This window comes from Electrophorus electricus, chromosome 20 (genome assembly GCF_041902795.1).
Source record: "Electrophorus electricus isolate QZ-2024a chromosome 20, ASM4190279v1, whole genome shotgun sequence".
In the NCBI taxonomy this organism is placed as follows: domain Eukaryota; kingdom Metazoa; phylum Chordata; class Actinopteri; order Gymnotiformes; family Gymnotidae; genus Electrophorus; species Electrophorus electricus.
The window spans coordinates 11886920-11957314 of NC_137516.1; the positions used below are offsets into that span (position 1 = coordinate 11886920).

Genomic DNA, 70395 nt, shown 5'->3' on the forward strand with positions numbered 1-70395 from the left:
TAAAAAAATTATACCTCATATTAAATCTTCAGTCCTTCCTCACTAGGACAGCGGCAGTAGCAGTTTATTGATTTGTACTTTATAGGTAGCTCAAAGATATTTTTAAATCGCCGTGGCAGTCAACGAGAGACTTCGGAATATCCTAAGGAACTATTTTAGTTTCACAACTTGAAAACAATCCGAGAACTTCGGAGGTCGCATTCCTACACAGTACTTAAGCCTGATAACAAAAGTAAGAACTTGGCACGTATTATGAGAAATGGGCGTTTATATCAATGTATTCACAATATTTCAGTGTAAGCATAATAAAAATGGCGACACATTATTACACACATTTCATAAGGAAGTGTTTCCGCAAATGAACATTTTAAACGTATCACGACGTATTGGCGAGAGGAGTAAAAGGCAGACCACTACAGATTTCCGTACGAAACTTAGGTCACGGAAAGATAATACCGGGAACACCAGGAAGAGAGTGTCATTGACCCACAAAAATAAAAATGGAGACACATTATTACACACATTTCATAAGGAAGTGTTTCCGCAAATGAACATTTTAAACGTATCACGACGTATTGGCAAGAGGAGTAAAAGGCAGACCACTACAGATTTCCTTACGAAACTTAGGTTACGGAAAAATAATACCAGGAACACCAGGAAGAGAGTGTCATTGACCCACAAAAGATAACTGACATCCAGGCTATTTGTACGCTATTGGCTAGTGAATTAAGTTATTTCTCCCTGGAACGAAGGTGTCGGTATGCATTATGGTGAGTATGTTATGGAGTTGATCTTTCTCTACTCCACAACCTCTCGAAAGTTATTAGTGTTGTTACAAAAACATTCCAAAGAGGGCTAGGTTTAAATAGTCTGAATACGGGCTTTTAAACAGCGTTTAAACCATTTGTCTTCGTAGAGGTCATATTTTAAGACCTTTGAGTTTTGAAGCTTTCTGGGAATTTACCTTCAGGCTAATGTTTCCAGTAGCGGACGTATCATGCCTGCGATTTAGGTTGCGATGAAAACACAAAAAAAAATGCTAAATGACTAGTGAGAAGGATATATGCGCTCGAGATCAGTGATTGCTCGGCTGTTAGGACAAATTCAAACAGTGATTTAAAAAAATGTGGGTGCTACATAAACATTCCGAGTCAGTCAGTCTGTCTGTCTGTCTGTCTTTCTTTAAGGAAAAGGAGTAATGCTCTATGAAATTTTCATATCATCTAGCACCACTGAAAAGCCAGTCGTCGTCCTCGTGTGTGATAAATAAGAAATCTGAGTTACTGGGTGTGAGTCTGGATGGCCTACCTTAAAGCTATTAATACTTGTTAAAACTTGTCCAACTTTATAGGAAAACAGACAAAGAAGCTGTGAAATGTTTCTCTGAAGGCACTCAGCTCCCTAAGCAGCATGTAATTAATGTGGGTATAATAAGATGTATACACTATCTTTTTTTGGGGTCACATTTCATACATGCATACATTGTGTGCATACACTATTTTAGATGGAGGGACAGAAAGGTAGTCCTTTGTGGAAATATTTTGTTCATTGTAGTTTATTTGATATGGAATATATATATATATATATATATGTGTGTGTGTGTGTGTGTGTGTGTGTGTGTGTATATACTGAGCAAATCAAACCACTGACCGATGTTGTGTTAAACCTGCCAAAAAATCCTAATCCATTGATGTTTGTCAGTTTGTGTGAATGCCCCGCCCCCTTTTGCCCTTCTTGCCTTTTAAAGTGGAAGGCTCTGGTGGCTTCTCAGCAATCCCTTCACTTCCTCAGCCCAGGTACCCTGTGTCTCTACCCCTGTATATCTGTCCTTTTACAGGTTGGTGGAACCTCGGACCAGGCAGACAGCAATGAGAGACCGGGTGAAGTCCCCCTATCCCTGCAAGACCCAGTGAAGAGGTACAGCAGAGGAGTAGATGGCTTACTGCACCGCACACATACACTGCAATGGTGTGTAGTGTATTACTAATATCCAGTGGTTGTCTTTTCACCAGTTGCTCAGCTGCACCATCTCCCACCGCCCAAACCTACTCAGCCCAGTAGAGATGGACCATAATCAGGTACAACAGAGCTTCACTCTGGCCCTCTCTCTAACCCTTTGGTCAATTTATGTGTGCCAGTGGTGATATGAGCAATGAAGAGAACATGTTGACATGAGTAAAAAGCCCAGTGAAACAACAGATCCCTAACAGTGCGGTTCCGCAGTTAGATTGGTGGTTAAACATTACTATCAAACTAAAATGGAGAGAACATAATTATCCTCTATACAAAGTTCACTTTTCAAGCAGTTCTTTCTTTCAGGAGGGAAATAAAAAATGTTTTTTTTCCTTTTCTTGCCAGGAAGTCAGCATACCTGCTGACCAGTGCCAAACCAAAGGAGCCACAGTGGAAGGAAGTAAGGTGACTGAATGCAAACATCACCATTAATTTTTAAATAAAATGCTAAAAGATGACTGCAATAGTAATAGTCTTAGTGGGTGGTGTCCACCTTTGGGTTATCAGTGGGTAGGGTAAACTGAGATGTTGCTCTCAATGCTGCAGGAGCATGATGGAGAACATTTGGGGGAGGACCTCGAGTATAAGAGGATGAAGAGCATAAAGGAAGAGGAGCTCATGGCTAACGTAAACATCTTTGGTTTTGGCTTAGACAGCCTCCTGGAAACGTAAAGCACTTGTTTATAGAGAGTTCACAGCCCTAGTTCTCACAGCGTGTTTTCTTTTGGGGGAAATTTTAACAGACAGCATCTAAGAAGGTAAAGAATGTCAAGGGTCAGTGTAATGCTGAAACTGTAGCTAAGGTAGGGGATCCACAGTTTCACTCAGTTTGTTTACCTTTTTGTGCCCATTTTAGAGAAATATTATTTTAAAAGTTTCCTTTTCCACGTGTGCGTGTGCGTGTGTGTGTGTGTGTGTCGGGGTGGTGGTGGACATATTTCTGTATGACATTGGAAAATTGGTGTGCTGGTGTCACAGGAACCAGAAGTTGCCACTGGCAGTGACTGTACTGAGGTAGAGACTGTTTATGAACCAAGCCATATTGCTACTGCTGTCTCTAAGTGCCCTGTAAACCTAAGTGTCCTGATTAATTTCCTGAGGGTGTACACACATGGGCCAGAGGCCAGTCTTCTTCATTAGGCTTCAGTTTAGTGCTAGAATGCACACTTAATAAAGGAGACAGTAATAAGTTTTCTACATACTGCATGTTACAAATGTGTCTGTTGGGATGATACTGACGAATGTGTAGACAGGGATGCCACCAGTATAAGCCAAAAGGACATAAGCCTTAAGCAGGAGAACTCAGAAAAAAATCAAGCATGCTTTTTATTATCTTTCAAATGTCTCTCATCCTAAGTCAGTGCTCCAGACTGTGGAATAGCAATAATAATAATAGTGTGTATTTCCTGTTTATTTGTTTCCCCACTAAACAAAAGAAGAAAAAAGTGAAGAAGAAGAAGAACCCGTTTATGCCTCACATGATGAACAAGGTAGCGGCAGAGCTCTAGCAGGCTTTTACGGGGCTTTTGCTTGCCAGTCGGGCTACAGGCTGGCCTTGATTTACTACATTATTTTACTCTAACTATACATCTATCTATAGATTTTGGATCTAACTGTAGGCAGCTTGCATGCAGTTTAGATCTATAAATACAATTATCCTGCTTGTAAAATAATTAAGAGAAAAAAATAGCTGTTTACACTGCACAAATGCTGAGTGTATCTGGAATCATCTGAATTTTATTTATTATATTACATGCATATAGTGGTTGTATGTGGATGCAGTATGGTGTGTTGGAGTGAAGCTTATGTTTTGTTGAATTTCAGGGGAAAGCGATTAAAGCCGTCAGCACTGAGCCTGTAGAGGTATCCCAGCTTACGGACACCCCACACCTCTGCTTCACGCTCACTTCCTGTTCTGAGAAACTTGTTGAGTGAAAGACAAAATAAAAGTTCCAGGTCTTGGTGTAATGGAAACTGAAAACTAAAACTAAGCAAAAGGCTTGTACGTCAAAAATCAGCTTAAAGACCATTTGAAATAGCATATTAGGTTGTTACCTTATATTTTCTGGTCCATGGTTATGAAGGAACAAAATTCTTGTTTTTCTGCAATCGTTTATCAAAACGTGTTTGTCTGCAATCTTTTATCAAAAACATTTGCTTGCTTGCAAAATAGCTTATGATTTTGGTATTAACCAATGTTATATTTTCACAAGCCATGACCAATAACACAAAATTTTGCGATATATTTATTTCTCACTCAAGTACACTGATTTATTGGGAAATTTGACACAGGAGCAATAATTGTTACATCTGTGTCTGCCACAGAAAACTTAAAGGAATATTTTGACGGTGTTTGATATTCCATTTCCTTTTTGGAGCTTTGTCAGGATGGGTGGAAATTTTATACAGCTTAGTTGATTACTGTAGCTCCTGTGAAAAATGTTCACCCATTTCCTCTTTTCTTTTCATTAATTTCACTTTCTTGTATACTTGTTTGCACAAGTTGATGGCAGCTGTAGCAGTGGCCTCAAATATTTTGCAAAATATTAACAGTGTCAATATCATCAGGTTTTACTTATAAAAAATAGTGAATGTAATGGCATATAACAAACAAATAAATCCCTAAACATTTTTTCTGCTTCCAGAACAATATTGAGAGGATGTCCCTCATGGAACAGCTGAATGAGCTTCGTTTAGCCAGAACTCAGAAGGATGAAGAGAAGGTTGGTTTTCATAAATAAAACATATGTACAGTCACTTCCTTGGTATCAACATAGAATGGTTTTGACATGCTGTCTGTCACAGGATCCTGATGACCTCATGGGATGGTGGAGTACTGTTAAACGTGAGGGTCATGTTGTATTTTACCATGTATTTATTAAATACACAAGAATAATTATACTATTGGAAATGTAGTAGGCTCTATACTCACCACCCACTTTTACTAGAAACACCTTGTAGGTGTATATTTGTTATGCACAAATTGAGTCATCCTCCTCACAATTTGTCAGTTTTTGACAACACAACCCCAGTTGGCCAGGTATTCTTGTTTAGAAGACCACTTTAATGTGGTTATTATAGGTAGGTGCAAGGTTATTTCTAATAATGTGGTTGTTGAGTGTATATTGAAACCTTAGGACATTGACATTCACTACTTAATAAAGCTAATTATTCTGTTTTATGACTAATCACAGTCTGGTCTTATGCATTGTTCAGAATGGGAGCAGGTACCTAAAGATGAAGATAATATGACAGACAAAGAAGAGGCCAAGTAATGACCATCTGTCTTACTTCATGTTAGTGAATCATAAAACTGTTTTTATTGCTGAGCTGGATGAGTTCTTTGTTTGTCCTCAGGGCATTCGCAGTGACGGCTGAGAAAGTTCAAAGAGGCATTCATGTCTTCAACCAGCTTTTCTCAGCGCAAGCTGAAGGCCTTTGGCAGCATGTCATTGACTTGCATTCCATTGCTGACAGTCTGGATCGCTTCAACTGGAGGACCAAAGTCGCCCAGATCACGGGGGGCTCCACCAGTGCTGTGGGTGGTTTGACGACCATCGCCGGCCTTGCCCTTGCACCTGTCACTATGGGAACATCTCTCATCATCACAGCAGTGGGCCTCGGGGTGGCCACAGCTGGTGGCCTTACCTCCGCCTCTGCCGGGATCTCTAACTCCGTCAACAACTCTCTGGACCGCAAGAAGGTAGAGCGCATCGTAGAGGACTACCAGTGCAAGATGGCCGACCTCAACAAGTGCATGAACTTCATAAAACAGGGGATTGAGAACCTGCGGCGTTTCAACTTGCTAAAGATAAAGAGGCAGACATACAACCGTGACTTCCCTGGTCTCAGCAGCATCTATGAGGATGGAGCCATGGCCAGCAAGGCTGTGCTCATCAATGCCAATGAAATAATGCGCGTAGTGCAGATTGCCAATGTGGCAGGCAGCACAGCGGCCCGGGCCGTGCAGGTGGCCAGCATGACGACAGGCGTACTCACGGGACTCTTTGTCGGCATGGATGTCTTCTTTGTGGCAAAGGACTCGCAGGAGCTGCGGAAAGGTGCCAAGTCAGAGTTTGCTGCCAAGATCAGGGAGGTGGCAGAGCAGCTGCACCAAGGACTCGTGCAGCTGAACAGCATCCGGGAAGAGCTACAGTGCTCAGGCACTTCTGACACCTCCATTTGCTCCACCTCCCTCCCAGACCTTCCACAAAGCACTGAGGGCAAGCCATGAAAACCATTTTTGATGTGCCCTTCCATTAACTATTATCTGTTAACTTCAAGGTACCGTTAAACCTCAGATACATTCAGGTACTTCTTCCATAGTACCTGAAAACAGCTTAACCTTGTTTTTAAAGATGAGGAATGTTAAGGAGAATAATAACTATAATGAGAATATTTTTGATAAAATTGTATTAAAATAAGATCCTGAATTGCCTGCACCAAAATCACAACAGAAGATCAACTGAAATAATGCCATTCCTTTTACAGTTTGTTGAAGGTGTGAGGTTTTATTAGACTGAGCAGTTAGCTTGAATTTCAGTTTTCAGCTGGGTTCTAAGAAAATGGTAGTTAAGTATTTTAATGTCTTGGGATAGTTCTAATCACACTTATCTGCAGCTCATATTTGACATATTTGTTGCTGTAGGCATTTTGCTATGTTGTTTTGGTTTATTATTCTCGGGGCTATTTGTGTATTACATAATGTTTTTTTTTTTTTTTTAAGTATTTAAGCAGTCAGTTTGTTTTTCTGTGTTGTCTTTGTTCTTATAGTTGAATAGGTGCCTATTTACAGTTTATTTTGGGGCTCATATTTAAGTCGACTTAAGATGCTCTCAAACTACTGAATGTAATATTGATTTTATTTATGATAATGCAGGAATTTTGTATGTATTATGAATGCTTCTTGAAAAGTCTTAGCAGCCTGTTAGCATTGTTTATGCCCATAATGTTATTCTATTCTATGAAATGTCTTTTGTGAATTTGAATGTTCTGGTATAGTGGTTCCTCCAGATCTGTGGCTGCTGAACTGGAGTCTCGTGCTCTCTCTTCTTATATACCCGGTTCAGCTGATGAAAGGCTTGGTAATCAGCTGATGATTTAAGTCATGCGGAGAAAACAACTGAGTGGAGTACAGTAGTATCTCCAGTGGGGAAACACGTATCCTGTGTGCTACGTGTGATATGAATATGAGTTTGACAACGTATGTAGGATAATACTGAATTCGCTGTTTGCAGCAGAGATTGCTTTGTGAATCGCTTGTTATATAATTGGAAGAGTAAGTGCATAACATCGTTGAACCAATAGCTGGAGAGAACCCATCCGCTTTCTCTGCTTCTTCATTACCATTAGACTGAGATTTAAATCCAGAGTCAGGAATCCAGGCAAATCCAGAGTCAGCGTCATTGTAACAGTCCAGGGTCAAGTTACCAACATGGAGAGTTTGAGAATACATGATAAACACACGGCAACAGAAAAGGGAAGCAAGATATAACAAAGAGGCTAGGATTAACAAACGGACTAGATTTACATTCACAAGCAGTAGGCTAGGCTTCAACACAGACACAAGGTGGCTAGGTGGCTTTTGTGTGATTATGAAGAGTTATAGATGCCGAACAAAGGTTCTGTGTATCTAAACTACAAAGACTGTTCACTGATAAGGTTATTGAACAGCACCATCTTGTGGGCATTAATATCAGGTAGCTTGTACCGTTTCATGGCTTACTCATGTTATCAGCTGGTGCCGGAACATTTCTTAAAATAAACTACACATTTTTTTTGTGATGACCTTGTGTGGTGATATTCCTACACTTATTATGCCAGAATCTAGATAATCTTTCCACATAACTCCTAATTTGAATTTTTATATATTTAGCCTGTTTAGTGTAGGCTATGATAAACTTTTACAGTATGATCTGTCCAAACTTGCACTGATGATAGCCAACAGGTGCCATTCTTGAGGGGTAGTGGGACTGTTTTGGAGTTATGGGAAAATTCTGAGAAACAGCTAACCAAATCAGTCTTTATGATATGAATATACTAATTTGCCTAAAGGTAGTATCTAATATGGATTTATGAATATATGGTACAGTAGGCTCTGGTCATAATTGATGATAGCCAAGGGCTCCTACTCTTATGTGGTATTGGAACTGTTTTGGCATTATGGGAAATTTTTGAGCCTTTATGAAATAAGTACATGAATGCTGATAGTCCAGCAGTACCCCTATTATGTAGTATTGGCACAGTTTTGGCATTATGGGAGGTTTTTAGAAATAGCCAACCATACTGTCTCCATGATGGGTACTGGGACTTGAAAATAGATTCATGAACAAACCTACACTAATGATGGCCAAGGATGGCTACTCTTGTGTAGTCAAGTTATTGTTTTGACATTTTGGGAAATTTCTGAGAAATAGATATCCAAATTCAGGCTATATGAAATCAGTACATTAATTTCCCTAAAGGCAATACAAATTTAATATGGGTTTATGGTACAGTGAGATCTGTCCAAACGTTCTCTGCTTATAGCCAAGGGCTTCTGCTCTCATGTGGTAGTGGAATTGTTTTGGCATTATGGGAACTGTCTGAGAAATAGATAACCATACTATCTCCAAGCCCCATTAACAACATTAGGATTTTAATATGTGTTTATGAAAAAATGGTACAGTGAAATATGTCCAAATGTATTCTGCTAATAGCCAAGGGGTCCTACCCTTTTGAGGTAGTGGACAGGCTTTGGCATTATGGGAAATTACTCAGAAATAGATATATAAATTCAGCCAATACAAAATGAATACATATTTGCCTAAAGGTAGTATGACTTTAATATGGGATTATGAAAAATCGGTACAGTAAATCTCTCCAAATATACTCTGTGGATAGTCAATGGCTCCTACTCATATGGTAGTGGAATCATCTAGGCATTATGGGAAATTTCTGAGAAATAGATAACCATACTGTATCCAATCCCCATGAACAACATTAGGATTTTAATGTGGATTTATGAAAAAATATTGCAGTAAAATCTGTCCAAACTTACTCTGTCTAAACTCTTACTCTTATGTGGTAGTGGAATTGTTTTGGCATTATGGGAAATTTCTGAGAACTAGATGCACTGTCTCCAAACCCATTAAGAGTTTACATTTTTAGATTTTAGAATCTGTCCAAATTTGCACTGGTGATAGGCAAAAGCTATCACTCTTGGGTGGTAGTAGAACTGATTTGGCATTATAGCATTATAGTAGTAGAACTAATTTAGCATATTTAGTCCTTGAATAATTAAAAATATTTGTCGAATTCAGAAACAAATTGCATATTCAAATGCAAAAAAAAAGCCGATTCAGATGTTTTACGCAACTTCTGCAGCTGCTCCTAATATGTTTTTGCCTAGTTGGTCATATAGTATAGCTATCAAATTCACTGAAAACCTGCCAGTGCTGACCAAAAATGAAAGAAAACAAATAATTAATTGCTTTTTTTAGTTGTATATGTATAGTAATATTGGGCAGTTCTTTATCTACCAATTCTGTACAAGTCAGTAGTTGTATTCTTATTTGAATTTTATTCAAATGTTTTGTTCCACCTTCAATCTTGTTTTCATCTATGATTTAGATATTCAAACATCAGTCATCAATTCTGACATTCCACATAGTTCATAGGCTGGTCAAGATATCTTAGAGGAGATAAAAGCAAAGAACCCTCTTAATTTCTCTATTTACCAGATTTTACGAAACTTTGCCTATATGCCTTTATGCTCGTTTATAATCGCTGTCTGATGCTTCACGGATAAGAGTCTAACAATAGTCTCCCAGCATAGACAGATTCCACTTGCCCTGAGACCGTTTCTCCATCTTGGCAATGTCTTGATGAAACCTTTCACCATGTTAGTCACTCATGGCGCCGAGGTTATCTGGGAAGAAGTCCAAGTGGGAATGAAGAAAATGTATCTTAAGTGACATGTTGCACTTCATCGATTTGTATGCCTGAAGTAGATACTGTATCTGTTAGTCAGGTGCTTTGTAGTTGCCTAGAAAGTTACAAATGACATTCTTGAAGGCTGTCCATGCAACATGCTCTGCACCCTGCAGAAGACCATCAAAGTGCTATTATTCATCACATCTCAGATTTGTGGCCAATGAAAACACCTTCTTTTATCTTGGCATCACTTATACGTGGAAACACCTGCCGCAGATAAGCAAAAGCCTCACTTTGTTCGTTGCCTTAACAAAATGTTTCATTAGCCCAAGTTTGATGAGCAAAGGCAGAAGAAATATCTCCCTGCAGTTATACTGAGTGGCAGAAAGACATCGGTCCGGCACGACACCACAATGCAACAGATCCCATTCATTTTAGCGGGAAGCGTGGGTTCTGTCAGGTTGGACTGTGTGCATAATGATTCTGCCATGTCAAGTTGTGGGGATACTGTGCAGAGAAAAGTTCAACTAAGTTGAGCTGAGTTGAACTGCATGTAAATGAATCTGGTCAAAACAACACATATATCCAGTCAGAAGATAGCTACTGTTTGTGTGATTAATGTCATGTTACTGTCACATAACATTGCACAAGCACAGGGATTTGTATGTTAATTTCCTATAAGCAAAAGAACATGTTAATGTGACATAACAAACATATGTGACTATTTCAGGAAATACACTCCCATTTACGTGGATCTGATGCAAAAGGTGACCTTTGGCTTTTATATACTGATGCCAAAGGGTTCTGCCCAAACTTCAACAAACTTCTCTTCATTCCTATGATGAGTTGGAAATGAGAATGGGTTGGCCTCACACACATCAGGCCACTCTTGTGTTCAGCCATGTACTGTGGCCAACACAGATGCTGGAATCCCTCTGTTCCTAGTGGGACAACAAATAACCTTGCCCAATGACAGCACATAGTCAGAGTCATGGTCTAGGAATGCAGAGAATTCTTTGAGCTAAAGAAGAAAGATTTGAAATTGAACTAAAGTATTACACAGAACTAAAGTATTACGTTTGTAGTAAAAGTACTGAGCTTTACAAACTGGTAGAGGAGAGCATTAAAGAAATTAGCTTAGCTTGTCAACTTGACCTAAAAGATTCCAATAACTGTTTTGCTATCATCATCACTTTACCCACATTGGCTGGACTTGTACTTATACACAGGGTAAGATGCAAAAATATCCTGTGCCAATTCATTAGAACGTCACATCAATTTACTTGTCATGCATGATTTCTCAATATTATTAATGGCCTTCAACAATTCCATCTTCAGTCCCACTACCTGCTCTTTATCATTTAGTGCTGCACTCCACCATCTACCTAAACTTTTAATTGGTTTCTCCTGTATAGAGAGTATCAATTCTGCTTTCATAAGAAATTTTCCTGCACAAGGTTTCCTTTATCAACCAACAGACTTCTAGACTTGCTAGGTCAAACCTTCATCCTTGCCTCCTAAGAATGTCATTTATCTTTTTGAGCAACTGTTGGGTACATGGCATAGGAGTTGTCAGCGTTGTCAAGTCATCTATGTATGCCCTAATTGGAGGTAACCAGAAACCATCCTGCAGTCTCTCTCCACCTACAACCCATTTTGAGCTCCAAATTATTACCTCCATCACCATTGTCAATGCCAAGAGAGAAATGGTACAGTACAGCCAGCCATTACAATCTCTGCCAGGACGTAACAATCTCCTTTATTAAAACAAAACTGAATATCCTCAAAATATGCTTTAACTATCCCAGTAATCTTACCTGGTACATGGAAGAGTAGATAAACATAGGCTAGTTGTTTTGTCTGAATATCCTGTCCTCAGACTTTGTCATTTTTGTCATTAATTCACTCATGGAAACCTCTAGTTTAGTTTAGGTAGATACCATTTAATCTCTCTCTCTCTCTCTCTCTCTCTCTCTCTCTCTCTCTCTCTCTCTCTCTCTCCCCCCCCCCCCCCCCCCTTTTGAGTGGCATTGCATTACACAGAGTTCCTAAAGCATGCAAGTTGTTCTTTTGTTCTACACTTATCAAGACAAAATTGCTGCTCAAACCACATTAGAAAAGACTAGAGAGAGTACGGTATATTAGTTCTCATATCTATCTCGTTAATGACCCTTTATACTATCCCAACTCCACTGCATTCCCAAACCTGGGAAAATATCCTTAATTTGAAAGAAATCTGACGTCGATATAACTGAGTGAAATTAATTGTTTGTGATAGTTATGCATTATTTATATAATCGTAACGGGTAGGACACGTATACATTGAATTTCTTTTGGTATGCTGGTTCCCTTTAAGGTTATTGCCTCTGCAATGATTGGAAATCTCACGAGAAATGTTAAACTCGCGTTTGTTCTCCTTTGAAAAAAGAGCGGAGAAAAAAAAGGTGGTTTGCAATGCTCCACATTTTAATTCCTGGGTATTAATTTTTCAAACGCATTGAGGCAGAGGCTGCGCTAGGGATTTGTTTTTGCTAGGTAAGTAGATCCAAATGGCAGCGTTGTAAACCCGGTATTGGTTTTGAAGTGCGCCATTAATGTATGTACCTGCTTGTTTAGGTGATTGAAGAGCGGCAGGCTGTAGCAGAGTAGATATCGCATTGAGCGGGCATTCAACGTTATGGGTTTCGGGAGAATTCTGTCCTGTTTTAATGTTAATTGTGGTGTTTTACAGGACTAATCCTGTCTTGTGCGGTAGAGCATGCCACTGTTTGGTTTTTTTTCCTTTCTCCAGTTTGTTTTATTCTTCTTACTGTATGGATGGAATGGTATCGTATTTTAACTGCTTTTAACTTATCACTGTTGGCGTTTAAGTGTTGCCGACGCCGTTCGACAGTTGGGGAAGTTGTGGAGTTTTTTTTAAATATACGCTGATTTCCTGTTAGCTAGGCCAGTCTGGGCGCTGTGATTATACTGTAACCCAAGTACTAGTAATGCCGCTTCACGTAGCCCTTGATCATACTATCCCCGCTCAAGTTTTTATGTCGCCAGTGATTATGATGTGAATATTTTTAATTGATGTCATTTAAATAATGTTTTAACCATATCATTGAACGATCTGCGCATCAGTTTCTGCAGTCCCCCAATCTAGTCCCCCCAATCTAGCAGTAAACCTCTATGGGTAGAGATCCTGTATGCGGTGTACAAGCAGAAGCTATAGGTTTCCCCTGTTCCTTGAACTGAGGGTAGCGTAGTCGACTTGAGTTTGGCGAATACTAAATAAAGGTCCTACAAGTTTGGCTGTTGCGAGTGAGAGGCACGATGCCCCTGCATATTATTATTATTATTATTATTATTATTATTATTATTATTATTATTAATAATTGTTGTTGTTGATGATTTTTCGTACTGCATAACCATTATAACCAATAATCATGTTATAATTGTTACATTTATTATTTTAATTAATAATACAGTAAAATATAGTATGCAACTTTATGAAATTTAATTGGGTCTATGCAGAATAAGGACTGCATGATCATATTCGCACTTAAGGAGTCTGATAACCAGAATAGTAACCAAAGTAAATACAAATGCTCAGTAACGTCAAACAAGCAGATGAGACTTCACAATGATGGATTGAATATGATGGTCTTGTATAGGGAAACAGCAGAGGAGTAACTACACAGGTGATCTGGAACAAACTAGGGGCTTGTGGGCAGTGTAATGTACCTTGTGCGAAGTTTGGCTGGAAGGAGTGACCTTTTAGTTCTGCTGCTCAAAGCTGCATAGGTTTGACCTCTTTGTGGAAGCATACAACATAAATAATGAAATAAAAGTTGCCACATTTCATAGCATGTTGGACCATAGGCCTGCTAAAGGACCCTGGTCAAGACAGAGAAATTAGGTGTCATACGTCATATGCAGACATAGTGAATAAAGACATAAGGAAAGATTTGCATCATTTATTAAAGATTTGGACTCAAAATCCATTGTGCAGGAGGTATGAGTGTTCACTGAACTTTTTTTTTTTTAAAGATAATCTGGATGATTCTATCTGCGTTAGGTTAGTGTGTGGACTGAAGAGTGAGGCTATACAAAAGTTGAAGAGTGAAGCTGACCTCACTTTAAAGAAAGCAGTAGAAATAGCACTGTCAATAGAACTAGCAAAAGCAGTGCAGTAATTGGGTGCTGCCATTGAAATACACTATATGGCAGCTGGGCAGGACAAGCAAAAAGTGAAGCCATGTTTTCGGTATGAAAAGATCTCGATATGAAAAGTAGTGACATGCTGACTGAGCTTTTCTTTATAAATGTGTCATCGGAGGTTACTGTGAAGTTCTGAGTTAAGTGTCACAGTGAGAATCTGCAATCTAACAGTTGGTGAGCCAACCAGGAGCAAGAATATCCTTGGACCAAAGAGCCAAAAGAAAGGGTGAGTACATTTGAGTTAAGCCACCTGTAATTCATGGTTAGGTTATTTACACTTGTGTAGTACCTTTTCCATACAATACAATCATCACTCTGTCTCTTACCTCCAATCAACACAACACACCAATTGGCCACAGCATACTCTTATCCAGAAATCACAGCCACAGAGATGGAGAGGGAGGATAATAGAGCATCCTCCATCATGGGGCATGCAGTCTTTCACACACCCTCACACCAGGACAACTTATAGTAATACACTGACCAGCATTATTTTTAGATTAAATAAACATTCAACAGACTCTGTGACATAATAATATAGCAGTAGTTAAGCATCTGAAGATGTTCAGTATATTAATCAAAACTTTTAACCAATTAAAATTTATTATTTTTTTTAATAATCTCATTAATTCAGTTTTTCACTTTATTTGGAGTGTCATGAAGTTCATATCTGTAGATGGCCACCTGAGAAGTCACTGAACAGATACAATACATACCATCTTAGCACACTTAACAAGTTATTATTGACATGCTGTTGACATTTTCTAAATGGCGTTTAAGTGGATTTTGGTTAGGGTCAGGATTAGGCCTAGGATAACGGTTAGGGTTAGCATGAATCATGTATCATCCCTAAGAGCAGGATCAGTTCAAGCCCTCCTAGAGGTAAGTGTGTTATTTTCCATGTACAAAGTGAAGTGATGAATGCATGGACTAGCTTTCATGCATTATGTAAAGATGGTATGTTCCTAATGTTTGCAAAGTTCCTGAAGGGGGGGGCTGTCCTACAAATATTGTCATGCTCTGGCCCACAGCCAGCCAAATGCACACATACAGACTCATACCCACACTGCCCTATTCACCCTCCTCCAGTTAGACTCTAGCTGGTCAATCACCAGTCCCTTCACTAATCATGATACAACCACCTCCACGTACACCTGCACCTCATTCCTTCCTTCATATGCCCCCAGGACCAGTGCTTTGCACTGACCTTCTCTTGTATGGGATCGCAAGGTTGTGAATGTCAAGACAATTCTTTTGGCTCTTGTTCGTTTGTTTACCTTTTGCTTAGTTGCTTCTTTCTGGTACATTTGTTCATCTCACTCCTTTGTTTACTTTTCCCCCATGCGTACCAGTAAAGGAATCTTAACTTTGTTGGTTTTCATTAAAAATATAATTTTTAAACTCACTTGTCTTGCTCCTTCATGCAAAATGTCGCAATTTGCTCAAAACTAGGACAATGTTTACAAATAATTTCACCTAGAAGTAGCATATATAAAGAAAAAAAGCAGGGCCCCTAGGATAGATCCTTGTTAATTGTCCATATGTATTCTGTGGTGTGGCTTTTAGACTTATCTCTGTCTAGCTGCTTGGTTTGTTGTCATGTATACCCTATCTCTCGGTGTGGACTAGTAAGGTAAAGTGTTTACAGGTGATTCAATGTACAGATGTGGTAGGTCAGGGGTGCATGCCACTTTGTAGCTGTTTTATTATTTTCGTTCCTTTGGCACCATCCAGAATGTCCACCTGTACCCCAAAAACTTGTCACAGCAGAGCACCACTCCTCCTCCCTGTGTATGTGTGTTTAGTCGATGGACTTTGGTCAGTGTTTCATCTTTGTTACATGTGCTAATAAATGCCTGTGTGTGGGACATGGCTCATCTGTGAATCCTGCCACGCCTCCCGCGTCACAGAAACACAGACCGTTAAGGGATGCCACGAGTCTGAAGGGGAAGAAGTAGCATAGCTAAACCAACCTGTGCAGAAGAATCCTCCATACTGGTGGGAACACTCCCTGCCATCACAGCAGGGGAAAGTGTCCTTGGAAGCATCACCACTGCCTGCGCTAGAGACAGGCAATTCATCTGATGTGCTTCCTGGCTCATCCGGAGACGCCGTCACCACCCAAGTCGACGATGGAACTCCTCAGACCTTGACCTAGCTGACGACGGTGGGACGGCCTGGGCTTCCTGCCAGCTTCCCTGGACTCTTTCGCAATCCTTGGTGTGGTTTTGTTCATGTACCCATCCCCATAATGATTATTGCGCCAGTCCCTTTGTCTCCCTTAGTGTCTGTTCCTGTTCCTTTGTCTGTCATTGTAATGGTCCCCATCTTTCTCCCCTCCATCCTGTGTATGCTGGCACATGTCTGTGGCCCGCTAGGTTGTTCGTATGCACGCATATAGTGCGCGCGCGTGTGTGTGTGTGTGTGTGTGTGTGTGTGTGGGTGGGTGTGGGTGGGTGTGTGTGGGTGGGTGTGTGTGGGTGGGTGTGTGTGTGTGTGGGTGTGTGGGTGTGTGTGGGTGTGTGTGGGTGGGTGTGTGTGGGTGTGTGTGGGTGGGTGTGTGGGTGTGGGTGTGGATGGATGGAAGGGGGTGTGGATGGATGGATGGGTGGGTGGATGGATGGATGGGTGGGTGGATGGATGGATGGGTGGATGGAAGGGTGGGTGGATGGATTGAGGGGTGTGGATGGGTGGATGGAAGGGGGGGTGGATGGATGGAAGGGGGTGTGGATGGATGGATGGGTGGGTGGATGGATTGAGGGGTGTGGATGGGTGGGTGGATGGATTGAGGGGTATGGCTGGGTGGATGGATTGAGGGGTGTGGGTGGATGGATTGAGGGGTGTGGATGGGTGGATGGAAGGGGGTGTGGATGGGTGGGTGGATGGATTGAGGGGTGTGGGTGGATGGGTGGGTGGATGGATTGAGGGGTGTGGATGGGTGGATGGAAGGGGGTGTGGATGGGTGGGTGGATGGATTGAGGGGTGTGGGTGGATGGATGGAAGGGGGTGTGGGTGGGTGGATGGATGGATGGGTGGGTGGGTGGGTGGATGGATGGATGGGTGGGTGGATGGATGGATGGGTGGGTGGGTGGATGGAAGGGTGGGTGGATGGATTGAGGGGTGTGGATGGGTGGATGGAAGGGGGGGTGGATGGATGGAAGGGGGTGTGGATGGATGGATGGGTGGGTGGATGGATTGAGGGGTGTGGATGGGTGGGTGGATGGATTGAGGGGTATGGGTGGGTGGATGGATTGAGGGGTATGGCTGGGTGGATGGATTGAGGGGTGTGGGTGGATGGATTGAGGGGTGTGGATGGGTGGATGGAAGGGGGTGTGGATGGGTGGGTGGATGGATTGAGGGGTATGGGTGGGTGGATGGATTGAGGGGTGTGGATGGGTGGATGGAAGGGGGTGTGGATGGGTGGGTGGATGGATTGAGGGGTGTGGGTGGATGGATGGAAGGGGGTGTGGGTGGGTGGATGGAAGGGTGGGTGGATGGATTGAGGGGTGTGGATGGGTGGATGGAAGGGGGGGTGGATGGATGGAAGGGGGTGTGGATGGGTGGGTGGATGGATGGGTGGGTGGATGGATTGAGGGGTGTGGATGGGTGGGTGGATGGATGGAAGGGGGTGTGGATGGGTGGGTGGATGGATGGGTGGATGGATTGAGGGGTATGGCTGGGTGGATGGATTGAGGGGTGTGGGTGGATGGATTGAGGGGTGTGGATGGGTGGATGGAAGGGGGTGTGGATGGGTGGGTGGATGGATTGAGGGGTGTGGGTGGATGGGTGGGTGGATGGATTGAGGGGTGTGGATGGGTGGATGGAAGGGGGTGTGGATGGGTGGGTGGATGGATTGAGGGGTGTGGGTGGATGGATGGAAGGGGGTGTGGGTGGATGGATGGAAGGGGGTGTGGGTGGATGGATGGAAGGGGGTGTGGATGGGTGGGTGGATGGATGGAAGGGGGTGTGGATGGGTGGGTGGATGGATTGAGGGGTATGGCTGGGTGGATGGATTGAGGGGTGTGGGTGGATGGATGGAAGGGGGTGTGGATGGGTGGGTGGATGGATTGAGGGGTGTGGGTGGATGGATAAGTGGATGGATGGGTGGGTGGATGGATGGAAGGGGGTGTGGATGGGTGGGTGGATGGATGGAAGGGGGTGTGGATGGGTGGGTGGATGGATTGAGGGGTATGGCTGGGTGGATGGATTGAGGGGTGTGGGTGGATGGATGGAAGGGGGTGTGGATGGGTGGGTGGATGGATTGAGGGGTGTGGGTGGATGGATAAGTGGATGGATGGGTGGATAAGTGGATGGGTGGGTGGATGTATGGGTGGATAAGTGGATGGATGGATAAGTGGTTGGGTGGATGGATGGATGGATGGAAGGGGGTGTGGATGGGTGGATGGAAGGGGGTGTGGATGGGTGGGTGGATGGATTGAGGGGTGTGGGTGGATAAATAAGTGGATGGGTGGTTGGGTGGATGGATAAGTGGATGGATGGGTGGTTGGGTGGATGGGTGGGTGGATGGATTGAGGGGTGTGGGTGGATAAATAAGTGGATGGGTGGTTGGGTGGATGGATAAGTGGGTGGTTGGGTGGATGGATAAGTGGATGGATGGGTGGTTGGATGGGTGGATAAGTGGATGGATGGGTGGATAAGTGGATGGGTGGGTGGATGTATGGGTGGATAAGTGGATGGATGGATAAGTGGTTGGGTGGATGGATGGATGGATGGATGGAAGGGGGTGTGGATGGGTGGATGGATGGATGGATGGATGGAAGGGGGTGTGGATGGGTGGGTGGATGGATTGAGGGGTGTGGGTGGATAAATAAGTGGATGGGTGGTTGGGTGGATGGATAAGTGGGTGGTTGGGTGGATGGGTGGGTGGATGGATTGAGGGGTGTGGGTGGATAAATAAGTGGATGGGTGGTTGGGTGGATGGATAAGTGGATGGATGGGTGGTTGGATGGGTGGATAAGTGGATGGATGGGTGGATAAGTGGATGGGTGGGTGGACGGATTGGTGGACGGACGGATGGATGGACGGATGGGTGAGTGGGTGGACGGACGGATGGGTGAGTGGGTGGACGGACGGATGGGTGAGTGGGTGGACGGACGGATGGGTGAGTGGGTGGACGGACGGATGGGTGAGTGGGTGGACGGACGGATGGATGGATGGATGGATGGATGTATAAGTGTGCATAGATGGATGGATGGATAAGTGTGTGTGTATGGATGGATGGATGGATGGATGGATAAGTGTGTGTGTATTGATGGATGGATAAGGTTAAAAAAGTTTTTTATTCAATCCAAAGTTTGCCATTTTACTTGTTGCATTTAATCTTGGGCTAGGCATGTTGTGCTTGTAATGTCACTAAAATGACAGGTATCCAGGTTTGTTTGTTTTAATACACAACTAACATGAATTAATCATCAGTTAATCAATTTGTTTTTACATGCATTTAATACATAGATTTGGTTAGGGAAATAAAACTGTATTTCTGTTTTGAATCTCAAATGGTTTGAGTGCACATACCATGATATTAAAAGAACTCAACATCACTATCACAATAGCTGTGCCCTGCCATGTTTTTACACCACACTGTAATTAACCTACTCCTTTACACAGGGCTACCCACTAATACACAGTTCCACTGATGCCAGCTCCCACAATGAAATGATGTTTTCCTTTTTGCATATTCCCTTTTATTGAAAAATGTTTTGTGATTAAATATTTTATAGATAGATAGATAGATAGATAGATAGAGGTGATTAAGAAATGTATTGACACATTTTCAGTTCAGGTTTAGTTTTTTTTGTGTGTGTTGGTGATTAAAGTACATAATGTAATTGACACTGAGTAGAATTATAATTTTTATGTATTTATATTTTAAATAAAATAAACTACTTATGTATTTTGGTATTTAAACTATGCCAGTATTAATTTAATCCTGTGCATGTATTGTGTGAAATGAAAGTGTAACTTCAGTGTCAGTTACAAGCACAACACCAGCGCCACCAAGTAGTCACTGCAAGTACCCAAGCTACTAGTACCTAAGGTGGTTGTGTGTCTTACTCTGAGGAGTCTTTTCACATGCACTGTCCTCACTTCTCAACAGCTTCAACACATGTTATTACCTGGAGTAAATACAGTTCAAAACTGAATTCCAACAATTCAAGTGGTAAAGTGACTCAGTGTGGCCCCAAACTCTCTTTAACTCTAGCAAGGGAACTACCATGATTGGAGGAACCAGGGAACTCCTGGCATGACCATGCAGTCATTTGTTAGGTGTTTGTAATGTACATTTCTAGATATTTGCCAATTGGAGCTATCTTTTAGTTGCGTTTCTCTGGTTTTCAGTCTTTTATGGACTCTATCCCAGCCTCAGGGGCAACCTAACAACACTCACTCTCCTCCCCCCCTTCCCATCCCACAAAAATTGACTTCCATGATCATAATGAGAAAGTACAGGAACGTTGTCACACATCTTCACATTTTTGTTTTGGTCTCATTATGGCGGAATTCATAACCAGGTTTTCAGCTTCAGTGATCCTTTAATAATAAACAAGTTTCAATTCCCTTTAACCTTATCAAACAATGCAGTGCCTCAAAATGGGGAAAGACAGTAAGTTCCATTTTAGTTTGTGATGTTCTTGCTGGTTTCTTAACAGGCCAGTGCTCACCTAATTTCTGCAGCAGAGTGTAGCTTTCCATATCCTCTTCAGATAAAACTGTGATATCTAGTCTGATCAGACAGAAAATTTAGACCCACTGAACTGCTAATGACATTAAAAAAAATGTGGTTCTTATTTGAGTGCAATGTTGTCACTGTCTATAAAATAAAAATGAATGTGTATGATCATCCATATCAAAATAATTTATTTTAGCAGTGCAAGTTTTCATTATCTTGACTGTGAATGCCCATATATAACCACAATCTGGGTTACTTACAATCAGTTGTTATAAACAATGAAATGTTTTCAAATATCCATTGTATAGTATTTTTTTTTTATTTTGTCTTGAAATAAAATGATACCAAGAGACCTCATCTGTTTTGCTTTCCTTTGTTTAAACTCATCCAGGCTGATAAATCTCCAACATCCTCAATCACTGACGCCAGCAGAAAACCTGCAGTTCACTATTCTCAGCCTGTTTGTTCTCTCCACTTTGCAGCTGATGAACTGACCACACCCCTGGCATTTAAAAGGCATAACACAAAGACTCTTCCATATTACACTCTGCATGTCAGTTCCTAGTTACTGTGTGCACAGGATCACAGGTAAAGATTTTTTTAATTGTTATTTTTTGCATTTGGAATGATAAACTATATATATATAAATAAAGTTCTACATTATTACTGTTTGTGTGTTTACATTGCATGGGTGAGTGTGTATATCAATTTTTTATGATAACTGATAGTTGATTTTGATTTTTTGTACACTAGATATAAACCTCAAATACAATTTTGTTTTATAAGTTATCAGTTCAGTATATTCAGTTTTGATTTGTAAGGTAATGGTTCAATATTTGGCAAAAATGTCTAATGTTATCATTGCTACAAGATGTGATATGACAAAATGCTTGCACAGCTGATGATGGACCTCTTCCCTAAACAGAGAGAGAGAGAGGCAGGCAAAGAAACAACATTTTGGTCAGAGCTCCTTCAACACCCTCCTTCATAAAAGTGCTTGATTTATATATGTATAAATCTATTCACTTTTAGATATGGAGACCCAAGTACTGATGGTAGCTATTGTGATTACCTGTGCTGTGTCTTACAATGCAGGCCAACTGCCAACATTTCTCAATGTAAAAAAACTAACTTTTTTCCCCTATTTTTTCACTATCACCTCTCTTTGTGATAGTCATGATTTTAATCATGGTAATCATCCTGTTCTTATTGATAGACTTCCATCACCCGCACTGGTTGTGAGAGTTCTAAGCTATGTGCGAGCAAACCGTCCACCTGCAACCCTGCAGGAAACTTCACCTGCTTTTTTGCCTCCTTCAAACTCTCATTCCACACATTGTTCTTTGAACTCAGTGGCACAACTTCTGGCTTTGTGGCTCTGGGACTGGCCACCAACCAGACTCTGGTATTTTTCAGCAATCAGTACATCATATACCATAAAAACTAAAGAGTTTAGCCTACATGCCCGTGTTTCATTAACTGATAACACAGAGAACTTGTTCCCACATATGACAGATTTCACATCCTCTCCAAAACAAACATGAACAATATGCTATACGTATTTTGAGAGCTCATTTCTCATTTCCTTATTGCAGGGACCCAGTATTGTGTTTGTCTGTGCCAACAACAACAACAGTTTCTTATTTCTAACTGCCAATTACACTAACAGCACAGCTGGCTTGACTCCTGTTAATGAGGTAAGTTTGAGATGTAGGACATCACTCAGTCTCAGAGTACAAAACAATGGAACATTTTCAGCTGCTTACAAATGTTTCATGAAACTCTTATGATTAATAAATAATTTAACTCTCTGTGTCTCTTTTTCTCTACCTAGTCCTCTGTAATCAGTGTTCAGGGTGCAGTAAGTGGGAATCAGAGCATTGTCCAATGTACCTTTAATACTACCAGAAACCTGACCAACGTTGCTTCCACTGTACCTTACTACATGACTTTCTACCAGGGCAACTACAGTGGTAGGCTATTGTGCTTTTTCACAATACATAATAAACATAATTTACTCTTGAAAATGCAATTTAAGTATGTCACAATTGCATGCACAGCTTGCATACATATACACATACACCCACTCAAAAGAATCTTACTAAGTTTCATGTCTCTTGGTCTTTTGAGTAAGGACTTTTTATTGAATAGGCGTTCCAGATCCAGTGTTCAGCTTTAACACATCATTCAACCTGGCCAATCCTACAAGTAATACAACAGCAACCCCAACCACTGCATCTACACAGTCTACCACTAAAGGTGGCAGCAATTCACTTGTCAGCTCTGGCATGCATGGTAAATATACACTTTCTACAAACTCTACTTTCTAAATTATGAAAGCACAATACTAAAACAACAGGTACTGATATAACTCTGTTATTTAAGATGATTTTTTAAAAATCCAGTCTCTGTCTTTTATTCTTTGACTCTCTGTCTTCTTCTATTACACACAGGGCTTGTCATCCTGCTGTCTGCCATCACACTCCATTTTCTTTATTAAGTACTTGCTTTGAAACTTACCTTCCACTGGACATGGTCTTTGAAGTAGAAAGTACTGTGTGTGGCAGTGCATGAGCTTAGCTTAAAATGGACAGCCTGTGTATGTGTACCCATGCTTTGGTTCGCAAACATTTTCATGGCAACAATGAGAAAAACAGAAAACACACCAAAAAAAGTAGAAAAAGCAAAAATGACAAGATAAAAATGATTCTCAAAGCTAGAATTTTGTAGTTGCAAGGAAAACCATGAATAATTATTTTTACATTTGGCTAGTTACAAATTTCTAGCACATATATGAGATGTTTGATGCTACATCTTGAAAACAAACTTGTTTTGTGTGTGCATGTCTAGAGAAATGTGAAATGTTATGAAGTCATCATTAATTGGCTGAACATGAAATTTCCTCTCTTTCTCACTCACAGACTAGTGAACTCAATTAGCTCTTGAAACAGTTTTCAGCATTTGTGCTTGTATTTTATTCATGTCTGTAAATGTGTTATGAATATATGTCATGTAGCTGAAATTAGAAGATAAAATGTTCTAAATATTTTTCACATTCATTGTCAATGTTATGGAGATGTATTTTTACCTGTAAAAGTTTGATCATAAAGAATCATATTTGATTAAAGATTATTTTCCATAATGCTTTCAGTTGTGGGTGAATCCAACTTTTGGTACTCACACCATATAATTATGAATATATGCTGCTATGACCTTCTCAGCTGCATACCATATGGTTACAATATAGGGCTCTTAGCTCCCATTTCAAAATGTAATCACTTTTACTGTTTTCCGTTCCTCTCAGTCTTTTCCATGCCCACTTTTTGCATGCCATCATAAGACTGTAGAATATTACTTAAAACAGCTAGGCCTGTGTACAATAACATTCAATAACACTCTGGTATGTGGTTGTTCTGCTGGGATGAAAATCCAGCTGTTTCTATACAGTCTGAGTTTGCCACGTCTCAGCGCCACCAAGCCAGAGACAGCAAATCCCCTGTCCCTCCTGGAAAACTTTAAAATAGGATTCCTCATTTTGTGACTATGATGAGGTCCCAAGTAAGCGCCAGGAGCCTGCCAATCTTCAGCACCGCTGCAGGGAGAAGATACCTGCAGTGCAAGACATGAGTAGGCAGAGAGAATGTTCAGATAACCCATCGTATGGTACTCAGTGTGCTCTCAAGTACAAATACAAGCTTCCCATAGCCTGTGTGAGCACTGGCAGCTGCTAAGTGGGTCCTGTGTCTGTGTGTTCCTCGAGGGTCACCCCTCCTGTCCCAGTGGCTGTCCCACAATCCACCCAGCCAGGTCCTGTCTCTGGCATTGAGGAACACCAGCCAGCCTGTTCCCAGCATGAAAGACACTGCCCAGCCAATTCCTGTTCCCATGTCTCATGCCAGGCCTGTTCTTGCACCTCATACCACGCCTGGTCCTGTGGCCATGCCTCTGGACCTGCCAGACCTTCCGCTGCTGAATGCCACTGTGCCTCCGGACCTGCCATACCCTCTGCCTCACTTCCAGACTCGTCGGATCCACACCAGCTGTTGCCTTTGGACCTGCCCCCTATTGTGTCTGCTTCATGGTTCCCGCCCGTACCTCACTGGCCTGTGTCCTGTTCCCCATGGGCCCTGTCTCCATTATTGCCTGATCCTGCTGATCCTTTTTTTTTTTTGCCTTCACCTGTGCCTGGTTTTGTTTTTGCCCTGTTGTGGTGCCTGTCCCTGTGGCTGTTGCTCTGCCGGTTTCTGTCCCTGTGCCTATTCATGTGTCTGTTCCTGTATCCGTGTCCATTTTTGTTCCCGTCCTGTTGTCACTTTCCTTGCCCGTCCTACGTTTTTGTTTTCCTCATTCTTTTGTGTCTCCGGTCATCTCTAGTCATTTGTCATCTATGTTGTCCTTGCCCCTTTGTCATCCTCAATGTTTCTGTTCAGTGTTCTGTCCTACTCCTGTGTCCGCTTCTGTTCCTAGTTCTTGTGCTGTTCTGTCTGTTCGCGTTGTGGCTCCTGAGACTCCTGCTCCTGTATCTGCATCTGTGTCTTCAATTTCTGTCTTCCTGCTCCTGTTTTTGCCGCCGGGTCTGCTTGTGTTCTTGCTCCTGCTTCGTACCCTGATTCTGCCTATTTTCTTGTTTCTGTTCCTCTTCCTGCTCCTAGCCCTGTTCATGTTGGCTTTAGGAACATTATTATGACCATGATTCTGATTGATTCTGATGATTCTTTCTTCTCTGCATATGTGTCTGCCTCATAATAACTCTTTGATATAGCCTGGCAAAGCTTGGATATCTACAGCTATTTGGGAGATGGCAAACAAATATTTATTCATCAGAGACCATTGTGACATCACACACATACACATATACTATTAAATTTCAGCCTACTAAATTGTAGTACAATGCTAACAGAGTCATAGTCATTAGGATCACACCTTAGGGTACAGTGAAAAAAGTATTTCTAATTGTTAAAATAAGCAAAGAAAATCTGAGCTTTATTTCACTGATTGCTTTTTATTATATGTTCATATTAATTTTTTTTTTTTCGAATACAGAGTACATGCTCAAAACTGGTTAGGCTAGTTCACAAAATATCTGCGTATTGCATGGATAGCAGCAGTCTAGTGGTCTGTATGAGGCAATGTTAAAGGAAATAACTGAATACTGGGTGAAACAGTTATATAGTCCATGTATTGCCATTAACAGTTTGTGTTAGACTCTTATCATCGGGACATATTTGTGTGGTAGAATACTCAACCCAGCAATGAAAATGAATGCTAGTAATGTTACTGCCCATTACTTTAATGTTTCTAAAAAGCAGTATTTTACTGAGATAAGGAGTTTAGCTATGAGAGCTATTATATCCATTCTATTTTATATCCATTCCATACTTTACATTATATATAATCCATGTAGCTAGTTCACTAGCTTCTTCAGTGGGTCAAGGGTGTGTGAGCTGTTTCTGTAGTTGCTGGAGTAGATGTCATGGGTGAATGAATATGGCAACATCTACTGGCAGCATTGGGACATTTTCTGGTGTCATTCCAGAATCTTCATCATGAACAGGTCTAATCCAGTCTTAGCATCATCTCTGTAATAACATCCAGATAAAACAAAAAGATGTATTTGGATCTGTAAAGATGAATTGTCTATAAATGGTAGATATGTACCAGTGATGAGCACACAGCTCTGGCAGATCTATTTGTAGAGGCTTAATTAAAAGGGAGGGCCAGAGGGTCCCGCGGGCTTTTTGAGACATTGCTTCCAGCCACATGATCACAATCTAAAGTGAATGCACGAAGTGGACAGACGACAGCATCAACACCTCAGATTACCAGAAAACTCTGACTGTGGGCCACAGACCCAGTGGCAGTAGGCTTGGGAAACTGACTTTGTATGCATGTGCAAGTTGTAGCTTGATGGGTACTAGCTGGGGTGTGACATCAGCAAAGCAGAAGAAAAGGGATTCCTTCATGGACATGGACAACTTAAACACCACTGAAATGCAGGTCAGTGTACTAGCATATATCAATAGAAATGCGCAGAATACTGAATGAGGAGAAAGATCTGTGACATATGAGACGATCTTTTTTCTGGACTTCCTGAAAATTAAACTGATAGCCAAGAACTATTAATTAAAGAATTTTATGCAAACACATGTGTACACATGTACACCATATTGGAGAATGCTTTCAAAATTGAACCAGAGCAATAACTGCAAAATTTGAACACCTATAAACAAAAAACCTAAAATCACACCTTTGGTATGAATAAGAGACTTGTGCATATATATACACAATCTGTTTGGCATTGTCGGGAATGTTATTTGTATTTGTTCATTGCAGGAAATGAGTCAGTCATGAAAAGTCAGATCTTTAAAAAAATATTTTCCCCTGTCGCTGTATAATGTATCATTATGTTATTATGATGTATATTGTTAGTATTATTATATCCCTAAATGTAACTAATGTGGAAACGCATATCCTGCAGCTGCCAATTGTCACGTATATAAAAGGCCCTGCGCAGTTATTTTTTTTAATCTTTCAAAAAATATTTGTAAAAATATTTTTGAATTTTTCATTTGCCCATAATAAATCTCGCTCCTCTCTGCACATGCGTCCACCTCCTTACCGCTTACCGTTACAAAGGCTGTTAGGGTCTAGGTCAACAGCAGACTCTCTGTGTTGTGTTTAAATAGAGCCTAATCAAATTCTCTGGTTAAATCATAGGATGCTACAGTTCATATCTTAAGAACGTATTTAGAGCAGTATCATCTGTGCCTTTATTGCATATTGATCATGTTAAACTGTGATCATGTTAATTACTGTTAATTAAAGATAAAGACTTACCAACTTATCATCTACATTGTAAATGTTCAGAGAGTATTAGTCAGCTAGCAAATTTGGAATTGTTTTGAGCCAAATTTTCAAATTAATTTGAAGTAAAATGCCTGCTACAAACTCTTGTGTCACTTCAGCCCCAGAAAGAAATTTGAGCCATTTTGATTTGGTCTTGTTTTCTGGAAAAATGTAAAGAGTAACCTGTAAGCACTCTGCAGTGCCCAATAAATGTGGAACGAAAGCAGGCGTATGTAGATAATCACATACTTCCTGCTAATATAATATTTGGAGTAAAGAGGAAAACATTGTACTATAGTAATAAGTGCAGGAGAATGGTCAAAATACACCTTAAAGCACTGGCTAATGACAACTAGAATGCTGTGTTTTTTTCCTTTGTCATTAGAAAGAGAGAGTCCATCTCCCTGCCATCTTACTCCCGTCAGCTGTTGTAATGTCACATTGTGCCTGGCCAAGGTTCCCCTAGGCCTAAGGCTGGCAACAACAGCTTGTCTGAGACTGTTGTCACTACACTCAGTTTATCCTGGTGTTTACACTTCAGTGTGGGCTATTGTAACTGAGTCATCTGGTGAGACAAGGCTTCAGATATTTTAAGCAATATTTAGACCACACCAGATGCTTAACTGTGAAATTCAGAAAAGATTGTCTACATTGAACTTGAGACCCTTGGTGCAGCCAAGCAGAAGAGGTCCCAGACATGCATACACTCAGTGAACCAGAACTCTGTGAAGCTGCAGGGTCTGGACACTGAGAGCCTGTCCTGCTTGCTCCTCCAGTGTGTTATGGTCAGTGAACTCATAACTACTAACGACATGACCACCGCATCAAGAGAAGACACAACATCACTTCAAGGGTATGAAACTGCATGGTCAATTGCATTTCCTATGTGATGTGATGACATCCCATCAGATCCTCCAACAGCAACCACAGATGCTGGCACCCCTGCCATAATCAGCACTCCAGCTTATAAGGACTGAGACACTAACAAATACACACTAGCTGTAGGAGGCTTGGTACCTGTGGGTACCAGAAGTACATAATTAATAAGGTCCAATCCGGTATTAAGCCTTACAGAGGTGGCAAGTTTTCTGCTTTGCAGAAAGTTTAAAATCAAAGGGGGACAGATATCAGAATCAGGGTCTGAAATCACTTACAGTAGCTTTTGGAAATAGATAGATGAGGGTCTCTGGGATGGATTGACAGAACTGGAAATGATCAAGTCTGTTTTAATAGTTGATAAGATTAACTGTACCCTATTCTTCACCCTATTCACCCCACAGTGTAGCTCTAAGTTCCATTATGACAGATGGTGAGTCCAAATAGTGTTTCTTCATACACTGTATCAGGGTCTGCATGAGAAAAATAATAACATTTGGTGCGACACAAAATCCTACTTTGCTAATGTGACAGATGGTTTTATCTTAGAATAGATAACCAAATCTGCTACAGAGGAAGCAGAAAGACTGAAACACTTGAACTCCACAGTGAGCCAGAGACCAGTGACTATTAGTTTAGCTCAGGAGGAAAATGTCATGAGTGTATTCCAAAGTCAAAATATAAATGTGTACACTGATTTCTTTGTGGGCAAACCTGGACACAAAACTGTGGGATGTCTAATGCAAGCAGGGTCAGGAAACTGGGATAGATCACTGGAAAGAGACAGCCAGTGACCTGTAATAACCAAGTGTCCCACCCCATTGCTAGTGGCCATGACACAAGACCATCAGAAGGTGGGATCCCTTACCTAAAGCTCCTACAAGTTACTGCAGCACCACAATTTATTACTATTACCATCCAGCAGGAGGGACAAGCCCACTCATTCATTCACACACACACACCACACCTGCCAGGGTCCCAACCTCCTACCTATTAGTCAGCGCACACCTGTTCCTCATTTCGCCCACTTTTGTTTCCCCCTAAATAAGCCCACAGGTACTTACCGTCAGTACTGCACATTGCCTTTGGTACTCATTCCTGTTCAAGTCTTTTACTACACTGTTCTCTACTTTTGTTGTTTTGCTTTCCGCTGCTTTGCAGCCCACTTATTTTGTATTGTCAGCCTTAGGTGCCTTAGAGGTTGTAAATTAAGAGTAGCTGAAAATGTTGAAACTCAGTGGTTGCAGATAAGCAGAACTCAGACTAATCGAGGTAATACACCATAAAGGTGGAGTGGCTGAGGTTGTCATGTCATTATGTAAAGTTTTAGATCCAACTGGAACCGGTGGCATGGAGCAGGTATTAACACTGCTGTCTTTAGTCACTGGATGTCACAGATTCCTGGAACAATTCTCATCCCAGCACTGCCATGACTACCTCATCCCACCGACATCTCTGATCTGGTTCGCCAGAGTACTAATTCAACACATCTGATGACTATTCTCTCCCTTACTACCCTCTCTCGCTCACTCTTTTCAATGTATTGCCATTCTCATGTTGACGACCAAGCCTTCCATATATGTGCGTGTGTGTGTTTTCCTGGTTGCCGAATTCTACCTGTGTTACAGACCTCGTCTCTTCCCTGACCCCTGGACGCCTTTTGGACTTTGCCTTTCATTTTCGACTTTGGGCCGACCCTACCATGATTACCAGCCTAACCCCTCCTTCTTGACTTGGAATGCTCAAAGCCCTACAATCTCTCCCTACAATTTCTACCTGCCCCACAGACTTGCTACTTGAACTCTGTGAAGCATGAATGTGGGCTCTAATCTGAGGTGCTGTTAATTTGTGGTTTCTGAAGCTGGTAACTAACAGCAGAGGTGACTCTTGGTTTTCCTTTCCTGGGGCAGACCCAGGTTTTCGTGACTGCCCTTGGGGATAGACTGGGTTTTTGAAATGGTCAGATGACCTGACCTTCATGTCTTAAATTAATGATGGATTGTCACTTCACTTTACTTAGTTGAGTAGTACTTGCCATAATATGGATTAGACCAGTAGTCATAGAGGGCTATTCACTACATACACTGTGTATGAACTCTGCCTCTGCTCAACAACACTGATGGTCTCAAACGCATAATAAAGGCAAGAAATTCTACAAATTAACTCTTAACAAGGCAAACATGTTCATTGAAAACCATTCCAGGTGACTACCTCATGAATCTGAGAGAATGCCAAGAGTGTGCAAAGCTGTCATTAAATCAAAAAGTGGCTACTTTGAAGTATGTACAGTATTAATGTCACAATTAGTCCTTCCCAGATTCCATGTTCCATGTTTTTCCTGTCTTGTGTATTTTAGTTCCATTCCGTAGTTTTGTTTTCTCAGCCTGTCGTTTGATTTTCCACACCTGTCTGTCATTTCTAGTCTTAAGTAATATAGTTAAACCCTGCCATGTGCCCTGTGTTTTTGCTCTTCATTGTTTGTTTGGTTCATTGTGTTTAGTTTAATGTATTTGAATGGTTGCATTTATGTGTTTGGTGGATGATTGAAAGCCCGTCTGTTTCAAAGCCTTCGTTTGTTAGCCTGTTTTTGTTATCCTAGCCTTTGTGTTTCCTAGCTTATGTTATAGCCTGTTTCCCTTGTTTGCCTTCATGTTTTTGTTTGTTTGTAATGTATCTCCATATTGGACTACGACTCTGGAATTGCCCTTAATAAATCTCGCTCTTCTCCATACATGCATCCACCTCCTTACGGCTCGTCATTACAATTACACATATTCTGGATTGTTTAACACTTTTTGTTCACTAATTAATTCCATGGCGATTGTTACTGGGCAATTGTTACTGGGCAGCACGGTGGCTAGGTTGTTAGCATGTTTGCTTCTCACTACTAAGGTCTTGGGTTCATGTCCTGATCCGGGTGGCATTTCCACGTTTTTCCTAGGTCTGCATGGGTTTCCTCTTGGGTCTCTGGTTTCTTGCCACAGTCCAAAAACATGTAGGTTAGGTTGATTGGCTAGCCTAATAAATTGTCCTGGTGTCTGTGTATAGGAATGATTGTGTGTCTGCATGTCTAATAAAGGTGGCCTTGTGTGTGAATGATTGTGTGTCTGCATGTCTAATAAAGGTGTCCTTGTGTGTGAATGATTGTGCATCTGCATGCCCAGTTGTGGTTGGTGCTCTGTTGTGAATGTTGTCCTCTCTCCACTCCCTGCACCTGATTCAGTTCCTCATGGCCCGGAGGTTTCTGGTTGAGAGTACGCTGTGTGTGTGTCCCAGGGGGCTGAGGTTTCTGGATAAGAGTACGCTGTGTGTGTGTCCATCCCAGGGGCCCGAGGTTACTGGCCAAGAATACACTGTTCACAGCTGGCAACCGCTTCTCGGTTTTGATGTGCTTTGGGCATTATTGTTGTGTAAAAGGTATCTGGGCATCACACATGTTCGTATGTTGTCAGTGTCCATTGATGTAACAAAAATAGGCATGGCTGTTCAAGTCACGAATCCTTTACTCTTAGCCTATTCATTAGCTTTGATCAGAATGGTATCTGGTTTTACACCCAATTGTAAAAAAAAAAAGTGTTCAATTTGTTTAACTAGCTCAGGCCTAATACTTTGTCAGTGTCCCCCTGATTGGTCATTTGCGCTGTGGTCTGGGTGCACATTAAATGTTCTTTGTATTACTGCAGTATAGTTGACCCATTCAGTTTTTATTTTAAATGACACATAGGCTTTATGTCCTTGTTCCTTGTAGATTTGAGGTTTTACATGTTAAATAGTGGCTGCAGAGGTATTTGCATTTACATGCAAATTTAAGGCATTTGGCAGACGCTCTTATCTAGAGCGACTTACAAAAGTACTTTGTCATTTACTCACAGAATGTATCCTAGTCAGTACCAATAGATGGGCTACAGTTTCTCATTTGAGATGCATAAAATTCACTTAGTAATTTAATTGTATAAGTTGCTAGTAAAAGCTGGTACAAAATAGAGGTTTCTAATAAAGTGGCTTGCAGTGCATATTGTTTACTTTTACAGCATTTAACTGACGGTTTCCGATTACAAATGAAGTACCACTGAGCTACCACTGCCCATGGTTCAGGTTTGTGGTTATTTTGCCTTAAAGACTAAGATCACCTGAAGGCTGAATTAAAGTGGTGGATGGGTGGAAGGCTTTGCACCCTTGCTTTGAGGTTTTACATGTTCCAGAGTGGCTACAGAGGTATTTGCATTTACATTTATGACATTTGGCAGACGCTCTTATCTAGAGTGATTTACAAAAGTGCTTTGTCATTTACTCACAGAATGTATCCTAGTCAGTATAATAGGTTAGAGTTCAAAATACCATTGAACTAGAATGCTGTTGAAATATAGGGATCAATTCTGATGCTGAGAAGTGCAAAACACATAAGCTCTATAATAGACAACAATAAGTGCAATAAACAATACCCTACAATAAGTACTAGAGTTTCAGTTACTCAGCATAAGTGCAGGATCAGTAGTCATTAAAATATTCCACAAATAGGTGGGTCTTCAGTCTGTGTTTGACGACTGCAAGGGTTTCTCCTATCCGCACAGCCAGCAGAAGTTCCTTCCACCATCTGGGAGCCAGGTCAGAGAATGCAGAGAATGCTTGATTCTTTTCTTCCATGAGACCTGAAGCCGTGTTTTAAGATGAGCCATACTTAAGGTACAGGTCAGGCTTCTATTAGGCCGAGAGACAAGTAGGTCCTCAATCTCTAATTACTCAATGAACCTCAATGGTCTCCCAATCACATCTTGTCTAACAGTTAAAGATCTTGGAGTTATTATGGTTCTCAGTGTCTCATTCGAAGCTCATGTAAATGATATGTCTAGGACTGCCTTCCTCCACCTCAGGAACATTTCAAAGATAAGGAGCATACACTCATCATATGATGCAGAAAAGCTAGTCCATGCATTTATCACTTCAAGATTGGACTACTGTAATGCCTTACTATCTGGTTGTACCATGAAGCACTTCTAAACAAGCTCCACCTAGTTCAAAAGCAGCCAGAGTTATTACTGGAACTAGAAAATTTGAACACATCATTACACATCTTAGCTACTTAATGCTAGTAATATTGTTACTATTGTGGTGACCATTGTTGGCCAGTGGAGGATGAGTCTTAATTCCTCTCAAGGTTTCTTCTTCATGGTCTAGTGAGTTTTTTCTTGCCACTGTCACCCTTGGCTTGCTCATTAGGGGCTTGGAGTCGGACTTTTGTAAAGCTGCTTTGTGACAACATCTGTTGTAAAAAGCACTATATAAATAAATTTGACTTGACTTTGCTTTGACTAGCGATATGATGTATGGAGGTCCTGTTTCATTTTTGGCTTTGTAGTCAAGCAACAAGATTTTAAATCTGATGCCGGCAGCTACGAGAAAGGTTCAAATCCTTCATATGTTACAAAGCAGAAATCTGCAAGACTGGGTCAGATTTGAGTTGAGAACGAGAATTTGTTGCCCAAATTTATGCCCAGGCTATGAGCAGCTTCAGATAGTGGTACCAGGGAGTTCTTGAAGGAAACTGTGAGGTCATGGTAAGAGTTGGGAGTTCCTGGGATGTACAGAAGCCTGGTTTTACTGGGGTTGAGCTTCAAGTGGTGCGCTGTCACCTATGATGTAATGTCAGTCAAGCATGATGAGATATATCTGGAAACCTCCATGTCTGAGGGTGGGAAAGAAAGCATTAATTGGGTGTTGCCTGCATAGCAGTGGTAGGAAAAGCTGTGAGAAGATATTACATCACTAAGAGAATGAAGATACAAAAAGAAGAGAAGAGGGCCTAATACCGAGCTCTGGAGGACACTGGTGCAAAGTCTACATGGATTGGATGTGGATCCTCTCCATGTTACCTGATAGGACCATCCCTCCAGATAGCACGGAAACCATTTTTATGCAGAGCCAGTCACACCAAAGCTGGAGAGAATAGAGAGGAGAATGTTCTGGTTTATTTTGTCAAAGGCTGCCGAAAGGTCCAGAAGAATCAAGACAGATGACAGTTTGCAGCTTTGGCAGCATGAAGAAAAGAAAGAAATAATTGAGTGTCATCGGCATAGCAGTGGTAGGAGTTCACCAAGAGAACGAGTATACAAAGAGAAGAGAAGGGGGTCTAATACTGAGTCCTGTGGAACACCAGTGGAGAGTCTACATGGTTTGGATATGGATCTTCTCCATGTCACCTGATAGAACTGTTCCTACAGGTAGGACTGAAACCATCGCCATGCAGAGCCAGTCACTCCAAACCGAAGATTGCCAAAAGGTCTAGAAGAATAAAACAAATGACAATTTGGCAGCTTTAGCAGCATGAGGTTTCTCCATCTGTAGAATGTGTTGGTTTGTAGCCAGATTCACTGGGATCATGCAGCTGGTTCTGGGTGTAGAAAAGAGACAATTGATTGTAAGCTGCTCATTTGAGGGATTTTGAGAAGAAAGAGAGAAGTGATACCGGTGTGTACTTGGTAATGTTGGAGCTATCAAGTGTGGCTTCTTGAGGATTGGTACCACCCTGGTGATTTTGAATGCAGTTGGCACATATCCAGAAGGTAAGGAGTTGTTGATGATGACAGAGATCTCTTAAGCTTGTCTGGTACAGAATGGAAGGATTTGGCTCCAGCAGACAAGTAGATGGGTTGATGGAAGTCAGGAGTTGAATAATTTCGTCAGAGGAGAGAGGAGAAAAAGAAGTCAGAGAGATGGATGTTGGGGAATGCACACTGGTTGGAAGAGTGGGAACAGAGGAAAAGGACTGGTGGATTGCTGCAACCTTCTCCCCAAAGAAGGTGAAGAAATCTTCAGGAGTAAGAGATGAAGGAGAAGGGGGAAGGTTAATGAGTGAAGAAAAAATAGTGATGAGTTTGTGTGGATCAGATGCTGATGATTTGAATTTTCCTCTGTAGTAGGATGAGAAGAAAGACAGAAGTGATACCGGTCTGTAATTGGTTATGTTGGACCTGTCTAGTTGGACAGGTCAAATTTGGCCTTCTTTAAGATTGGTGCCACCCTGGCAGTTTTGAATGATATTGGTACATATCTAGAGGATAAGGAGTTGTTGATGATCACAGAGATAAAAGGAAGCAGATCTCTCGAAATTGTCTGGAACAAAGTGGAAGGAATGGGATCCAGCGGACATGTAGTCAGATTGTTGGATTCAGGAGAATTTCATCTGAGGAGAGAGGAGAAAAAGAAGTCAGAGAGTTGGATGTTGGGGAATGAACCCTGGATGGAAGAGTGGGAACAGAGGAAAAGGACTGGCGGATTGTTGCAATCTTCTCCTCAAAGAAGGTGATTAAATGTTCAGGAGTAAGAGATGAAGGAGAAGGGGGAGGGTTAAGGAGTGAAGAAAACATACTGAATAGCTTGTGTAGATCAGATGCTGATGATTCGAATTTTCCATTGTAGTTGGATGACTTTGCAGATGTTACTTCCAATGAGAAAGGATACACTGGTATGAGCTGAGATCTGAATCTAGGTGAGTTTTCCTCCACTGCCTCTATGCATTCCTTTTTTCTCCTGTAGCAGTGAAGTGCTTCTGTTAGCCAGGGGTGCAGGTGGGGAAGATCTTGGGATGAAGATAACAGTGTGCAGTAAAACAATGGTGCATTTTCCTAAGTAGTTCTGAAGCTGGGGATGCAGCAACATAAAAATAAGAAAAGTAATGATTGGAGCTTAGCTCCTTTCTATGGCACAGTAACATGGATAAAAATAATAAGGCATCAGGGTTAAGCTGTTCAGTTGTTTTTCCAAACACAAGTACTTCATTGTAATACTTTTAATGGCATTCAATAAAGAGTTTCTGTTTTCATTACTATCCTAGATACTGTCTCATTGCCTGTGAAGTACTAGATTTTTTTATACAGCATGATGATGATGATGACTGACTCGGGCCAACGCACATAATGAAACTGATGAAGGACTGAGGACCACATCCATAATGGTGTTGGACTTATCACAAATGGCAATGATAACAATGATAATATTGGACTCAGGACTACATGAATAAAGATGTTGGACTCAGAACACCACAGGTGATGATGATGATGGACTCCTGACAGCACACACCATGAGAATATATGAAGATGATGACATTATACTTTTTATGAAAAGATGCATTATCATAGCCTAATTGTATACTTAGCTTAGCACTGTCTACACAAGTGCAACATGTCTTAAAGGAAACAATGAGGGTAATGTGCAAAAAACAAACAAACAAAAAAAAAACTGCCCAAATTACAAAATTAGATCTCATGCAATACAGATAAATGCAAATAATTAACAAATAATCCTACATTGCTATGCACTGTGGAGCATGCTATTGGCTGTTCTAGGTAGGCCAACTATACAAGCCAGCTACAAATTTAGCTTAACACTACCATTCCTTTGAGTTGTACTAATGTATGAAAAAAGCTGCATATATCTATCTCTGATAATTTAGTATAAGGAAATAATCAAGAATTTGATAAAATTGTACTTACCTGAAGATTAGAAACTATGGCATGTTCGTTATCTTAGCTCATTCAAATGTTTTTCCTGAAAATAGGCTCATATTGATGATGTCATAGGCATTATGTGCTTTTAAGTACTTGTGTGTTTTGTTGGCCATGGGGTTTCATCAAAGTTGTTACCCTCAGACCAGTTGCAACTTGGCAAAATCAGCGCGCACCCACTCATGGGCACACACGCACAAGAACACATACACATCATCATTCATGTGCACCTTCATCTCCACACGTTCTCTCATATGATCAGCCCTTCTCAAAGTCAGCATTATTGTCATTTCTTTTCATCACAGATAAAATCAAGAAACTCACAGACACAGGACACAGTGCTACCTTTTACATAATGTAGCAGATAACAGACCAAACAGACAATATATAATAAATACAGGCATACAAACATTACAATCCATCCTCTGTACAATAAACACTACTGAAACCCAGGACAGTAGAAACTAGGCATTGGGCAAAAAAGTGGTAGGGAGTGTACACACCAGCTTGACAATACAATGCATGTGTGCATTATTATTAGTGCACTGATGACTTATTAGTACACTGATAAAGTGATAATAGTTTATTAGTGCCACAGTACGGCCCCCTCTTCCTAGACGCCGCCCTGTGTATGCGCACCCCCCCACACACACACACCTATACCTTGTACTGTCATTACCACACGTGTATATGAGGTCTTGTGGTAACAATCCTGCCTTGTCGTTGTTTGATCTACTGCTAACCGGTGTGCTATGTGGTCTTTGTTTTGTGTCTCAATAAACGTATCATTCTGTCTCTCACGACTCATCCCCACATCCTGCTTAGCCTCCTCATGTCACAATTAGGATGATAAAGTGACTGTGCATATAGAGTGGAATATAATGATTCACAGGTTAAGTAAACTGGCTGAGTGCATACAGTATAATGCAACAGATGAAAATGAAGGGTAGAGCTGATGTAGCAGTTCAGTTTGAATATACAAAGTCCATCAGCCAGATCCCTTAAGCAGTCTGACTGCCTGTGGGAAGATATTGTTCCCGAGTCTGAAGGACTTGGCCAGGATGCTCCATAGCCTCTTGCCATGGGAGTGGCATCAACTATCTATGTGAGGGGTGAGAGGGATCCTTCCTGATGCTGCAGGCCTTTTGTAAACACAGTTTAGTGTATATGTTCTTAATGGCAGCAAGGTTTGACCCAGTGATACACTTCACCACCCTATGCATCATTTTTGTCTGAGACAGAAAATGAAAGTGCCTTCTACTGGACACTGTCATATCAGTGTTCATAACATTCTCCTGAGTAAATGAGAACCTTCAGGCACAAAATGTGTGTGTGTGTGTGTGTGTGTGTGTGTGTGCGTGCGTGCGTGCGTGTGTGTGTGTGTGTGTCTTATATCCGTGTTTGTTTAGCAGAAAGCGCCCTCTGCCAGTAGTTCTCTGAAGCTGCGAGAATTTTGATGGTGACATCGGTTTTCTCTCTTTCAACTTAATTTCTTTACATAAAACATGTGTAACCCTGCTGCTGGTATATCTGTCTGGCTTGTCAAGCCTAATCTAACACTTCATATTGTTAATTAAAGTATTCAAATGTGTCATGATACTAGAAAATGTGTCTTAAATGTGAGGCAGGTGTGTGAGGTTAGACACTTCTGCTCAACATATCAAGTGTAATGAAAGCATGCTCAGTAATAATGCTGATAGCAAGAAGAAAACAGTTCAACACATAAGCTACTGCTTTGCATCCTCTACAATGTAGTAGAATAATTATTGTTGTTTACATAATTTTTTTCATTAAATGCTTTGACCAGTGTTTCTCTGCACCATGAGAATAAGATCTAAAGGTAGTTTTATAAATCTATAACAAAGTTATAATAAATCTATAATAAAGTTATAATAAAGCTATAATAAAGCTATAATAAATCTATAATAAAACTCTAATAAATCTATAATAAATCCTCAGTCTTACACACCCACAATGTTTGCTGCAGAGGTGAAGGTGCTGACGTGGTTTGTCATTTATTCGCCCTTCGTCTGTATACGCTTCTTTATGTCCACATTTCTTGTTCTCTCCCATTCTTCCCTCCTTCATCTTTTCATCCCTTCTCGCACACTGCTCTCCATTTCACTTAGCCGCCACCTCTGTGGTCACTCGGTGTTCCTTCTCAGGATTATAAATACAGCTGAGTACAACTGTAGGCTTTCTGTCCTGCTTGTCCTGCTTCCAAACATACACAGTGAATTTCACATGATGTAACAGATATAGTCTACTCTTTTATAAGGTTCTTGTGACTATATTTCCGATAATGCTTTTGAATTGTGTTGTGTTTAATTCCATTTGTCTGACTTTATTTAAGGTTGCCTGGAGGACATGAAGAATCATTGTGCATTGGGAAATGCTTTTACATTATCTTCCAGCCCACCAAATCTGCTTCAGAATTAGAAGTCCTGAAGCAATAAATATGAGAGTCTTTTGGGTCAGACTCTCTTGTTGAGAGAGGCTGAAGTCATTCCCCTAATAGGCTGTATGATTTTAACCTGGTTATCCCACTGTGTATATTCAGACTGTGCTTATTTACCCTGTTCCTGAGAACTGAGCTGACACTATGTGCCACTGTGTGGGTTAAAGGAGCAGGGGCAAATCCAGGTACAGGGGGACCGTGTTACACCCCATGGGGAAAAAACCCTGCTCCTTTACTCCCAAACCTCTCAAGTCATTACCCATTATTACAATTCCTGCCTAAGACTGTATGTTTAAAGAATAAATTAAATTAATGAAAGTCTCTTTGCTTTCTGGTCTATGATTGCTTCCCTAACATTCTGGTTCGTTTTTTTTTCCCTCTAGAGAGACACATTAATGACTCTCTGTGTCATTAACACAGAGATAATCAAAAGTGGATGTAGATTGCCCTCATTGTGAAGTATTTTCAGATGTCTGTGGAGACCATTACGGTTATAGAAAGAAGAAATAGGGAAAGAAACTAAAAATAGATCAAATGTAACACTTTCCTTGATGAGATCAAGGATGAGAAAGAAAGAAAGAAAGAAAGAAAGAAAGAAAGAAAGAAAGAAAGAAAGAAAGAAAGAAAGAAAGAAAAGGAATATCTCTGCACAATCTGATTTAAATATGTAAACATGTATCATACAAATTGTTGCACTACAGTAGTTGTCAGATATCAAAACATTTTCTTACTGGCAGGTTTCTATGCTTTTGTTATTTCTTTAATCAGATTAGAGTTGGCAGAGCTGCACATTGAATCACAGTCAGTTCAACCCAGTTCAACCAGCCAATAAAATACAAAGAGTTAAAAAATTATCATAGATTTTTCCAACAGGTTACAGTTCATAGGCAGTAATGTGGCAACCTGCCAGATTTCAAAATTATTAGTGTTTTATTATTGTGTTTATTTATACATAGGAATAGCAAAGGTTGCAGCATACTTTATGGAAGAGTTGAGTCTGGTACAACATAAAACAAATCACTAACAGTTGAATATAAGAATACAAGTCAGAAAAAAATGGAAAAAAAATCATTAATTACTAACATACTGGGTGAATCAGTGTAACAGTAAAATTAGCGTAAGTTTATTTCTCACTCTTCACTCCAGGATTCAGAAAAGGGTGGAATCGAAGGACATCTGGATGGATTCCCAGATAGGCATTAGGGATTGAATGTATTAGGAATGATTTTACAAAGGGTTGACCTAGAACTGGAAGGCTCTAAGCTGAAGCATTTTACCTCGGATCATTGCTGTCATGCTAATGATGAAGTTATTCTTTCCCAGCAGGCCCTACAGGGGGCAGTGCAACAAACCAGCCTCATATACTCTCACTAACCAGTGTTCAGATGTCTGCACAGCTACATCATCAGTGTTAAAAAAACACTTACAGTTAGCCAACTGGAAAAACATGAATAATTAATTAATTTCAGATATACTCAATGAAATAATTAAACACTGGGGCTTTTGTGGAGGTTTTGAGGTTAAAAATATATTGGAATTCATCAGAGATAAATTAATAATTGATTCTTCTTTTTGTGTGTGTTTTGTTTCATTGGGTTCTGTTTGGCCTTACACTTTCAGAATATGTTTAGCTTGCTGTTTCTATACATTCTGTTTCTGTTTTTGTTCGACTCTCCGGGAAATCTATTGCCTACAATTTCAATCAGTTTAAATTCTCAATTTACATTCTACTCTTAACTATTTGTTGACCTAATCGCTATACCCAGTTCAATCTATCTATCTATCTATCTATCTATCTATCTATCTATCTATCTATCTATCTATCTATCTATCTATCTATCTATCTATCTATCTATCTATCTATCTATCTATCTATCTATCTATCTATCTATCTAATAATTTATTATAGTCTATTTCTCACTATCTTCTGACTTAAATCCAATGTTATTCTGTTATTCTAATCTCCCCTTTTAACTTCTGTGGCCTCCAAATGGATTTTTACTACCACTAGTCGCCATTAGAAGCTCATTGATTGATATTACATAGCAAAGGACGTACCAAAAACCGAGTGCTGGAATGTACAGCAATATTTGGTTTGGTATAATTTGTTAAGGAAATCTCAATCTACTGGCCACAAACAATGTATGTCAATCTTTATAATTAAAAAAAAAAAGAAAAAGATCAACATCATCATCAAAAAATGTAAGGTACTTAATGTCAGTAATAAACCATTCTATTTGAAGGCTGAATCTCATACTCTGACACAATTCATGCCTAGGTTTGTATTGCCAAGAATGTTCAAAAAATGATTAACAGATGCTGTTAGTATGTATTTAAATAATAGCTATTCCTGGAACTCTTTGTCTCCTATACAGCGAGAGAGAGAAAGTCTAAGCATTAATTGTCCCTGTAGCACAATGTGAAGGACTGTTATTTGGTATTTCCAAACCCCTAATTTCCCACCCACACACCCCTCACTTCCTCCTCTAATCTTTCAGACATGACTGAATGCTGGATTCCTCATCATGCACCATTCCTCCCTCCTTCACTGCTCTCCTGATCTGTTCTTTTTTTTCTGGAAGCGGCGGAACTGGCTCTGGATGGCCAGGGCTGCCTTCTCTGTCTCTGGAGCATCCAGATCGATGTCGATCTCCTCCTCGGCATCCTGTGCAGGGGGCTTGGTTGAGCTGCCAGCAGGCTTTGCCTTGGTGCCTGTGGATCACATGGCACGTGGTATAAATAACATCACTTAGTGTCCCTCTTTTGGCCACAGGTTATGGACCACATGCTCTTCGAAACGAGGCATTTTGGTCATCATCAGTGTACATAAACATCGCACCATGTCTTAATGCAATAATGTGGCAAAAATCCATATTATCTGTATAAATATCAGCATGCTTCTCCTGCACCTGAAGGGCTTTTTTTGCTTAAGCTGTGAGAGTTGTTGTAGCTACTGCATCTCTTTCTGCTCTGGGGTGGGTGTATTAACAGATGCAGGGCTTTACAATTGCAAAAGAAAACTGTACCAAGTTAATGTAGCAACCTATCCTTCCTGAAAATCTTATACATGTCTGTGTGTTGGTATGCGTGTGTAATAGTGAGTCTCCTATTAATCCTATCTTTACTGAATCCCTGGGATGTAAACATGCCTTCTCAACACATTTTAAAAGGTCAAGCAGCTAAATGTCTCCATCTGTTTGGGGAACTACTAAAAAGGGATGAAGTAACATAGCAACCTGTTATTTTCTGTTTTACAATTCTGTTGACATGCTGGAGAGATTGACTAATCAAATTACAAAACAGGGAAGAATGAATTAGAGATGATGTGTATAAAAAAACAAAAGAGGAGAAAGTACAAACAGAAGGGGGTGGGTGGGGGTTCTGTAGCCCTCATTATACATTATATATCAAGACAATAGAAATTATTAGTGCAGATATGAAAAGATCATGATTCTCCTTCCTAAGCTCCTTCCAATGTATTTTCTTCAGATTTCACTTAATAGTAAAAGAAAATGAAAAAAGTATTTCTGTCAGTCAGGGCTGTGTTGAGCTCGACTCTCTAAATCATTGCTGGAGCATTTTCTAAAGAAGATAAGTACATGTAAGTACAGACTTCATGCTTTATTGGACTACTCAATAAAACACACACCAATAAAAATGTAGCAGTGTCAGAATTAAACTGATCCAACTGTAGTTCAGCATGCTTAAATAAAATAATGATGAATTTTATTTTCAGTACAGGAGAAAATACTGACTTAGAGAGCACCATCACTGATTTAGCTTCAAAGCTGCTTTAAGTGCCTTTATATCATCATCATTTAAATGTATTAACCAATCAGGAACCACATCTACAAGGTCCTCAATGCCTGTTAATTATTTTGCAAGTGAAAACATAGAGTGAGAAGAAGCGTAGGCTAGGTGATTTATGTGCATTTTTGAAATGAAAAATTTTGGTAGAATGTTTGGATGAAGGATGTGGGATTTAAGTGGAGGGTAGATTCCTTTGGTAACTGTGGAAATTTAGAAGGAACTTCAAAGTCGATTATAATACCTTTAAGTAAACTTTCGATAAATCTCCTTTCAACCTAAAGTCAGCCTTAAAATGCACAAGGAGAGGAGAACACTGAAGCTGCAGCCGTGCATGAACAGACCTTTTCCATCTGGCGCAGGCTCCTGGGTGCTGCTGAGTAGGTCTGACGATCTGCTCTGCAACTGAAAGAGAACCTTAATTACATTCAAACAATTTCATACTTTCCAAATATTACAATTTGTAAGCGCCCCTAAATGTCAACATGAGAACGGTCACGTGGCCACTAAGGGGTGTTCTGTCAGGCCGGTGAAGGCAGAACAATGAAAACTTGAATCTCCAGGTAATCACTATTTTTTTTTTCTCCATTTCAGGATGGAATCTGGGGCCTTTGCACACATCCCTCCAGGATCCTCCAGCTCTTTCTCCCTCTCTCTATCACTCTCTCTCTGTCTCATTCCATCTCTCTTCCTGTGGATTACTTCAAGATGAATCGGAGATAATATCCTAGAAAAATTATGAGCCTTAGGCAAGTGTTCTGGTTCCTGCTTCCATGCTCCAGTTCATTCTCTCTCTCCTAAAAATCAGTTTCACTCACTATGATTCACTTTTGTTCTTTTACAGTGAAAAACATCTATTCATCATTTGTGGATTTCATAGTTCCAGTGATATTCTTCTGCACAATAAACATGTGGTGTGTGTGTGTGTGTGTGTGTGTGTATCTGTCTGTTTTCTTGTCCTTATTTTGCATCTTCATTGTGCATAACAAGAGAATACTTAAGCCAGAAATATACTCAGCATACCTGAGACCTTACTAGATCAATAACAAAAATAAAATGAATAACATAGCTTTAAGATAGGTGACATTACACATTATCACTGTGCTAGTTTCCACTGCTATGCTACGCTGATGATACTCAGCTATATGTCTCAGCCAAACCAGAGGACTTTTATCAGCTTAGTATTACTGACGAATGCAAGGACGTCACACACTGGATTTTGAGAAACTTTCTCTCACTGACAAAACAGAGGTGCTTCTATTAGGCTCAGAGACATTTAGGTTGTCATTTTCTAATTATTCAATGAACCTCAATGGTCTCCCAATCACATCTTCTCTAACAGTTACAAATCTTGGAGTAATTATGGATCCCATTCTCTTATTTGCAGCTCATGTAAATAATATTTCTAGGACTGCCTTTTTCCACCTCTGGAACATTGCAAAGATTAGAAACATACTCTCCTCACATGATGCAGAACATGCAATTATCACTTCAAGATTGGACTACTGTAATGCCTTATTATATGGCTGTACCACTAAGTGCCTAAACAAGATCCAGCTAGTTCAAAATGCAGCAGCCAGAGTTCTTAGTAGAACTAGAAAATTTGATCACACCACTCCTATCTTAGCTACTTTACACTGGCTGGCAGCAAAATTTTGTATTGATCATAATCAATACAATGACCTACAAAGCATTGAATGGTCTTTCCCAACAGTACCTTTGGGAACTCCTAATGCATTACCACGTCTGCTTAGGTCAAAAGGGGAAGGGTCTTTACTAGTACCAAGAATAAGAAAATATTCTGCAGGGGGCAGAGCCTTTTCCTATAAAGCTCCCACACTATGGAATAACCTTCCTGTAAATGTTTGAGACTCAGACACAGTCTCAATATTTAAGGCCTGGCTGAAAACCTATCTGTACAGTCAGGCATTTTATGAACTATTTCCCATTTTTGGTAAAGGTGTAGATTTGGGGGTCCATGGGCATTGAGCGTTATGCTAAACTGGGCTGTTATAATGCTGTCACTTCAAAGCACTATATAAATAAATTTGACTTGACTTGACTTGAATTTATTCGATGCATTTAAATTCAGATGCAAAGTCAGATTGAGTTTAATTAGTTTATCTTAATAAGCACTCTATAAAAAGGGCAAGGAAGGTAAAATGCTACATGAATTCAATACACACATATTCACACAGGTGTTCTACAGGAAGCTAAGAAGCAGAATGTAGTTTTTCTCTCTTTAACATGTTTGCAGTGCATCCTACTGCATATCAACTGATGTGTAATTAAGTGCATTCTTGCATGAATGACTTTTGTTACATTCTTGTTTTAATGTACCTTTTAGTCTGTTTGCACCCTCCAGTTTGCCTTAAAATGGGTCACATGAGCAATACAACAACTACCATGAGATCTTCAAGTGGGTTCATTATTTGATAAGGTGTATTCATGAATTGTAAAAAGGAGAAATGTGAGAAGAAAGAACATATTTGGCTCTCTGCCGCTGTCTTCTGGTGTTACACAGTACACAGATCTTTTAGCCTCCCTGGTACTTTCCCTCAGCCTTACACTCCTCTCATGCACTGAGCTCACAGTATGTGCTAATTAGCAAAGCTTGGCGAGGCTCCAGGGAGACTTTTTTCAAGCAGCAAATTCGAGATAGTGTAAAACTTTAATGTCTTCTTACATCATATATGTTAAAACAGAAAAGACTAACTTTCCCAACAGCAATGACTATTACACGTTTAGTAGGTTATAATACATTTCATAAGGTTATTCTATCCTTAAATATTAAAAACATATTTTTTTAAATGCACACAAACTATTTATAGTCTTTATATTTTGTGGTTCATAGTATAATAAATCTTCTTTGACTGTTAAATATAAATATTTATGGTTATTTACATGTTTTCCATTACATTATAATGCATTTATTACCATTTCACACAAGGATATATGACTTCATTCTTTAATAGTAGGAGAATAATGACTTAACTTCAAAACCTGTCACGTCACATTTTCCTGAAGCTGAAAATTCACTTACCTCACTCATTGCGCTTTCACAGGTGCAATATTTTTTCCAGTGGCTGGTGTAGAGATCGACTTTTGAACGAAGAAACTGGGTGAAAAATAACCTTTGCAAAGTTTCTCTTTGTTTCTGATAATGACAATAAAAGGATCAGATATGAACGCCTAAAATACCCATCCTCTTCTTCATGAAACGCCCCCTTGCGCTCTCTCTCTCTCTCTCTCTCTCTCTCTCTCTCTCTCTGTATGAAAGAGAAAGATAATTTTTTACAATTTCACACTTTTAGATCTAAGAATATTCTACGAGATATTTAGATGACGGTAAGGCTCAGCTAAGCGTTATTATGGCGATAACGTCATAGTGTTGACAATGATAAAACATGATGAGTCAAAAATAACAGCTTATAAAATAGAAGAAGAAGAAGAAGAAGAAGAAGAAGAAGAAGTTTTTGTATTAGTAGAATTATATCGCCTTTGGCATGAGTATGATGAGTGTTTTTCGAGCGCAGATAGGCAAATCACGAAGTATTTAAATGTTTTTATTTGGGTCTAGACACACTTCCGGAAAATGAACGTCTGGCCGGAAGGACAATACAAAAAAGTACTACGAAGCAGATCAGTCAAAACATAAACACCACTGTAGGCACGGGTACAAACGTGACCTTATTTTGAGGATTCGTTTGCATGCCGGTCGGTTCAGAGATTCCTGATGTATTGTAATTTTGTTTTCGGATTTTCAATACGAGGTGCCTGAACTGCAGGAATCTGCGCAGAGGATTAGAAGTGCGGAGTCGGGGCCTACTAAAGGTAGGTTAGCTCTGATGGGTAGCTAGCTAGCAAGCAAGCATATGCTAATGTTGTTTGCTTGCTTGCTAGCTAGCTAGCTCTCGTTTTTGAGCTGTTAGTGTTTACATGTCATCTTGGTATGAGACTCATACTAATTTTACAAACATTTGGGCAAATGGCCGTATTGTGAGAAGTATGATATACAATATTACGTCATCGCACAAGCGTGTTTACATGAATGAAATTGTGTTGTCCATATTTATTATCCACTGCTCTATGAACTAGCTAACTAGCATATGTAGTTAATTAGCTAGCTATCTTAGCTGTCCTACCAAACTGGATTAGCTAACGCTAGCTGGTAAGATATCCAGTAGCAATTCTATTTTTGACGGGTGAAGTGATATTACACCACGCAGTGCTAAGATTTTTAGCGACCCAGCGATAGCTACATCATTAGTATTTTTTGTACAAATCATCTTTTATTTAGACTTTGAATTTAATTTATAGTCAAGGCAGGACTTACTGACAACAACTAATGGATGATAAGACTAAGGGCTTGTTAGTTTTGTTCCACGATAGCTTGTAACAAATGCTGTCTTGTCTATTCGGGTCTACGCAGCTTGCCAGTGTTGTCCCCTTGTTTCCTTGGTCTGTCAACGCTACTCGCAGCATTTATTTTGCGTTGATCGGGGCAGGTCGCATGTATTTACAGCCTCATTTAAGTCAGTTTCACGCTGCGAAGTATCGCGTTTCATTTAGCTATATTACGTTTCTCCAAACCGAACTCATAACCGTTCACACGTATCCTAACGCTTGGTATATCACTTAGCTGCACGGTACAGTAGCGTGTATTTCCCACAAACTATTAAAATACATTTAACTCTCCGGTAACTTGCAGTCCAAGGTTGGAAGTTACAATATAGCACTTTGATTGAAATTAAATCGTCGTGGGAAAAGGAAACGGGTAACAATTAGCTTATGATCTGAGAATTTTTGTGCACTGCATTTTTCCTCTCCACTTCTGCTTTTCTCTTCAGGCTCCTTTCATCAGTGGCACTCAGAGCAGTGAGGCAGCATGGCTGACACTCATAGTAAATCCAGTGTTCCAAACGGTAAGTAGCAAAGAAACTCAATCTCTGTAGTATACAGTCACTAATGTGTGCATTATATATTATAAATCAGACAAACGTTCTGCTAAGGCTTTATCACTTGTGGGTGTTTTTGCTAGGAGGTATGGATGGTAGAGACCTGGTTGAGGGCAGAGTGGGAGAAGGAGATGCTAACTCAGCCACAGACGCTCATGCTGGTCATAACACAGGTTCATAAAGCACACATCATTCATAAAACAATACCAACCATCACACAGGTCATTTGGTCTATGAGACTTTTTTTCTTTAAAGTTTAGAGAACATTTGCATTCTTTAGGCCCTGGTGTGTGTGTGTGTGTGTGTGTGTGTGTGTGTGTGTGTGTGTGTGTGTGTGTGTGTGTGTGTGTGTGTGTGTGAGTGAGAGAGAGAGATCGACATCTGTGTTACTGAAAGGGCAAGTGTTTCAATGATCAGCAAAGGTGTTTGTGTTTCCTTTCATAGATTTAATCCCAGCTTCCAATGCAGGAGAGGAGGCACAGGACAGATCCATGCATGAGGCAGAGCAAACAGAGTCACCACCAGCAGGAGAAGAGGAGGACACAGACAGCATGGATGGCAGCGGCCTCTGCTCCCTTACAGAGGAGGGCGAGGGAGGTGGCCGAAGAGAGAGGGTGAAAGATGATGGCAAGAGGGCAGCCAGGAAGCGGAATCGGCCAAGTGGAGGAACCTTGCGCCACTCCTCCAGCTCTGACGAGGATGAAGACCAGGAGGTGGAGGAGGAGGAGGAGGAGGAGGATGAGCAGGCCATGGAGGCATGGCTAGGGGCAGAGCTGCAAGAGCTGGATGGCCCCAAGTGGCGGGCAGTGCCGTCGCTGCGTGCGCGTGAGATCGGGCGGAACTCGGCGCATTTCGTGCAGAGGGTGTGCGGCTCACGGGGGCTGGTACAGCGGTTGGAGCTACAGGGGCGACTGGAGCGCCACACTGGCTGTGTGAACACGCTCCACTTCAACCCTTCTGGTACCCGCCTGGCCTCAGGCAGTGATGACCTGCGTGTGGTTATCTGGGACTGGGCACGTAGGCGAGCCGAGTTGGAGTTTGACAGCGGCCACAAGAGCAACGTGTTTCAGGTGAAGGCATCCGGAGTTTTGGTTTTATCAGCTGATAGTGCTCATGAGCTGGACTCTTATTATAGACAGCAAAGCAACAGGAAATATTGTAATATTCTAAAACAAGGCAATGCTTGTGATTATCTTAAATGCCTAATCGCAGTCTAATGAGTTCATTTAACATGTTTCTCTCTTGACAGATGCTCAACCAAGCATGAAAACATAGGATAAGATTTTGTTCCCTCATCTCGTAATTTTGTTTCAAGAGATCTCAACACTTGAGATGGAGTTATTGTCCTAAACCCCACTGCTCTATCTCATTCACAGGCGAAGTTTCTCCCACACAGTGGGGATTCCACCGTGGCCATGTGTGCACGGGATGGGCAGATCCGGATAGCCGAGCTGTCAGCCACACAGCGCTGCAAGAACACCAAGCGTGTGGCTCAGCACAAGGGTGCGGCACACAAAGTACGACCCTCCCAAAAGGGAATTCGATACATCATTTGTATTTTGTTTGAACTAAAATTTTAATTTATATGTCTTGCTTTTATTTGCATGTTGGTAATGTAAGGTATTTGGGAAAAAATTGATTATTTTCTCTTTGAAAATGGAGCAAGCGAATACAAGTTTTAGTCGAGTCAGTCAAATGAACTGAAGAAACAAGTGGCTGCAGCGCTGTTTTGAATTCATGTGATTGAGAATGTCCTGTGTGTGTGTGTGTGTGTGTGTGTGTGTGTGTGTGTGTGTGTGTGTGTGTGTGTGTAGCTGGCATTGGAGCCTGACTCCCCTTGCACTTTTCTCTCGGCTGGAGAGGATGCCGTTGTGTATGGCATTGACCTGCGCCTTGACCGGCCTGCCACGTGAGTCATGTTAGCTGAGTCACCAAAACGGCACAGGGTGAAAGGGTGTGAGCTGTACCACAGTGATGGCGGAGATTCTCACACACATTTAGTGGGAGAAGAAAGAGGATACTTCAAATCCTCCTCCCTGTTAACTTATTCTGAAGAGCTCTGTAGGATGTTCAAGAGCCAGCCTTAAGGACATAGAGTGTGGGGCATAATGCGTGCTGCAGAGGGGCCTGCTGGAGTCTTTTACAGAACAGTGTTTTATAAAACTTATTTGGAGTTCATACTACCTCAGAAGGAAAAATCAGTGAGTTGCAGCAGGTGTATGGGTAATCTTTGCTGGTAGTAGGGGTTGGCTTGTGGTACCCTCGGTTAAAGTAGATTAAAATACAGTAGATTTCAATTTACCTGTGAGCTGAGCTGGTCCTTATTCTCAATCAACTGTCTTTCAGTATTTATACTGCTGCTCAAAACTTGATTTCCCTCCATTCCCACTGGAAATAAAGATACCCAGTCACAAACAGCTCAAACCTTTTGATGGATAGATGGATATATGGATGGAAAGAAAATGTCCCTAGCTAACACTACCTGTTTAGCTACCAGTCATTGACTTTGTCTAGACAAGACCTTCTTAATTCCCTCTTCCAGAAGGTCCATCAAATTGCCGTTATTGCCGTTTCAGTTTGTGGCACATTTAAGTGAGGTAACCGGAAATCTACAGTCCTTACATTAGGCATGTTTAGAGGTTGTAACTTGTGGGTGGCTCTGCTTATACCAAGTAGTAGTAGTAGTAGTAGGTCTAGCAGCAGCCAGTTCGTACTAACAGCTTTTTCATTACAAGTCAGTGCTCAGATCTTTGTAAGGCTACTTGGTGATGGGGTCTGTTGTGAAAAGCACAGGACATATCAGTTGACTTGATTTCAATTTATGTAGACTTGGAGAATGTTCTTTCATCATCTTATCAAGTAGACATTATGGGTGCCATCACCTGTAATATCTGTGTTCTATCGTAACTTGTGGTTTTCCCAAAATATCATTTAACTTCAAAACCATTTCGTAATATTCAGATGTTTTAACTAATAACCATTTAGAAGTCTTCAGAACCTTCCAGTTAAGCTCCAGAGATCCATGGCATGTCTGCAAGAGTTGATCCACTGACCGAGACCTTCTCATTCTCTTGTCTTTCTAAATTTCAGCAAGCTTGTGGTGGTGAAAGAGGGTGATAAAAAGGTGGGCTTGTACACCATTTTTGTGAATCCGGCCAACACGCATCAATTTGCTGTCGGAGGAAGAGATCAGTATGTTAGGTAAGGCAGCCATGTTTCCGTAAGACCGTGAGAGTATTTCTTTTATTCTCCAAACATGATCTCATTGTGTTCCTGCATGTTTGTTAGGATTTATGACCAGAGAAAGATAAGTGAAAATGATAACGGTGTTCTGAAGAAGTTCTGTCCTTCGCACCTGGTGTCCAGCGAGTCCAAGACTAACATCACTTGCTTAGTGTACAGTCATGATGGTTCAGGTAATCCACACTTTTTTAAACTCACTTAACATCTGGTGTGTTAAAAGATACTAAGTATCTTTTAAACATATGTTAAAACACATTTGTTATTTTAAAATTCTGCTATGACCTTATAGTTACTCTTTGATTTTCTGTGTAATTCTCACCCTGAGTAATTCTCATTTGTGCCTCAGAGCTGCTGGCAAGTTATAACGATGAGGACATTTACATGTTTGACTCCAGCCACAGCGATGGAGCTGACTACCATCGGAGATACAAGGGTCACCGTAACAATGCCACAGGTACACCAAACACACCAACCTGATGTCATAGGTACACCACCCACACTAGCCTAATGCCCTGCAGCACAGTTTCACAATATTCTCCAACCCAGTGGGATGTAGGCACTCATCCTCACTGGACAATTTTTAGAATTTTCCCTGGTGTTTTCTAACTCTGTTCATTAGATGATTACCGTGTCCGTAATGAACATGCCCACGTGTGCTGGAGTAGGAAAACACAAACATGTGCATTGCCTGACATTCACCAGCGTGGGTTTCAGAAACCCTGGCTTAGGTCTCTCTCTCGCTCTCTCTTCGCTCCCTTTGTGTCTGTCTCTTTCTCCCTCTTTGTCTGTGCGTGTGTGTTTCCTGGTGCTCTAGTGAAGGGTGTCAACTTCTACGGACCCTGCAGTGAATTTGTGGTGAGCGGAAGTGACTGTGGACACATCTACCTGTGGGACAAGCACTCTGCCCGTGTGGTGCAGTTCATGGAGGGCGACAGAGGAGGAGTGGTACGGATGTTCTCCTGGCAGAAAGAGTCAGCCTTTCAGATGAAGCACTCCCTCCTCCAGGAGGGTACTGTAGTTGTTTTGCCTGCATCCTCCTTAAGACTGTTTCTGTCCATCTCTTCGCTTTAGGTGAACTGCTTGGAGCCTCATCCTCATCTGCCAGGCATGGCCACCAGCGGCCTGGACCATGACGTGAAGCTCTGGGCCCCCACTGCCGAGAACCCCACCAGCCTGAAAGGTCTCAAGGAGGTAGAAATGCTCATCTTTAAGCTTCGTGTTCAACTTGCTATGCTCAAGTAAAAGTGTAAAATATGAAATTGCATGCCAACACCTCCTTGCCTTTTCAAGTTTCAAGTTTCAAGTTTGGTTTATTTGTCACATACATAGTCATACACAGTACAACACGCAGCCTTATGGGGTCCCTTAAACAAAGCTTTGTCCTTATGGCTCACACTGTCACGCTGTGTTGTCTGCACAGGTTATGAAGAAGAACAAGCGGGAACGTGACGAGGACAGCATTCATCATGGTGACCAGTATGATACACAGCTCCTCTGGTTCCTGATGAGACACATGAGAAACCGCAGACCTCTAAGAGTAAGTGATTGTCCACGTCATATACATACAATTTACAAAATGTTAGGGGTATGCACTTCATAGATATGTTTGATGGGCATTAATACCTTACAAGTGTACCTGATGGTGATGAGTATTTCATAAGTGCATCTGATATCAACTCTGTTGAGCTATACCACACCCCTTGGTGGTGGTGATGGTTTAGTTAGAGACCATAGCCTTTGTTTGGGCTCTGGGCAGGTCATGTTGGTGTTTTCATCCATTCACAGTTAAGTTTTCCAAACAATGAAATTCAGAACACAGAAGTTACACAGCACATTGTACATCTGGCTGCTTGTTTGTAACATCTTACCATGCCTCATAAGATTACATAACCACATTACATATTTTACCTGGTCTTGTAAACCTTTAGTTCTCAGGTATGTTCCTGCTTGGAACAAAATCCTGCAGCTCATTTTTGTGTAGAAGATTGCGTTATTCCTGCCAAATCACAAAAGCAGTTTGGATTACAGTATGAATCATGGGATCCTCTAAATGGCTTGCGTAGAGAGGATTTGCAACACATTTAGGGGTTATTAAAGAGTGGCAGGTTTCATCAAACTACAGTAACTATTCCCCAGAACCCTTGGTATGTACCAGGGTGTTCTTGTCCTGCGTGACCTGGCCCTATGTGTTCTTTATGCCACAGAGTCGGCGTGTGGAAGCTGGAGAGGCCGACACTGATGAATCCTGGAGCTCCCCAGAGTCCTCTGATGAAGAAGACGGGGGTCCTGACCACATCCAGTGCATGTCCTCCTGAGCCACACACACAAACACACCCCTCATTGCCATATATTTATGCACATATGTATTAGTAACACACTGGTTCACACACTGACAGTAAGAGGCCAGCAACAACCCCACATATGGCTTTATATGTTTCCACACAGAGTGAGGGAGAGAGGAACAGGCTGTAGTGACCACTCAAATTTGGCTTTGTACACCACACACAAATGTGGCTCTTGTGGGGAAAACATCAAAGAGGAATTGATATTTTTGGTATTTTTGAGTTCATATATTTTATGATACATACATGCTTTTGTGCAGACGCACAAAAGTAACCACTTAGATATTGCCCACCGACACCATCAAACATGCAACCCAGCCTTCATTTCTACCCGGCTTCAGATGTCACACTGGAGCAGGACGTTTTAAAAATGTAACTGTTTGCTGTCGCCTATCAGCAAATGCTGAATTAAATTACAGTGTTGCACGGCAGTAGCGGAAACAGCTTTCTTTTCTGGTGCAGTCGACGAGATTATGGCTTCTTTTGTTCTGCTCTGCTCTTTTGTCTTTTGGACAGTGGCATCTCGGTTTTGCGTGATTGCATAACCTTGGACAATGTGGACTCTCCAGACCTGGAGAGCAAGTCTATGATGATGAATGTGGCGATATTGAGTGTCCCACTTTCTCGAAACCAGCGTCGCCCTTTTTAGGCTCTTCAATCTATCCACCCCCCCTAAACTGCTTTTGTCGCCACCTGGTGGAGGGAGGTAGTAGAAAAGAAGAAATCAGTGGAACATTTTGAGCTCATCTTGAGGGCCATGAACGAACTCAAACAAAAAGGGCCTTGTCTCCCGTCTGTCCTTTTTTTTTTCTTTTCTATCACCTGAGGCCAAAAAAACAGGAAGTTGGCTTACCGTGGGGGCCCCACTCCTTGGTCTGACTACAGCCTTAGGCAGGATAAAGCAGACTCATAGGGTCCAGTTCCCAAGCTCCAGCACATCTGTGCTGCTCCTGTTCCCCTCTCCCAGGCTGCTAAGAACACTTTAATCAGGGATCTGCTAATTCTGAGTCTAAGACAAGTGTGTATTTGGAGACATGCAATACTTACTGATTGTTGAATTTGCAGAAACCTCCCTGCCCCCTTCGCCCTACAGTTCCTCAAACAAAGGATTTGGCACTAGATCTTTTGCACTTAGATGGAGAATCCTGGTGAAAACTGAAAGGTTCTTCTTAAAAATGTAACTCCCCATGAACTATTGCCTTGTACTCAACCCACTTCCCATGAAACTGCACGAGAAAGACGAATGTAAACACTGTAAAAGCCAGCAGCTTCTGGGCCTCTTCTGACCTAATCGAAGAGGTCTTTAAGATGTGCTGTTGTCAAGTTATTGAAATGGTTAAGAGAAGTTGTTTCAGAGAGGTTCATTCACTATAAGATCCATTTCAAGCTTCCAAGATTTTGCAGACTAACTGCACCAGGTGATTAAGTGAAGGAGATGGCTACTTTATTGCACACAGATGAACAGTGTCTAATTCTTGCTGAAAGCATCTCTAAGCAACATGTAAGAATTTAATGTCTGAGAATTTCTGCTTTAGAAGCTAAGGGGACCCCCCCTCCCCATCGTATAGATTCCTAGTGTGCAAGAGCAAGACAGGTGGCTTGGGCCTTTACCATTTGCATGTGTTCTAAGGAGTCACTTGTTTTCACAATATGGGACTGTGGGTAGGGTGGAGGGTGGGCTTGTGCTAATGGGGACAGCATTCAGGGTGAAAGGGGAGATTTAATTGCCCTTTTCCTTCTTCTTTTCATGAGGGGAATTAAGTCCAGTTTTTCTCTTTTTGTATGAGAAAAAAAGTTAAATTACTTTGTATGTATATACAAATATATAAATGTATATTACAAATTAACTGTAAAGAAATCATCTTCACCCATTGTTCTTTGGAAAGATGTCAGAATTAAATTGGTATTGATGCAGAGATTTATATTGTATAAGAAATACTTTTAAACGTTAGTGGAAACCAATGAGGATACGATAGTTTTTGTTTTCTAAATGACATCCTTTATAGTTGCTGATGGTATCAGCATTACATTGGATTATGTTGGATTTAAATTAATTTCACTCATTTTTCCTACAGCTCTGTTTAAAATGTCCCATCTTCAACCCACAGGTATATTTTCCTTTTTCTTTTCCAGATTTCTTTATAGGGTTTTGATCAATGAGTTCTCCCACTGCTGCCTAATATTGTGTTATCACTTTAAGTTGCAAACATGTACAACTTGTGCAGTAAAGAAAAGAAAAGGCTGTTTCCGATCAGTTGTCATCATTTTAAGTGCACTTTAATATTGCTTAAGCTTCGACAATTACAAGCAACTCTATTTTATTTAAGCATTACTATACTATAAAAACAATTGTGTTTTAATAGTATGGCATGTGTGCGTGTGTGCGTGTGTGCGTGTGTGTGTGTGTGTGTGTAAAATTATTTATTCCAACAAAATAGAGGGTGATGTGATGGGGATCAGGTGCAAGCAGGTGCTCTTTGGTGCAGTGGTCATGTCATGTTTGTCACCTGTAGGACATGGGTTGCTGTCCTCCATCTTTACCACAACTGCAGTCCGAAGTAGGATGATGCCATTGGGAGTGTGCTGTCATTAGGCATTAGGATGGTATAGATCCTACTGTGTGAACCCTTGTGAGGGACATGGGTCTGACCCTGGATGATTGGGGTTGGAGCTTGAAGGACACATGGAAGGGACGAAGTGCTGGTGTCAACTCCCTGAATGGGAAAGCAGTGTTGTGACAGAGTGTCACACCCTGAAAGAGAGATGGTTCTTTAGTTGCTGTGCCAGAGAGATGGTCTCGGGTGGTTGTCAGGGCATGTTTACGACATGTGGTTGTCTTCAACCGGCCTTTTTTGTAAAACGTTAATTTATGTCTTTACCGTTGCTTTGATTAGATTATAGGAAATGTAAATTATTTAGAGCAAAAATCAAATGCAAATTCTAATAATTAATTCTAAAAGTATTTGGGGTTTATCGATGTGCGTTTTATCTGCCCCCTGCGCCATTTCGTCCCTAGCATTGTCGTGATGCTAGTGAAGAAAGCGATAAATGAACATAATGACAAAATAAAGGTTTTTCAGCGTAGTTTTACGAAAGTCGTAAATTCAGTTAATCTACTGGATAAAAAAAATAGGATTATATGAAAACAAAAATGTTCAAATACAGTTGTGTCAAAATGTGGGCTGAGTGGATAAATTAATTTATCCATATACACACAGTTAAAGGAATTTATATTGATAAGATATCTAGACACCTGGATTTGGTCGTTACTAAAAACGATATTTCCATTAAACCCCGATTTCCAAGCGACATTTCCTTATAAATAATTTTCAACCACCGGTACGTTTTGGCTGCTTTTTGTTCAGTTAATGTATGTTGAACAGATTTGTTACACGGGCATAGTGACTTTTATATTGAAGAATCTTTCTGTGGGCACTTTTTGTTGTCCGCTCGTTTTCACTGGTTTTACAGACAGACCAAGGCTGCTGCATAGAGCCAGCCTGTGGTAAATTTCTTGATCCTCCCAAATTACGCATTTTAACTTTGAACTTTCGGTGAGTATTTTTACACAAGCTTTTTGTTTTTATTTTTAATTTTTTTCAGCTTGTCTTCTGTGAGTATTTTTCCTTGCATTTTTGTGAAGAATTGTAAGACCGTCGTAACTAGCCTAAGCAAGTAGGAATGTCTTTGTTCTAGGCAGGTGGGTTTTTTTTTTTTGTTTTTTTTTTTGGTTTGGGTTTTTTTTTTGTTTTTTTTTTCGTTAGGATTTTTGGAATTGTGTGCCAAGTTGTATACTTGACGTAAAGTAGATCTTATTTCCAGGACACTTTGCAGGCATGGGAGGTTTTTGGAATTGGAGTCAACAACCAGTTTTGTGCGTTTGATGTCAATGCTAGTAAAATCGTCCGTATTAGCCAGCTAGCCACAGCGAACCTGTTTTGAATTTTGCGTGTATTGTTTTGCAAGGGGAAATAGCTTTTTTTCAAATACGGCTTTCTTTTTGTCTGGATGCTTTGGACTGAAACACTGTTGCATTTTTTAAACGATGAAAATAATTTGAAATGGAATTACAGGTACAAGGCCGCTGTCTTCCCCAAGTTATGGATAACTAGCTAACCTGTAGTTAGCTAGCTACCCAGCTAGCTATCTTAATCCGATCGACATAGATAGCAGCCAGGTTAATCTACTGGCGAAGGTTAATTTTAAATTTTCGTCATTCTTTTCGTGTTCATGTCTTAATCTTAATACGTTGTGTGTACTGAACAACTGTACGAAAGTTAGGGTTCCTAAGATGAATTAAACTGGTTTGAAGTATAATGTGAACGTTGTCAAGTACTTGTGATTTGAGTATTTCTTCAGTCTGTCTTCACTTACAAGTAGGATTACGTGGGTCAGGACGAATCATTCAATGACTTAGATCGGAAGGTGTGTGTTGTGTAGTGCTTTTGTGTACAAAGGCATGTTTAACCTAACACTGGAATAAATAAGATGAAATTATAAATAAGATGAAATTATAATAACTTACCACAACCATACTGATATAGTATTAGCTAACGACCAAAACCTAACTAGTGCTTCGCACATAAACAAAGTATTCCTTTCACAGAATCGTTTATGGTATTTCAGTATAACACACTTTCTGAATTCAGACACTTTGAGGTTGATCACATTTCAAAAGAATTACATTTTGTGATCTGTGACTGTGTCAGGTCATGAACATGTTCGTGATCACTAGAAGGTTGGATTAACCTAAATATCAACCAGTTTCCTATGTAATCTTCAGATATATTGTTAGATTTAATAATTTCATTGGTATGCAAGAGAGGTGTCTCTCACATATTAATACAAATAGACTGAATAACCTTGTGTAGTTGTAATGGGGTGTGTTTTTGTCGTCTTAGTGTAAGTCTCGGGGCCGAGTGCAGGTCTCTGAGAGTGTGCTGCTGGGAATTGTAGTTTTGGCTGAAAGCACTCAAGACCCCAGCCTGCATACACTGGCCCCCTCGCTCAGTGACAGAACAGACAGACGACTGCCTGCAGAGACGCCATGGAGTGAGTGATGGTTACTAACACTCCCCCATCCCCCATCCCCTTAAACTACCATGCACAACCCCCTTGATAAAGTGTTGGACCCTTTCACTGCAGGTGAAGACTGAAGTTTTATTTCTTCTGATTATGGCAAATGTTGTATATAAATCACAGAGCTACCAGCGCATATACAAACACACACACAAACTAGTGCATTTCAGCTACCCTTCCAGGTTGCCCATTTCACATATGTCGAACTTGTATGTGTTTAAATTGACTGCTGTTCTAAAATAAATATAGTTGCTCATGAACACCAGATGTTGCAGGCTGCTTTGAAACAGTTCACACTTTTTTTTCCTTTTCTTTTTTTTTTTGTTTTTGACTGCTCATAATGAACCATTTTAATTAAGTATCATTGTGGTTCAGCAGCCAAGGGATATGAGGTGTTCCCTGTCTGGAAAGGTTGTGTGTCCTGAGTAAGATGAAGCAGAATTAAACAGCAACAAAAATTATTAATAATAACCTCAGTATTATCATTGATATGCTGTGGAAGGGATTGTTTTGGGCAGCTCTGTAATTTCTTTACAGAAGGAGAGTGACCAGCCAGACCTTTTAAAATTAGGGTGCAACACTTCTTACTCATTTTTCATGCTTGGAGAAGGCTTTCATGTTTTTTTTTTCCCCCATGGATGTTAGTTCTGTGCATCTGCAACCTTTGCACAAAAAACTTCCTATACACAAAATTAGTCAAGGATGGGAATCGTTTAGCATAATGCAAATGTTGTCTGCAGTCTTGGCATATTGGTGTTCAAGTGAGCAAAGTATATATATTCCTGGGTGTGATTTCACCTGTAAATGTACACCGATTTAAGACAGGATTTTTTGAACATTAAATCTGTTAGAAACATTAAGTCACACTGTTGTCAGTAAAGCAACTTTCCTGCCCTACACTGGCAGCTGTTATGGTAAAACCTCTCACAACAGGTTTTGGTGGGTTGTGTGTGGGTTTTTTTTATTTTATTTTTTTCTTACCGCTTATTTATAAAATTCACACTTTTTATTAACAGTGATTAATTTGTGCAAATTCCTGGGAAAAACCCAGTGTACTTTTCAGGTGGATTAATGCTGTGGTCCCTGGCACTACAGCCATGCTAAAGTGGCACCTTTAGAAATGTACCCATGTTCCTTTTCTCTCCTCCCCCAACCTGCTGTGTGGTGCTTAGTCGTTCCCCCAGTGCCAGCCTTGCTATGGCCAGCAACGTGACCAACAAGACAGACCCACGCTCACTCAACTCGCGCGTCTTCATCGGCAACCTCAACACCATGCTGGTAACCAAAGCCGATGTGGAGGCCATCTTCAGCAAGTACGGCAAGATCGTGGGCTGCTCTGTGCACAAGGGTTACGCCTTTGTGCAGTACTCGAATGAGCGGAATGCACGTGCTGCCGTGGCTGGCGAGGATGGTCGCATGATCGTGGGACAGGTGCTAGGTAAGTCTGGCCATACCCTGGGCCCACCCACACCCCCACAATGATGGTAGTGAGGCAAAAACAACCCCCCGATTTGATAGAAGTAATTGGTTGTTTTTTTTTAAACCCAGTAATTAAAGTACTGCTATGATATTTAAGATTATCTAAAAGTGATGTTATTAAGAATAATGGTCAGGTGCAGATTCACATAATATAGGTGGTATTACAGGAGAACTGTTTGGCAAATTTTCAGTGTGGCTGAATCGAATAGCTTCTTGCTTGGCACTAATGCTTGAACTGTTAGCCATTAAATGATATTAAGCATTTAATCACTGTTTTTTCTTTCTCTATCAGACATTAACTTGGCAGGTGAACCCAAACCTCACAGGTCGAAGACGACAAAGCGCCCTGCAGGTGATATGTACAGGTGTGCAGCTCTATTAATTTTCTCTTCTCTCGCTCAGTCGTTTCTCATTTCCCCCCCCCCCTTTTTTTTTTTGTTGGTTTTCACTTGCTGTTTCCTCTTCACCCACCTACCCTGCAGCAGTTCCACCTTTGAGCTTGACTATGACTTCCAGCGGGACTACTATGACAGGTAAGGCCCTGTGCCCTTCCCACCTGCCCCTCCATCCATTTACCGCTGCCATGCGCTGACGGCCTCTTCCCACCGTTGCAGGATTTACACATATCCGTCCCGCGTGCCACCTCCCCCACCACCGCCCCTCTCACGGGCCATCATCCCATCCAAGCGTGCACGGGTGAGCCTGAGCGGAGGAGGCAGTCGCCGCACCAAGTCCAGCTTCTCTTCCTCGTCCTCCAAAGGCAGCCAGCGCTCCTCATCACGGGCCAGTCAGTGTCTCTCCAGCTGCCCCCCACTTTCCACTCACACAAGCACCAGCAGTGCCGAAAACACACTCCGTCTCGCCCATGGTCCTGGCGATCCTATGCCCTCTGCATGCTTTTGTATAACTTCATCCAGCACCTGATTTACTTGACAGCTCGTCTTGAGCTGAGTCAGGTGTATTTTAGAGCAAAGGGGAAAAAAATGAGGGAGAGGGATGCCAGGTCTGAGAATTAACAGCGTGGACATTCTTTACTGTCATAGCTATGGTGTCAGGGTTTGGGGGGGTTTTGTTTATGTAATTGGGGAACATTTATGCACATACAATATTCCTTGAGTTGTTGTCTGATCTGTATTTGGAAGAAAGAGGTTGATGTTCTCCGCAATGGAAGTAACTTATTGATATTTGTCGTCTGTGCTCCAGTCAAAGCAGATGATCTCCAGACCATCAAGAGGGAGTTGGCTCAGATCAAGCACAAAGTGGACTACCTTCTGGAAAGTCTAGACCGCATGGAGAAGGATCACACTAAGAAGTCAGGTACAAATCAGATCTGCTCCACACCAGTCATTCCTGGGTTTATTAGGAATGGATGATATGACTATCATTTATTACATTCAATTTAGTTACAGTGAGCTTTAGATATACAAAATACCTGAGGATTTTGTAGGTATGATAAGTATATTTAGAACAGTGATCAACTGAAGATTAGTTTCAGCTGCTGAGTTGAATGAGTTGTGTTGCATCAAGGAAATAGTCGAATGAGGCTGGGTCCTCATTTTTACCCCGACGCTCTCAATACCTCCTCTATGTCAGGACAGTAGGCACTAAAAGGCTCAGGTTTGAAGGTATTCCTTCTTACCCTGTGTGTGTGTCTCAGAAGTAAAGGTAATGAAGGCAGAGGTAGGTGAGGCCTCATCCCAGCAGCACTCCAGCATCAAGAAGGAGCGTGAGAGGGAAGAACAAGAGATTAACGACTCGGAAGAGGATGGAGATCTTCTGGAAGAGGAGGAGGTCAGTGTAACGCCTCCATCAGCGCAGCATGCTTAGACAAGACACTACACACATGGATTCATGTGCATAACATTTTGTGTGAGAGACAGAAGGTGAGGGAACATGGCATGACTTCAGGGTTGAAGATCAGTAGCTCCAAGCTGTGTAGACCTCTGAATTAAGTTTCAGTTTATGCTTATTGTGGTGGTATGAGTAGGGTGCATGGTATGGCTGGCCTTGCTGTTGTGGAGTGAGACGGTAAGATCTCTGCTTTTCTAAAGACAAGCAAAACCATTGCATTGGAAGATTTTGCTCTAATCATGAAATGTGGATGTGTGAAGTGTAGGGTTTTTTTGGGGGGGAGGTTGAGTCAGGGCAAGAACTGTAACTATCTAGAGGACACGAGGCTGTGACTTGGCCCTGTACACTCAAAGATTATTGTGAGATCATTAAAAAGAAATTGGACAAGCGTTCAGTTGTTTCTGTCTAACTATGTTCTGTCTATAAAAAGCAAACAGAAGGTCTGGATATGATCCTATGTGTGGTATTGATATCTGGAGAAAATTGATAATGTCTCTAAACATGTCAGATGTGTTGATGCTAATTTACGCTGACCTTTCAAGATCATGAATCCTATTCGACATTGTCTTTAAGTGTGTTTACATGCACTCAATAATCCGATCATTATCAGGTTTATGAAGTTATCCGTTTATTCAAGTGCTCACATAAACAGTATACTCTGATTTCATAGATCAGATATAGGCCATAATCATATTTTGTGAAGTCTGAGAGATGGATTCTTGCACAGTAATCATGTTTCTCGTTCACAATCACATTGATCTTTAGCTGAAACTACAAAAAAGGAAACTCTGAGAAGGGCAGCATTACACACACAAAGGCATTATATAATGCAGGTCCATATTTGCCAGTAAAATGACTCCATGGAGAGAAATAATATAGAAATATTAGTTTTTGTTTTTTCCCCTCTCAGGTGAAGAGCCATGGAGGAGAGAATGAGGAAGAAGAAGGTGAAGAGGAGGAAGAGGGAGAGCATGAGGAAGGGGAGGACGATGGAGACAGCGTCAATGGGGACGATCCATAGACTTAGGACACAAACCTACCTTCCCCAGCACACACGCAAACACAAATATCCAGAGCAAATTGTTTTTTCTTTTGAAGTCAGAAACCTTTTAAAATGGCTTTCCAGATTTCTCCACTCGCACCTTCATAATATAAAGAATATAGAGAATTGTACACTTTTGCGCATACACACACCCCATTTCTGTCATTTTATGGAAGTAACTGTCATCTACTCAGGCTAAATATTTCTCTTCCTCCTTAACAAATAGAAAAGCTCATTATACTTTTCTCATTATTCTGAAACATTTTAGACACTTCGTTTTTAGACTTGTCCTTTCATGTTTTGTTTTGTGTTGGGTTTTTTTCTTTTTCTTTTTTTTTTTCTCTCTCAGATGCGGTTTACAGTTGTTCCCAGCAGAGGGCAATAGGATGTGTCTGTGTGTGTGGTTCTCAAAATCAACAGGTAGTCTTGACCCCCTCAGTGCAACGGAGAATACTGTATTTTCAGTGAGCAAAAGCTTTGAGTACTTTAACTTTTGGAAAGTTATTATTTTAACTGCAGTAAAGCTCAGTACTCACTCCGAGAATGGTGTGGGGAGAGGCTAAGATCTCAGTCCATGCCCCCACCTGTCTTCTTCCTGGTAACAATATGTGTTAATATTTACATGTGGGGGGGTTGTTGTTGTTTTTTGTTTTGTTTTGGGGTTTTTTTTGTTTTTTTCATATCAGTTTGGTTCAGGTCAATTCTGCATATAAATTTCAATAAATAGCTAAAGTAGTGGTGATGTCTATTAAGTCTGCCAAAATGTTGTGGTGGTCATTCTATCCTTTGGGTAAAACGTGAAAAAGGTGTGCAAAATGGTCACGGTACGGTTGCTACCGTTAAATAAACATGACGCGCAAGCTCTGGTATAATAAGCCTTTCCTCATTGATTGGTTTTGTAAATTAACTAAATGCAGAAATATAATTTTTATTATAATGACACACATTAACGCCTGTCCGTTCAGTTAAATAAGGTAATGTCTGTACAAAATGGAAGAATGGAAGACACAAACATGGATGACCAGAAACATCCTTTTTTGAACCTTTAATAAAACATGAATTACTAATGTCTGGTGTAACCCTTACTCTAGGCCTACTGTCACTAACCCTGCATGTGATTTAAGAAACATATTAACCCTACATGACATGAGAACCTGGAACATGAATACTGTGGTGTAAGCTTCGGGCAGTTCAGAAAGCAGCACTCACACCCTTAAACAGGAATAGGAAGTCAGAAGATCACCCTGGTCTTATTTAGTTTATGGAGGCTGAATAAGAAACATTCTGCATTAGCTACAAACTCTTGTTCTTTATAGCTCTTAATGGCCTATTTCCAACATATCTTGCAGATGTCTTGAAGTGTTATAGCACTGACCATTCTGCTGAGCTGAGGTACATAAACTTAATCAAAGCATGACTTGCCTTGGTGGGAAATATTTTATGTAACTGCTAATCTCCAAAATAGTGTTTTTACAGACTAAATTTTTGGTTTGGCCTCTAGTTTGTTGATCCTTTAATTGCCTAATGGTTTATAGTTTGTCATTTTAATTAACATTTTTAAGAAGTAAAATTATTTTCTGTTTAGACTCAAAGTGCTATAGAGGGTCCTACATCCTGGGATGCAGTTTGCCTTAAACTATGCCTGTACCTTTTATTTTGTTGCTACAACCAAACATGTTTCTAGAAATATATACTTGGGACCTGTATGTAATAACTCAGCACCTGTTTTAGATGTAATAATAATGGAGGGGGGGTCTTTTAAAAAAAAAAGATCTATCAAAATGTTTGTCTACTTTTAACCCTTAGTCCATAGTGGAACATTCCAGGTCCTAGAAAGGTGCAGTAAGCGAATTTCTTCACTGCTTACAAATAGCTAACAAATGTATGGTCAAGATCCCTAATGAGCAAGCTGAAGGTGACCGTTGCAAAAAAAAACTTCCCTGGGCAGGATTAAATAAACCTTGGGAGGACCAGCACTCAAGAGGGAACCAATCCTCCTTTGGATTGCCCAGATAGTAACCAGTCCTTCCAGTCCATACTTTATTTAGCTATTTTTAGTCGAAGTAGCCACTTGAGTGTAGATGTGGAGCCTTAGTTACTCCAATGGGTCTGGAGTATGCCATTTTTGAGAAATGGAAATCGAAGTATCAGATAATCTACAGGCAGTATCCGTTCATCTACAGATGGGACCCAGTCATTTTCTTAAAATGCTTTGTTGCAGATGAACAGGTCTAGTCTAATGTTGGCATCATCTCTGCAATGGAATGCAAAATAAAACAGAAAGATGTACATTAGATCTGTAAAGATTAACACCACATGACCATTCCATATACAGTAGACATTCCAGTGATTAGCATGTACTCCGGCAGTTTTATCTAGCAGCATAACTAAAAAAGGGGACCAGAGGGTGACCACAATCCTGAGAGCAATCTGAGACATTGCATTCCACCCATGTAATTGTCACAAACCTGAATAACCACACAAAGTGGCTGGATGACAGCATTAATATCTCAGATTACCAGAAAACTCTACAACTAGGGACCCCAGCCTCTGCACCTCTATATACAGAAGAACTAAAAGCTTGAGTAAAGCTTGAGTCTTTAGACTAGATGTAAAAATTGGAAGTGTGTCCGAGTCCTGGATTAAACTTGGAAGGCTTTTCCATAATGGAGGGGCTTTATAGGAATAAGATCTACCCCTGGAGGTACAAATTCTTACAAATTCTAGGGGACCAAGAGAAACCCTGTATTTTGAGAGCTCAGTAGGCAAGGTGGTTTATAGTATGCAATAAATTTGTTTAGCACTTTATATCTATAAAAAAGAGAATTTTAGATTTTATCCAAATTTAACTGGAAAGCCATTGCAGAGCTGAAAGAATAGCAATAATGTGACTGAATTTTCTAACCCTTGCTGCATTCTGTATGATTTATTTAGCAACTTTTTAGAGCACACAGTTAGAAGACCACTACAATAATCCAATCTTGATTAGATAAAAGTGTGGACCAATTTTTCTGCATTTGATGAGGAAAGTCTCAGTTTAGCAATATTATATAAATGGAAAAAGGAAGTTTTAGTAACATTAAATATGTAAGCATCAGATCAGAGATCGGAGTCAATACTAACACCCAAACAGTTTTGGGTGTTACTGAAAAGCCAACAAAATTTAGTAGAATATTAGATAAATTCTTCTTGCAACTTTGGGTCCATGCAATAGCACCTCAGTCTTATCGGTATAACAGAATCCCTGTCTCATGTCAGTGTTTCATTTCCTCCATTCCTGTTCTGCTCCTTGTTTTGGTTTTTACTTTCTCATTTGTATCACCTGCGGATTGTGAGGCCTCTTTACCCAGTGGCAAAGAAAAACTCCTTTGGTTATTTCTAGAATTCACGTTGGTCATTTATCTGTTTCTGATTTGCCTCGTTATACGACCCTAGCCTCTGATTCTGGATTTTAAACTAATTAATCTCTCTGTTCTTAGCGAATACATCCACCTCATGATAGCACCACATAACAGAACAAACAGCCATCTAAGGGCACAGCAAGAGAGCAAAACTCTGGTATGTGGTTGTTCTGCTGGGACAAAATGCTGGCTGTTTCTACTGCAAATCCCCTGGTGCTGCTAGTACAAGGGCATCTCGTCCCTTGTGAAAAACACTGCAGGCAGTTTCACTTTCAGACAGTTTTTGTGATGAGACCCCAGGTAAGCGCTATGGGTCTCCATGCCTGTGTAGGCTAAGAGAATGCTCAGATCTTAATAAGTAAATAAAGAATCAGATTTCAACTCTTCTAATTTGTTCTATCCTTTTCATAAGGGTAATGATACCAACTGTGTTCGTATGGAAACGTGTGTGCCTGCTCCTCTCTGCCCACAGCTATTAGTGTTTCAAAATTTCCACCATCTTTTCCACCAAATTTCCACCAAATTTTTGTCCCAAAGGCAAGAATGTAGCATTCTCACCCCAGGGCAATAGAAAGGAACCAGGACCCCTCTGGTGCCATGATACTGAGCAACAAAACCATAAAAAAGTTTAGCGATTGTAGAAGTCTCAGCACCTCTGGTCATTAGTAGAATCAATTATTTTTATGAACATTTTGTACATTTTATGCACACAGTTATTAAGTCTGTGAATCAAGAATGTTGATGTAATGATGAGCGGTTAGGAGGCGGATGCACGTATGGAGAAGAGCCAGATTTATTTGGGGATAATCCAAAATTGTAATCATTGGAACAGTCCAGGGTCATAGAACCAATGCGAAGAGATCGGGAATGATAATCAAAAAAGAAACAAAACAAGATGAAAAAAGAGGAAGCAGGCTATAACAGACACAAGCAACGATAATAACAAATAACCAACACTAGCAATAACAAACAAGAAAACATGAGGCTAGGAATCACACAAACAGTGATAAGGATTTAACACAATGAAAAGAAAAGCAAACAAGGAACAAGACAGGTTATAAATACATGTACTAATAAGATTTTAACAAGACACAGGTGCTACAAATAAAGGGCAGAGAAAACATATACAAAAGACAGGGTAACCATGACAAGAATGCTAGGAGGGGCCAAAAGTGACAGATGGTCCAATTTTTATAGATGTAAAATAATCACTATTCTGTCCCCTCTGTGTGTGTTGGATTAAGTCAACATCTTGGTGGTTAGCATGTTTGCTTCTTAGTACTAGGATCTTGAGTTCAAGTCCCTATCTGGGTGAAGTTTCCATGTTCTCTTTGTGTGGGTTTCCTTGGAGGGGGGGTTTCTGGTTTCCTCCCACAGTCCAAAAAACATGGCTGTTAGTTTGATTGGATACTCCCTATGTACATGTATGTCCTGTGGGGGTCAGTGTTCTGTCCTATTCTGATTGAGAGTATGTCATGTGCAAATTGGCTGCTGCTTCTTGTCAGGTGAGTGCTTGTAAAGTGTCCTTGAGTTTGAGAACATTGCTATATAACAACAATGTAAGCTTCCAGTGTTTTTTTTTCTTTGTGAAACTGAAATAACAAATATAAATGTATCCTTTTCTAATACATCTTGTACTACAGTATGCAAAACAAAACACATTGCAATGGTTTAAGCAATACAAACTGACAATTGTTCACTGAAATAAAGGATGGGTTAACAGTATAGTGGTAAAGGTAAGCAGTTTGCAGAGCACATTATAATCACAAAATAATTATTTAGAAAATGATATTAGATAACATAAATAGACAATATAACTCACGGCAAAGCTTCTCCAAGGATCAACATGAAAGGATTGCAATTGATAAAGAACTGCTTTGATGCACAAGTTGCTTCCTGTATGCTGTCTGCGATATGGCTGTACTGAACGATGAAGTCTAATCATATGACTGGAATCACCCAATAGAAATACAAGAAGAATAAATGACGCCTTCAGCCATTAACAAATGAAACATGAGGACACCAACAATTATGAACTACATGTACCATGACAATCACGTTATCGATCTGGAGACTTACATGAGTTAAGACTAAATTATTAATGATTAGTAAATTAGTCCAAATTAATAGTTTCCCTGTTAATCAGGGTGGTGCCCAAATTAACTTTATCAACTGTGAGTGACAATTTATTAAAGTGTTAAAACAGCTACAGCCTCCTGGCTCAGGTTGAGCCTAATCAACTCAGTCGATGGACCCTTCAGAAGATGTCACGACAGCACCAAAACATATAATGATGAAAAGATTTACTTGAGGATAAGCCAGAGTGCAGCTATTAAGTCCAGATGTAAGTACTTGAAAATGTCTAAAGCTACAGGTCCAGATAATATTCCAAAGTGCTGCAGACATTGCAGACCTCCCCCTCCAAAAAATAAAATGCTACATGTCCTTACACATTAAGGGTTGAGTGTTATACTGTTCCTACCATTCCACCTAACATCTTCATTAATTATTATGGCTGTGTGTTGAATACTGGATTAGTATGTATGGTTAAAGAAAGTGCTAGCAGAAGTTAATATAAAAAATAAATAATAATAATAATAATAATCAATAAGACTCAAAATTAATTAACAATTATTATAATTAATAATAATCAGTGAAACTCCAAATTAATTAATATTTATAATAATTAATAATAATCAATAAGACTCAAATTATTTAATTACTTGTCAGTGAATTTGTCAACTGTGATTTTTGTTTTTGATTCCAGTAATCTCATATGTCATTATACAGGGTATAATGGTATAATGGAAATTTGATCCCTCTGCTCCTGAACACTGAAGAGGGATGTTCCTGAGGCCAAATTTAGGCAAAACCCATATATTGTACATTTAGAAGTACATTCGTACACATTTTAAGCGCAATAACAGCTTTATTTATGAATAAGTAATATATGTCAAATTTACACACTTAAAAACCATTTGCCTGAGGCTTTTATACAAAGCTACTTACAATTGTGACTGAATACAACTTGAGCAATAAGGGCCATGCTCAGGGGCCCCAGCAGTGGCTACTTAGCAGCAGCAATGCTTGAACCAGCAACCTTCCAATTGCAAGTCAAGCACCTTAACCACTGAGCTACAGCTGCCCTCTGCTAGCTTTGCAAATGGTAAAGAGAAAATGAAAATGACCTTATAGTATAGTGACCCAAACTGTCACTGTTTATGCGGTATGGCCTGCTGCATGCAGTGGGATTAATTGTCTTGTCTGTAACCTCTGTCAGCACACACCTACACATGATTTGTCTTTATGTATGTATTTAAACCCCTGTTGGTGTGCACCTCTTTGTCGGTCTTCGTTTCTGTTTATGATCCTGGTTGTTGTGTCGATGTTAGATGCTATTGGTGCTCACCCTGCACGTTCTACATGAGTGCCACTATGTTTACTGTTTGTGTATCATCAATAAATGTCTGTCCACACTGAGGGCGTCTGTGCATCCTGCTCTTTGCCCTGTAGCACTCGGGTGGTTATACAAACATGATAGAAACATTTAAACACAGATTTGAATTTGGCAGAAAATATACTATAAGGTCCACTGTTTTAGTCTGGGAAGAATTATAATTTTTTTTGCCCAGCATTATTGTGGTGTCTGTTGTTGACTAGAGGAGGATGGGTCCTCCTTTTGAGTCTT

The 70395-nt window shown here is 40.7% G+C and overlaps 5 protein-coding genes and 1 long non-coding RNA gene across 19 annotated transcripts; 5 read left to right on the forward strand and 1 right to left on the reverse strand.

Moving 5' to 3' along the window:
* Nucleotides 1-398: 398 nt before the first annotated feature.
* On the forward strand, nt 399-7797 carry apol1 (apolipoprotein L, 1). 8 transcript variants are annotated; one of them, XM_081703581.1, is made up of 14 exons: nt 399-770; nt 1352-1421; nt 1838-1917; nt 2013-2078; nt 2359-2418; nt 2560-2640; nt 2757-2816; nt 2992-3027; nt 3450-3503; nt 3838-3876; nt 4659-4736; nt 4819-4858; nt 5230-5284; nt 5371-7797. In XM_081703581.1, the coding sequence occupies exons 4-14, from the start codon at nt 2064-2066 to the stop codon at nt 6245-6247; spliced, it is 1395 nt and encodes a 464-aa protein (XP_081559707.1). In that variant the 5' UTR covers nt 399-770; nt 1352-1421; nt 1838-1917; nt 2013-2063; the 3' UTR covers nt 6248-7797. The 8 variants fall into 8 exon arrangements, with proteins under 8 accessions (XP_081559707.1, XP_026876669.2, XP_035391891.1 ...); XM_027020868.3 differs by lacking the exon at nt 1352-1421; XM_035535998.2 differs by lacking the exon at nt 1352-1421 and having other exon boundaries at nt 2359-2413.
* A 6406-nt stretch (nt 7798-14203) lies between these two features.
* Nucleotides 14204-23946, forward strand: LOC145652603 (ferric reductase 1-like). The gene is made up of 8 exons (XM_081703488.1): nt 14204-14359; nt 21307-21412; nt 21857-21942; nt 22041-22229; nt 22420-22521; nt 22659-22797; nt 22976-23119; nt 23278-23946. The coding sequence occupies exons 2-8, from the start codon at nt 21376-21378 to the stop codon at nt 23322-23324; spliced, it is 744 nt and encodes a 247-aa protein (XP_081559614.1). The 5' UTR covers nt 14204-14359; nt 21307-21375; the 3' UTR covers nt 23325-23946.
* A 2667-nt stretch (nt 23947-26613) lies between these two features.
* Nucleotides 26614-39773, forward strand: LOC118242945 (uncharacterized). The gene is made up of 3 exons (XR_004777113.2): nt 26614-26821; nt 28447-28523; nt 39401-39773. It is a non-coding gene; the product is annotated as an uncharacterized LOC118242945 (long non-coding RNA).
* A 639-nt stretch (nt 39774-40412) lies between these two features.
* Nucleotides 40413-47737, reverse strand: pcp4l1 (Purkinje cell protein 4 like 1). Its single transcript, XM_027022336.3, has 4 exons — nt 47649-47737; nt 46356-46469; nt 43657-43717; nt 40413-42217 (listed from the first exon to the last, which is right to left on the reverse strand). Exons 2-4 carry the CDS (start codon nt 46362-46364, stop codon nt 42051-42053), a joined length of 237 nt encoding a protein of 78 aa, XP_026878137.1. The 5' UTR covers nt 46365-46469; nt 47649-47737; the 3' UTR covers nt 40413-42050.
* dcaf8 (DDB1 and CUL4 associated factor 8) lies at nt 46867-56099 on the forward strand. The gene is made up of 13 exons (XM_027022335.3): nt 46867-47146; nt 48163-48237; nt 48354-48443; nt 48715-49340; nt 49647-49787; nt 50085-50179; nt 51361-51471; nt 51559-51686; nt 51860-51967; nt 52328-52458; nt 52585-52704; nt 52934-53050; nt 53718-56099. Exons 2-13 carry the CDS (start codon nt 48201-48203, stop codon nt 53826-53828), a joined length of 1815 nt encoding a protein of 604 aa, XP_026878136.2. The 5' UTR covers nt 46867-47146; nt 48163-48200; the 3' UTR covers nt 53829-56099.
* Nucleotides 56100-57285: 1186 nt separating this feature from the next.
* Nucleotides 57286-64373, forward strand: hnrnpca (heterogeneous nuclear ribonucleoprotein C a). 7 transcript variants are annotated; one of them, XM_035536343.2, is made up of 9 exons: nt 57286-57409; nt 58757-58907; nt 60107-60372; nt 60706-60778; nt 60896-60946; nt 61028-61200; nt 61617-61730; nt 62071-62204; nt 63175-64373. In XM_035536343.2, exons 2-9 carry the CDS (start codon nt 58903-58905, stop codon nt 63283-63285), a joined length of 927 nt encoding a protein of 308 aa, XP_035392236.1. In that variant the 5' UTR covers nt 57286-57409; nt 58757-58902; the 3' UTR covers nt 63286-64373. The 7 variants fall into 7 exon arrangements, with proteins under 7 accessions (XP_035392236.1, XP_081559307.1, XP_081559302.1 ...); XM_081703181.1 differs by having other exon boundaries at nt 57306-58280; nt 60899-60946; XM_081703176.1 differs by having other exon boundaries at nt 57307-58280.
* Nucleotides 64374-70395: the final 6022 nt, after the last annotated feature.

Excerpts from the sequence above, each read along its gene's own strand:
- LOC145652603 (XM_081703488.1), top strand. The coding sequence starts at position 21,376 with ATGTCAGTTCCTAGTTACTGTGTGCACAGGATCACAG. Across the intron at positions 22,230-22,419 it reads TGGCCACCAACCAGACTCTG|GGACCCAGTATTGTGTTTGT; the intron begins GTATTTTTCAGC and ends TCCTTATTGCAG. Across the intron at positions 22,798-22,975 it reads CTACCAGGGCAACTACAGTG|GCGTTCCAGATCCAGTGTTC; the intron begins GTAGGCTATTGT and ends TTTATTGAATAG.
- pcp4l1 (XM_027022336.3), bottom strand. Across the intron at positions 42,218-43,656 it reads GCCTGCGCCAGATGGAAAAG|GCACCAAGGCAAAGCCTGCT; the intron begins GTCTGTTCATGC and ends TGTGATCCACAG.
- hnrnpca (XM_035536343.2), top strand. Across the intron at positions 60,779-60,895 it reads CCTGCAGGTGATATGTACAG|CAGTTCCACCTTTGAGCTTG; the intron begins GTGTGCAGCTCT and ends CCTACCCTGCAG. Across the intron at positions 62,205-63,174 it reads ATCTTCTGGAAGAGGAGGAG|GTGAAGAGCCATGGAGGAGA; the intron begins GTCAGTGTAACG and ends TTCCCCTCTCAG.
- apol1 (XM_081703581.1), top strand. Across the intron at positions 3,877-4,658 it reads TCAGCACTGAGCCTGTAGAG|AACAATATTGAGAGGATGTC; the intron begins GTATCCCAGCTT and ends TTCTGCTTCCAG. Across the intron at positions 4,737-4,818 it reads CTCAGAAGGATGAAGAGAAG|GATCCTGATGACCTCATGGG; the intron begins GTTGGTTTTCAT and ends TGTCTGTCACAG.
- dcaf8 (XM_027022335.3), top strand. The coding sequence starts at position 48,201 with ATGGCTGACACTCATAGTAAATCCAGTGTTCCAAACG. Across the intron at positions 48,238-48,353 it reads TAAATCCAGTGTTCCAAACG|GAGGTATGGATGGTAGAGAC; the intron begins GTAAGTAGCAAA and ends TGTTTTTGCTAG. Across the intron at positions 49,788-50,084 it reads ACAAGGGTGCGGCACACAAA|CTGGCATTGGAGCCTGACTC; the intron begins GTACGACCCTCC and ends GTGTGTGTGTAG.